General features: G+C 35.2%; 4 protein-coding genes across 8 annotated transcripts; 2 read left to right on the forward strand and 2 right to left on the reverse strand.

The window, feature by feature from the left end:
• Nucleotides 1-3142: 3142 nt before the first annotated feature.
• LOC111600520 (gamma-aminobutyric acid receptor subunit beta) lies at nt 3143-37352 on the reverse strand. 5 transcript variants are annotated; one of them, XM_023316654.2, is made up of 11 exons: nt 37224-37352; nt 32538-33903; nt 24430-24527; nt 24095-24162; nt 17641-17867; nt 16312-16394; nt 12802-12939; nt 9229-9513; nt 4555-4775; nt 4222-4467; nt 3143-4005 (listed from the first exon to the last, which is right to left on the reverse strand). In XM_023316654.2, exons 2-11 carry the CDS (start codon nt 32675-32677, stop codon nt 3844-3846), a joined length of 1668 nt encoding a protein of 555 aa, XP_023172422.1. In that variant the 5' UTR covers nt 32678-33903; nt 37224-37352; the 3' UTR covers nt 3143-3843. The 5 variants fall into 5 exon arrangements, with proteins under 5 accessions (XP_023172422.1, XP_023172421.1, XP_023172420.1 ...); XM_023316653.2 differs by having other exon boundaries at nt 4222-4470; XM_023316652.2 differs by having other exon boundaries at nt 4222-4775.
• A 19459-nt stretch (nt 37353-56811) lies between these two features.
• On the forward strand, nt 56812-57223 carry LOC111600488 (larval cuticle protein 65Ag1-like). Its single transcript, XM_023316615.1, has 2 exons — nt 56812-56958; nt 57025-57223. Exons 1-2 carry the CDS (start codon nt 56834-56836, stop codon nt 57221-57223), a joined length of 324 nt encoding a protein of 107 aa, XP_023172383.1. The 5' UTR covers nt 56812-56833.
• A 1365-nt stretch (nt 57224-58588) lies between these two features.
• LOC111600493 (larval cuticle protein 65Ag1-like) lies at nt 58589-59010 on the forward strand. Its single transcript, XM_023316621.2, has 2 exons — nt 58589-58735; nt 58802-59010. The coding sequence occupies exons 1-2, from the start codon at nt 58611-58613 to the stop codon at nt 58998-59000; spliced, it is 324 nt and encodes a 107-aa protein (XP_023172389.2). The 5' UTR covers nt 58589-58610; the 3' UTR covers nt 59001-59010.
• A 5438-nt stretch (nt 59011-64448) lies between these two features.
• On the reverse strand, nt 64449-69441 carry LOC111600463 (proton-associated sugar transporter A). Its single transcript, XM_023316568.2, has 4 exons — nt 68846-69441; nt 65350-66775; nt 65054-65228; nt 64449-64994 (listed from the first exon to the last, which is right to left on the reverse strand). The coding sequence occupies exons 2-4, from the start codon at nt 66735-66737 to the stop codon at nt 64773-64775; spliced, it is 1785 nt and encodes a 594-aa protein (XP_023172336.1). The 5' UTR covers nt 66738-66775; nt 68846-69441; the 3' UTR covers nt 64449-64772.
• Nucleotides 69442-72089: the final 2648 nt, after the last annotated feature.

A 72089-nucleotide genomic window follows, 5' to 3' on the forward strand; every position in this document is an offset into this window, starting at 1 on the left:
AATATTTCCATTTTAAAAAATTTTCACTATAGCCAACTAAATATTTTCGATTTTCGACAAATGATACCGTTAACTAGGTGTAGAGTAAAAAAGAATATGAAAAGTAAATACATTAACTTAATTAGTTTTGTTCTTTAAAAATTCTCAGCTATTTTTTTCTTTTCTTTATCTTTTATAACTAAAATGTTTTTTTTTTGGAAATACGCTCCGAAACCGTTGAGCAGCTATTTGTTGTTGTTATCGATTTATTAATCGGTTCTTTTGTTGTTGTTGTTATCGTTACAGTTAAACCATCCACATAACACGCACTTTGCAATTTATAAACATTTTGATTTAACTATTTTTTTGGTTTTTATTTTTCGTTTTTTTTTCTCGCTCGGTCATTTATATAATTGAATTCCGACACCTGTATAGCTACAAAATATATATATAGTATATGCCCAGTTATACTTATATATATTTATGTTATCACCGATTTCACTTGATGTCGAGTTGAGTCTGTGTGTGTGAGTGTTTTATCTGCTTGCTTCTAGCTAGATGTACTGAAAAAATTCTGTGTCTGTGTGTTTGCCTAAGTTTAAATTTTGTTTTTGTTGTTTTCACTGTACGGCTGCTGCTGCTGCTGCGGCTGCTTATTTTATTTAAATTTTTATTTATTGGTGTAAATCAATTGCAGTTGCTTTTATTTTTGTTGTCAAATCCATCTGAACTGGTTCAATACAAAAATCTAGGTAAAAGTTCTTCAGTTGGTTTTACTTTTACGAAAGTCTGTCTGTGTGTGTGTGTATTGGTGTGTTGGTGTGTTTGTTTGTCTGTCTAGAAAGTTAATAAAGTAATTTTCGCTTGTTCTTGTTGCTTTCAGATTATTATTAGTTAGGTTATGTTTTAGGTTAAGTGTATGTATATATAGAGTATTTCCTTCCTTCACTGTTGACTGTGTAGATTTAGCTATATATATCATGATCTATATATATATAAATACGTGTGTGTGTTTTTGTGTTATATATTCCTCATTTTATCGACAGTCTTGCGCCTAGAATTGTGTATTTTTTGCTCTTGTTTGCTTATAACTGCCAGTGTACCTTATTATGGGAGTACTTTTTGCATATATATAAAATTAATTGTTTTTCCCCTTTTTTTCTGGATTTTTTCTCTCATTTTTGGTTTACATATAAAAACTCGTGCTACATATAGGTGCTTAAATACGTTATGTTATTGTATATACTCATTGCATAAAGTACATCCATCCAGACATATATATATGTAGAGGTGTGTCTGTGTGTGTGTGTAAGTGTGAGTGTGTGTGTGTATCTATATAATAGTTATGCTCATAATACATATACATAAATGTTTAGTTGCTACTCATATGGTGTATACCTCAGCATTAGCTATATATTTATATCTATAACTCTCGACTAACTGTACAAAAAACCTGCGCTGCCTCTGCTCCCTGCTCTGCCTTGTCTTCTTATTACAATTAAGAAATTAAAACTTTACGTTGATATAGTGTTTAATTATCATTAAATTTAGTCAGTATTGTGCTAGGTTTTGGTATTCACAAACTAAAAATTCACATTTTAACTAAAATCATTTTTTATTGAGGAACTTTACCAAAACTTCAAATATATGTATGTGTGTGTTAGTGTGGTTGTGTGTGTGTATTTTACTAAGCTTAAGTGGTGCATTGTTTATATGTTTATTTATCAGCTAAACTTAGCGTTTTATTGACTGCTTGAACTTGTTTTGCCTTTAACTAGCTGTTAATTACATTAACTAATTATTAATTAATTGTTTTAATTGTTTTTTTTTTATTAATTTTAATTTACTTTTTGCGAAGTTTTGCTCCTACTTTGTGTTTGTCTGTGTATTTCCTCTGGTTGACTTTTATGTACAGTTGTTTTTCTTTTCTTGGAAAATAAATGTTTATAAATCTCCCCATTTAAACTAACCTCTAACTTCCTATACTTATTTTGTTTTTGTGTTCCTTAGTGTCTAAGTTCTTGTTTAGGCAGTTTTTTCATTCAAATTTGTGTACATAGATATATATATCTGTATATATATATATCGCTATTTGTTTGTCCTTTCTTTCGATTCGTAACGCGTCTATTGGATTTAGTTTTAGAGTGCAATTAAAATGTTTTTCTTGTTTTTTTTCGTTTGGTTTGCTTTAGTTCATGTTTATGTTTGTGTTTTATTTATATAAAATTGGTAAAACTAAAATCAATTTCATTAAAAATCGAATTATATTAACTATTTTTTGCATTTTCTTTATATATATACATATAAATATATATATATATATATATATATATATATATATATATATATATCTGCCCCATGCCTTTCGCTTACAAAAGGTGCCCTTGAAAGTAATTTATTTTTGTATAATTTTTTCATGTGCAAATTATTTAAAAATTCTTTGGTTTTCATATTTATATTTACTTTTTTGTTTTATAGATATTATGGTCGAGTAGTTTTTAAATTAAATGATTTGATTAATTTGCAAAATTTGTTCTTTTACATTTCCTACAAAATTTGGCCATTTTTCTTGGAAGCGCTAAAAAGTGTTCAGTTTTGAGAAATCAAGAAACATAGAGGATACATATATATATATATATAATGGGTATTATAGATGAGGTGCATATATATATCAAAAATTTTGAATAGGGTTTCATAAACCATAAACTAAATTAAGTTTGTTTTTCGTTCATCATTTTGCCTAAATTAAGGAAGACCATTTGACTGTCGGCTTAGGGGAAGTAATGAATGGCAAAGTAAATAAGTAAGTGTGTGCGTTAGTCGGCAGTGCTCGACTAGAATATACCCTGAGCTGTTAATGGCAGCACTGCAGCTACCGCGAATGTGAGTTATGAATAAAATGTGATAAATACGCTAGGCTGAGGCTTACGAGAGTCTAAATAAAGTTTTCGAGTTACGGCTAAAACTTATAAGAATAGTTTCAGTTTGAAGTAACTATGTTGGAAACAGACAGACGACTGACTCAATCAATTTTGAGTTGCTTTCACATCTTGAGCGAGCTCAGGGTATCAAAAAAAAACTATTTCAAATATATTCAAAATTGAAAATTAGTTCGAAAACAAATTCTCTCCAAACATTTTCTATTCTTTTTCTTCTTCTTTACGTTTTCCTTTTTGTTTTTATTTATTTTGTTTAATATGGTTTATTTTCTATATATTTAATTGCATTGGGTGTCTTTAAAATTGGAATTATGTGAGTCGGAAATAAATTTGGTTGACTGTGCTTTCATTTTTTTGTTTTACTTATTCTTTTTGCTATTTGTTCCGTTTTCTTTTACTTAATTCTTTGCTCTTTAAACATTATCATTTGTTTTTTGTTTAAATACATATATTTATTAATTTATTAATTTGCTGCTTCGTCTGCCGCTTCAGTTTATATTTTTTCTACTATTTGCTATACGCTGCTGCTTTTGATTATTCATCGTGTTCTCCTGCTTCCTGTTCGTCCTTATATTTATATAAATATATTTATATTACTTGTTTTTAGTTTGCGTAAATCTATTTAACAATATTCTTTGCTCTCGTCCGTAATATGTGTGGTTTTTTATCCTTTTTGGTTTACTTTTCCTCCTTTATTATTATTATTATTTTTAGTGTTTAACAATAATATGTTGCCTTTTGCGTTTTTCCATATCTCTAGTTAAAATTACTTTTGGTTAATGTTTTTTTTTGGTATTTTGTTTTTACTTTTATTTTTATTTTTTGTTGTTTTTCAGCGCGTTGCACAGTTTAACTCTCTCGTGCGCTGTTGTCTCACTTGTTGCCTCCGCATCCGACGCTGCACCACCTTGGGGGGCATGGCCGCTTATTCCTCGCCGAGCAAGACCAGATCGTCGGCAACGACATCGCTCACGTGCAGGTAGATAATCCAGTACATCAGATTGAAGCAAACAAAGCACACGGGAAACACAATGCGCGAATATTTGTCAATATCCGAAGGCGTAATGCCTAACAGTTTGTTGATATCCTGTGAGCGAAGTACATATAATAGATAATTATTATATAGTCCTCCATTTGTTTGAATGGGAAATATCAAAACTCTCAGTTATATAACGGAATGAGTCTAAGTATATGAAAATCTTTCTATTCTTCATGTCTGTATACATAAGAATAGTTTGCATGCAAAATTATATATCTCTAGTTTTTAAAGTTCTCGAGTTGTGCTTAAGCAATGAAATCTTACCTTTTTTACTTTGCCTGGATGTAGCAGATGTGCTGGCACTGCCGCTTCTGGGTCGCCGCCAGCATCTGGTGGTCCGCCACCGCCGCCGCCGCCTCCGCCACCGCCGCCGGGTCCGCCTGGTCCGCCTGGACCGCCGGGCACTGGTCCGGGTCCATGGGATTGGGGGCCGCCACGGCCGCCATTCACCGTATTCTCCAGTGTGCCGCCCTTGGAGTGTGCCTTGGGGTCGTGGACCTTGAATCTCACCTCCTGGAACAAGGGTCCCACTATCGAGCAACCGCGCGTACCAACGTTTTGTTGGATATTTGTAAAGCCGATTGGGCGGTTACTCACTGTTTGTTTGGGCGCATGCGGATGACCATGGCTGTGGGCATGATGACCATGCCCATGTCCATGCTCAGGACCGGGTCCGCCTCCGACATTCGGATTCGGATTGGCCTGCTGCTGCACACCATCTAATTGTTGCTTTTTCTGCTCAGCTATCTTTTGGATCGCCATAAATCTTTGTTTTCGCATTTGAATTCGTTTTGCCATATAGCCGACGGTGGCGTATTCTACGATTGCGATATGATATATATTGGATATTGGATACAGTTTCGAATTGAGTCAGTTTTTTTGTTTTTCGTTTTTTGTTTTTTGTTTGAGAGAATTGATTGCGATTAACAATTTTGATAATGGTTCAGAACGGACGGTTGCAGGCGGTACGTGGTGTGTGGGAGGAATTTTTTTTTTTTTTGATATTTGTTGGGGATTTTGATGCGGATGCACAAGAAAATTTTGAATCAAGTCCGCGTTCCAGATGAGATTTTTGATGATGTTGAATAATTTGTTGTTGTTGTTGATGGTTGTAGTAGTAGTTGTTGTTGTTGTAGTTGTTGTTGTTGTCAAATAGTTGGATTGTTGTTGCACAGTTTTGTAATTTTGAAGTACGGTTTTTGGAACGGTAAATGGAGGGAAAATGGAGCGTTGTTGTAACATATTAATTTTTGTTGGCATTCATTTATATATGTACGCATAAGCACACACATATATATATATAGATATATATATATGCATATATGTGCGCACAAATAGTTATGCAATTATATATATATATAAATATATATATATATATGTATATCATATGAAGAAAGATTAATAGAAAAAGAAGTTGGTGACTTATAAGAATTTTGATATATGTTAATATATGTACATGAATTTGTCTTCGGGTTGGCATATGAAATCAAAAGTGGTAAGGTGTTGGGGTTAAGGGCAAAGCACTACGGGTTAAAAAGGCAGACGAGAATGCTCGACTGGAGGATACCCTGTACCGGGACGCTTAAGCTTTTTGGCATAAATGATGGCAAATGATTTCACATTTTGAAATTATAGCGAGTGTAAGAGGCAAGTGATGCTATATAGCTGATATGGAACTGCTTTTTATATCGACATATATTGAAGAATTATTGAATATGAACTCAACATATTTATCCAAACGAATATTGGAGATAAATTTCATTTCATACTATATAGTATAGAAATATTGAAACGTATACTATAGAAATATTGAATAACAATCGTTGAGATTCTAGATTATAATTGGAGGAAATCTAAAGAAAAGCTTGAATTGTTTTTTTAGCTGAAGAAATGCTGAATGTAAATTTGTTGAGATTATAGATAATTGAAAGAATATTAAAGATCAATTTGATTCGATTTTATATAACTGAAGATATATTGAATAAAAATTTTTTAGAGTCTAAATAGCTCAAACTCAAGAAAAACTTGCTTAATTACTTAAATTTTGTTATATCCATAGTTGATGCTATATACAATATATTGGGAAATTTTTTGTATGTTGAAGAGATATGTATATATAGTGCGATCAACTTCAAGCTAATAATATATATTTTTTTATACTAAAATTAAATAAATTATAAGAATATATTCTTAGAATAAAATATATTTTTTTCTAATAAATATAATAAACTATATTCCCAGCTTGATATGTCACAACAATATAACGGAAAATTATTTCTATATTGTATTAATACATAATGAACGATATAATATCGGTAAATCTATGGATATTAAAATGGCTATTCAGAATGAACAACTCTATAGATATTTCATTGCACTGAAGGATATTTATCAAGAATCTAGAGTCGAGATACTAGAAATTAAGCTAAACTCTTAAGAGCTGGTATTTTTATATAGACAAATATTTTAATTTAAAATTTTAATATATCTTTCACTTGTACAAGACAAAGTGTCAAGTCTTAAAGTAGGACATGTTACTCTATTTATTTGCTGATTTTCCATCATTTTCCAGGGTACAGGGTATAAATAAGCAACGTCACTTGTGTGTGCTGTTGTTGTTGTTCTTGTTGTTGTTGTAGTTGGTTGTTAAATAAAAATTGAATAAATTTCATATTCTGTACGTTAGCCAAGCAACAAAAAAAACTGTGAGAAAAGCAAGTGTAGAATGTGTGTGTGAGTGTTAGAGAGAGGTAAATATAGACAGAGTAAGATAGATAAAGAGCAATAAAGGTGTAATGGCTAAATGTGTGTGTGTGTGAGTGTGCTAGTTTGTATGCGTGTGTGTGTGTGTGCTTTGTCAGTGTCTCTGTCTGTCTGCTGCAAATGGTATTTGTTGCTGTTGTTGTATTTGTTATTGTTGTTGTTGTTGTGGCTGTTGTTGTTGTTGTTTCGAAATGAGTGAACGAATACATATATATTATATATATATATATATAAAAAATACAGGTTAATTTGTTAGCCAAATGATTTATGTATAAAATTTTTTATATCTGCAGTCTGAGAAACCATCATTCAAGGAAAATGTTGATGTGCGTGCCTCAAATGCAAATTCATTGAACAATCGCCTCTGGTAGGGGATCTCGGTTGGTTGAGGGTTGGTGGTTGGACACCCATGTATACATACAAATATGGCATGTACACACATACACACACAATTTCCAGCTTTTCGTTTTATGTTTCGTGTATGTTTATGAAAATCCTTAAGTGGAAAGGACATGCAGGGATCACATACGCGATCCACTCACACTTCAAGCTCTATGTACTTTAATCTTGGAATGGGGTATACGTTTCTTTACTTTTTACTTTTGAGGAAGTTGAGTATATAGTTTCATAGAACAGTTAAACGAAACAAGTTTACTTACCCAGCTCCAAGGCGCCTTTGCTGTAATATATATATGCATATTGGATAGAGAACAGCTAACATATCTTACCTAACCTCAATTTGTTTATATATAGATATTTTTTGTGTGCCGTGGCATTAGCATTTGCGATTGTCATGTCTGCGACACACATTCAAATGCCACAGACTTGACAAGCCAAATGTTATAAAATATCTATGAGTATATATATCTTGTTGTTGAGGTACGATTATTGCTCTTCAGCTAGGCGTGGTCGTTATTCTTCTTCTTCTTTGAAGTCTATATACAGTGTTGTGTTTTCTTTTTTCATTCTATATATATGTATATATATTATATTATATTATATTCAATTCAATCGCGACTCAAGCCAGGTGTGACGCAAGGCATGCGGTTATCATTATTATGCGCTCGGTTTTTAGCTCGTACCCCTGGGCTGGAGATTTTTTATCTTTTTGTGAATTCGTGGCGTTTTTTTCAGATATTTTGAATTTTTTATATAGTATGTTGTATGTTGAGTAGCTTTAGTTGTAGGCTGGTTCGTAGGCTTTGCGTATTTTTTTTTTAGTGGAAGCTGGGCGTATATTAATATCTGGGTACCATTGCAGGTTGAAATGTGTTCGCTCATGTGCATTCTCTATGCGGTTATCATGATGAAAAATTACTTTCATTTAAAGCTTATTTTTGTTTTGGATAATTTTTTGTTTTGTTTTTGTGGAACACAATGTCAACCTGGAGGCGTCTACGAGAATACAAGTACGAGTAAAGCTAAAGCTAAAATAATTTGTTTTTGTTTTTTTGGCATATAAACTTTTGGTTTTTGCAGAAGCATGCTTCGATTTTAGTTGGGTTTTTGTTTAGTTACTATAAGCTCTGCAGGTGTATTAACTAACTGTACTGAGTGCATGTGTGTAGGTGTGTGTATATGTGTGTGTGTGTGTATGTGCAAAACTTTTCGCTTGGAAATTTTGTGGCCCCTACTGTTCAGGTAGCGCATATCTATGAATTTGCATACATTTTCTTTGGATGATAGTTGCATTGTTTCTTTGTATAGAAAAATTAACAATAACATACAAATACGAAAAAAGAGATTTTTTTCTTTTTCTTTTAGTTTTTTAGTTTTTTTTTTCATTGTTGACCTGAGTTGAGAGTTTTTTTTGTAGGTAAAAGTGTGAGTTGTTGCTTAAGATGTTAGGATTTTAAGAGAGAAAGTTAAAGTTAGAGCATTGGACTGGACTGTAGTATAAGTGCTTGAAATATATTTTCCAGCAACAATTTGATCAAAATTTTGTATATACATAGACATTGAAATACTCTTGCCAAATATAGTTCAAGCATATATAAATATATTGATTTTTTTTGTTTTTTTTTTTTTTTAATGAATATAGAGTTCGAAACTACGCAAAAAGTTGTTCAAAATTCAAGTAAAAAATATTTTTTCTGAATTTTACTTGAATTTTGTTTATGTGTTTGTGTTATTTTTTTTTTGCTGTAAAAATGAAAAGACTGTTGAAAGATAGTGTATTTGTAGTTGTGGTAGTTTTTTTTATATATGCTGCAAAACGCTAAGCGAAGTGTTTTTTTTGAAGAGTTAGATTGGCATTTCGGCTGGTTCGAGAGCCTTTAGCCAAGGATAAATTAAAAAACAAAATGAGAAATTGTTAAATTTGAGAAATAAAGCAACACACATAAATGTAGGGTTTATATGTGTGTGTGAGTGTGTGTCGTCTAGATGCTTATGTATGTGTGTGTGTGGTGCTCTATGTTGGCTACTTGGAATTGGATTTGTGTTGTTGTTTGGTAAATGTTAGTTTTTAGTTTAGGTTTTTATTTTTTGTCGCTAGATTTTGTTTACCCAGTAGACTGGCAAAGACCATAACGAAGCATGTTCCCAGATAGACGTCAATCGATTTGACGTACGAAATCTTTGGCAGCGCCGCATTTGTTGACGACATCAATGTGGTCATTGTCAACACGGTTGTCACACCGAGCGCCACACGCGCCGGCGTTGCATTGCGATTGAGCCAAAATGATACCCATGATATAATAACGATCAGTCCAGAGGGTATGTAGATTTGTATAAGATAATAGCCCATCGAGCGCACGAATTGTATTTCGCAGGCTAAACGCGAATAGTTGCCTGTTCATCATCAATTGTCAATGATCATTAGTTAGGAGTTATGAGTCAGTAGTCAATAGTTATGAGTCATAATTCATTGTTCATTAGTTATTAGTCATAAGTCATTAGTCATTGGTCATTATTCATTAGTCATTAGTCATTAGTCATTAGTCATTAGTCATTAGTCATTAGTCATTAGTCATTAGTCATTAGTCATTAGTCATTAGTCATTAGTCATTAGTCATTAGTCATTAGTCATTAGTCATTAGTCATTAGTCATTAGTCATTAGTCATTAGTCATTAGTCATTAGTCATTAGTCATTAGTCATTAGTCATTAGTCATTAGTCATTAGTCATTAGTCATTAGTCATTAGTCATTAGTCATTAGTCATTAGTCATTAGTCATTAGTCATTAGTCATTAGTCATTAGTCATTAGTCATTAGTCATTAGTCATTAGTCATTAGTCATTAGTCATTAGTCATTAGTCATTAGTCATTAGTCATTAGTCATTAGTCATTAGTCATTAGTCATTAGTCATTAGTCATTAGTCATTAGTCATTAGTCATTAGTCATTAGTCATTAGTCATTAGTCATTAGTCATTAGTCATTAGTCATTAGTCATTAGTCATTAGTCATTAGTCATTGGTCATAAGTTATAAGTCATTGGTCATTATTAGTTTTATACCAAAAAAAAGTTGATGTCGAGATTTCGTTAGTTTTTTTTTTTTTGGGAAGAGAGAGAGCAAAAGAGAGCAGAGAGTAAATATATATTATTAGTAAGTGGTTTACTATAATTCTATATTATATAACTTTAAAAAAAATTAAGTTTTATATATAACACTTATTAAAAAATAAAAATTAAAATTAAAGCTAAATTAAGAAAAGGTAATAATAAAAGATGAGCGCATTTTACTGTAGGAACTTTGGGGTTGCCTGCATGATAAATCGATAAGAATCGATAAAACTGCTTCGATAATTGAGATATTTATGTGTTAATTATGCAGGTAAATGATAATGGATTTGATTGGTACGTAAAGCAAAAATCGATTAACTCAACATTATAATATGGGCTATATATGTATATATTAAATAGATATTGTCAAAATTGTGTTAAGTGCTAATTAGATGAAATATTTAACGCTTACTAGACTGCAAACTGTTAAGACAAATATGTTTTAGTAATATTATTAAAGAAAAAAAACTTAGGTAAAATTTATATAAAAAAAACTAAAATGTAACATGAGCAGGAGATAGAGAGCGAGAGCGAGCGAGCGAGAGCTAGCCTAAGGCGCAAATTATTTTTTCTATTTTGACCTGCGAGAATTTGTTTTTATTATTATGTATATATTTGTTTTAATATTTTTGAAAGGAAACTTTAAAGATGAGAGCATGCTTGGGAGGGCGTTCTGTATATATTTTTCTTTTACTTTTTGTTATTTGTTTTATATATATATTAAATTATATATATAAATATATAATTTTTATTAGATTTTGTTGCTTGCTTCTGCTAATTATTATGGAAAAAAATGGATTTTTAGTTTAAAATTTTAAGTTTTAAGATTCTAGTATTTTTGCAGTATATATTTTTTTAAATGTGTATTTTTCTGTGTTTCTTTTTACAATATTAATGTGATTTTGTTTTGCTGTTTGTTTTGTTTCGGGTTATGCTAATGAAATTATCGATAGCGTATTCAATTTTGGCATTATAGTATTATTAACTAAATGTGACTAAGTTAATAATGTAATATAGTCATGTGTGTGTGTGTAAGTGTGTGTGTATGAAAAATATAATATATTATTAATGCCAGGCATAAATCGAAAGGATGATTATCTAAGTATAAAAGCCATATAAAGTTAAGCATCGCTATTATTTATTTGTATCGGTGTTCAATATATAGATATATAGAAGATATATGTATGTATCTATTTATTTATTTAGTTATTTTTTTGCATATATATATAGTTTACGTTTAATGGTTGCCATGACACAAAAGTCACTAATTCAATTTCAGTTTGATTTTGTTTGCTTTTTTGCTTTTCAATTTAATTTTTTTTTCGGTTTGTTTTCTTTATGGAGAATGAAAAACTTTTCGATTGATGTTAATTACTATTTTGATTCGCTTTGGCTTTGGCCAATCATTTAAATTTTTTTATGAACTAATGACGAAATGAAAATGTTCAAACTAAATCAACTTGAAGAAAATAATTGAAATAAATTAGTTACTAAATGAATAGAAAAAAAAGAATCCAACTAGCTTAACATGCATTATTTTTGCGCTTATATTTATATATATATTTTTTTTGTCGTCTTTTTGTTTCATTTTCAGTTTTTATAAAATGGTCTAGAAATTCATTTCTCTTATATACTTGCAGTTGTTCTATATGAGCTATACGTTGATTGTTATACTGTTGATAACTATCGATCGATAGGCTTGCTGATATCTATAAAAATATCGATAAAATTGCATTTGTCAATAGCTCTTGATTATTTATATTCAACAAACAATTATCAAAATCTATGTCGACATTCATATTATTTGGAAGAGTTTGAGTACCAGACCAGTGTCTGTACGACTTTTGCTATGCTTCCTTCTTGGAGACATGAGCGTGGTCCACACTTTGTTCTTTCTATTAAGATACAGACTCCATATAATACTATCTATATACATCTCATAAAAATCGTAATAAAGTAACTGCAAGGATATGATATATTCGGCATGCCGAACCACTTTATTTTTATCTGGTTTGCTGATATATTTGAGCGTTAGTTGTAAATGTAAATTGAAATAAAGCAAAATATTTATGCTTAAGTACATGCATTTGTCATATTTCGACGTCATTTTCAATTGTTTTCTCAGCAAATTGGTTTGCTCGAACTTTTAGCCAGGCATAAGCCCAAGCTAATTATATACGTATAAAACGCGACTTTTCGTTCTAGTTAGATGAAGAAGTATACGAGTGCTTTATAAAAGTATTTTGTTGGGTTGTTGTAAAGAATGAACAAATTTTAAAGGTTAAGCAAAAAAAATGAAACTTAAGATGAAAACGCAAAAACCAATATATATATATAAATATATATATATAAATATAGATATATATATATATATATATAGGTATAGTTAAAAATCGTCATCAGCACTATTTTGTATATACATACATACGATGTATATGTGTGTGTAGGTAAAGGTAAATATAAATTATTATATATATATATGTATATAAGTACACATATATATACATGTATATATGTATGTTTGTATAAAGATAAAAGTAAAGTTATAAAAAAATCGGTAACCGTCTACAGGTACCTGTGGTAAGACTGATCTCCATGGCCCTTTGACGATGACCCAAGACCTTAAATTGGGGCAGCGATACCTCGCTCGAGACACCAACCGAGTTCGGGCCCTCGTTCCATTTATAACGTATGTCACGCATCGTGTAGCCGACTATTTACATTATATATATGTATATATATTATATATAAACATATATGTTTTCGTTAATTGGGCAGTTTCAATTTTTCAGTTTCATGTTGATTTGATTGTTATAATTTTTGGTTTTTTGGGCGCAGTTCGTTGTTTTTGTTGTCGTTGTTGTTGTTGTTGTTGTTCATTTGACGAAAAATATGCACAAAACAAAAAATACATTTCGTGAGACTATTAATGATTGGCAAAAAAAGAATTTCGTAGTAGGTTTTATCAAATTTTCTTTTCTCATATATTTTTGCTTTGCTTTTTTTTCTGTATTCTTTTTAATTTTTTTTTCTATTTTATTTTTTGTTAATTAATAGTCTCATTCAGAACTTGTTGCTTAAAGTGTTGTCAAATATATTTTTTGATTTACATTTTTAGATATACGTATAGTTAAAATGTTGCTCATATATAATACAATATAGTACAGAGTATATATATATATAATTTTTATACAATAATTGGCTTTTGTTTTTTTTTTTTTTTGTTTTGTATTTTTTATACTAAACTTAAAGCTACTGTTTGTTCTTATTGGCAGTAGTTTCGTTTTGGTTAATTTTTTAAACTTATTTTTGTTTCACTTAAGCACACTAGAATGGCAGAAATAGGTGCTCTTGTGTATTCTGTTATGAATAATATAGATATATATGTTTCATAATTTCAAGATTTGTTGTTGTTGTTGTTGGTTAGCCTACCCAAGCAAATGCGCTAAAATAAATAAAAAAATTGTAGCTGAACTCGTAAAGAAAAGTAAAAACATATATACTTTTAGAGAAAGAGAGAGAGAGAGTTAATCAACACTCGCAAACACGCCTAGCAACACTTTCTAACACTGGACTACAACTGCTGCGTACTGTTCTTAAGTATTTTCGTTTATATATGTATACTATTATTAAATCAAATGATGAAGGTACAACATAGGTTAGTAGAGGACACTCGAAACACAATATATATATAAATATATATTATATATATTTTTAGTTAGTAGATCAAGTTACAGTTAGCACTCGATGTAGGTGAACACAAAACTAAAGAAAATGTGCATGTTGTTTGGTATATATATAGATAGAGAGAAAGAGAGAGAGAGAGAGAGATATATGCGCTATAAAACCGTTTTGAAAGGAAATTAAAATAGATTACGTAACAATGAAAGTAAATGAAAATAATGAAAAGTGTTTTATTTTAATTTTTTTGTCACAACAAATAAAATGGTTTGTGTGTGTTCATTCACAATGTTTTGGTAGTTATTGTTGTTGTTTTTTTGGATCTGTTTTTTGGATTCTTGTATGAATTTGTAATGTATGGAGGGTACCTGTGGTTAGGTTTATTTCGGTCGCCCTCTGCCTGTGTCCCAAAACGCGGAACTGCGGTAGTTCGACCTCACTGCTCATGCCCACACTACTCAGTCCATCTCTCCAGAAATATCGGATATCTCGCATCGTGTAACCAACTGGATGCAGTATTGTTGTTGTAGTGGTAGTAGTTGTTGTTGTTGTTGCAAAAAGGGGGTGGGCAGGTTGTTAATTAATTATTGTAATTGTTGTTTGTTTTGTTGTTTGATTTGTTTGTTGTTTTAGTGAAGGTGGATAGTTCGCATAAGAGTTGATTGATCTAGTTCAATCTGATGAATAAGTTCAATTGAGAGATTGTACTAGGTCATAGACTAGTGATTCAGTTAATGAAGTTTTGATTCATGAACTGATATATGGTTCAAAAGAACGTTTACTTCGTGAATGGAATAAAACCATGAACTATTCAAGAACCGAAGTTGCGCACCTTGTGTATATAGCTGAATTAGTTCACTGGTTTATTAGTTGACTAATTCATTAGTTTAATAGTTCACTAGTTCAGTAGTTCATTAGTTCACTAGTTCATTATTTCACTAGTTCACTAGTTCATTTTAATGGACAACTTAATAACCAAGTAGAGACTATTCCTTTAACTTTTAGTTCAAAAATTCACTTTTCATAGCTTGTTCAATTGAACTTATTCTGAACGTTATACCACAACTCTAGTTTGTATAGTAACAATGTTTTCACTTTGGGTGCTTACAGTTAGCTTAAGCTTAAACTTTAAATAAGTTATGTATAAAACTAAGGTGAGCGAGTATTTTGACAAAGAGTTCAATCATATTTCAGATGTATTTACATAGAGGTTGCTTTGTGTGTGTGTTTGAGAGATCTTTGTGTTAAAGCGTGCTATAAAAATTTTGTTTTATAATATACATTGAATTGTTTATAAATATATAGATATTTGCTATAGTTTTAAATCATTTATAGTTAAGCATAGATTTAGTTTTCTTTTCTGCTTCTGGCTCTGTTCAAGTCGATCGATCACAATCAGGAGCCTTCTGCGGTTGCTGTAAGTGAGAAGGCGACCGAAAACCAACCAATCTTATGAATGCATTTTCGCTTTAATGTTACGATCTAGATATATATTTTGTACATATATCATTTTTGTTGATCTGGGCGAATTGTTGTTGTTGTTTTTTTTGAGGGGGCGGGGACACATGAATGAAACATGAGAATTAAAGAGTACGTATTATGCTGCTGGATAAGTCGCTTGAATAAAATATTAGACGATTATTTTTTTTACTGATTTGGCGGCTGTGCAAAATATGGTCCCGGAAATCATAAACAAGTGGGGAAATATGTATGTATATATATATATAAATATGTACGCAGGAAATGCTATCTAGAGCTAACACAGTTTCCGATTTACTCAATATGTAGACGAAAAACTAGAGAGCAAAGCCCTAACTTGATTCGGGAAAAGGTACATAAGACGCTGCATGACTAAAGTCTATTTCTTTTGTTATTAGTAAATACGATATTCGATTTACGATATAGGATATACGTTATCTGTGGTGTGTTCTCTGTGTGTTTATAGCGCTTATTTTTAACACTTTTTGCTTTATTATTTTCTTTCTTTCAAATGTTTTTCTGCCCACACTGAACAAACAGCGCGCGGCCTTAAGCTTAGTGGCCAAAATTTGGTGCGGATGCATTTAGTTAAGGGCTATAAACATATATATATATATAAGATGGAAACAAAACTATCGATATTTATTGTTCGTTTGGGGCAGTTGAGCGTTAGCCAGCACTAAGCACATCAGCACTTTACTTTGGCCACTTCCGGGTTTTTATACTGATTAAGTGCTTCATATTCTGAATGAGTTCATTTCTTATCGATATATATATTTATGTATATATGTATATCGATATACAAGTACAATTACAATTTAATTTAATATCGATATTCAATTGATTCTTTTTTTTTTGCCGTTTTTTTCTATTTTTTGGTTATTGTTAAATTTGATTTGCTTAAATAATTATCCAAAGTACTTACAGCTTTCGATCTCAATGTGACACAGCTGCCGATCCATTGGGAAATATTGCAGATTCATTGGACACGATGCGGTAATAGTCAATCTGCAAAGTTTTCATTTATGTGTTTTTTTTTTGTTTCGTGGAATGGGAAGTTAATATAAGAAGAAGACGATTAGTAAAGTTTTTGAAAGAGTTGGCGCATGAACACAGCTAATGGTTACACAACAATTAAATAAGCAGAGGAGGAGCAAATAATTTACGATATTTAGGGGGTTTTAAGGGGGCGGGCAGGTTCTTTTTGTTTTTTTTTTTAGTATAGATACATATTATATTTTTTTTTTTTGGTATTTTTTTGTTCTAGTAGAGCGAGTTCAATTGGATATGAGTTAACATTCATTTAGTTTAATTGTCAAGAAACAACATTTGTATTTTTTGTTAGTGAGAGTTACGAGTGGCATTTGGTTATTTTTGTAGTTGAGTGAGGCGAGTGGCGCAGGGTAATTTTTTTTATTAACATGAGGTTTTGTGGCCTAAATTCTACGCATACATAATAGCATATATAGTTATATATATATAAATATAGTTTAGTTTTGAGTTGGAGTTGAGTTTGGTTTGAGTTTGGAGTTTTTAGTCGGCTGCTGGTTTGTTGATAGATTTTGGACAGATTCTTCGTTTAAAGGTAGTAGAAAATTGTATGCCTACAGTAGCTACAGTAGCTACTGTGACCAGTGCAACCTTTTTGCGGTGTAAAAGACACATGAGAAACTGCAACTGGTGACCTGCCTGAATAGAGGGGATTTTTCATTTCTTTGCAAACTTCATTTTTTGCTATGAAATATGCAAAATAGATATTTTAATTTTTCCTTTTTTTTTGGTATTGATTCAAGTACACTCGGAATATATATAATATAGTAAGTATCGCCAACTTTCGATCGCTTTCACTTTTGCCAATTGAACTCACTTAATTGAAAACTGTTTTTCATTTTGTTGAACTTTTCGTTTCATATCGATATAAATATTTTGTAAAAATATTTTTAAATATATTATTTTTGGTTTTTTTTTTTTTTTTGGTTTAGTAAATTACAACATCCATTTATACACACACATCAAAAAACAGTACAAAGTTGCAAAAAGGGTTAAGAAATAATTGAGAACAAAATAAATTTGTTTTTTTTTTGTTAGTAAATAGTTTTTTTTACTATTTGCAGTAAATAGTTCTTGTTTTTAATTAAAAATTTATATATTTGTTTTTTTTTTTTGGTTAGTTACACACATACACATATAGATTGTAAAAGAAATTGTAAAATTGCATTTTGCATTGAATTTGCTGAACATAGTTGATTTTTACCTAATACTTCTTGTTATCGATCCAGAATGATGCACTCGAATGAATTCATTACTGGTTGTTGCAATGTGAAAATATGATTGTTTTTCATTTACAAAAAAGGTGTCAGGTACCCAAATATTCTTTATGAATTCTGATCCAACCGATAGTGTTTCTACACCAGGTCGTTTTCTATACGCTAAACGAGGATCGGTCCAAAATTGACGAAAGTAAAAATCCAATGTAAAGTCCTATATCGTATACGATAATTATACGAATTTGTTTGTTTGTTTATTTTATATCGATATATATGTTGCGATACATCGATTTCGATTTCAATTACAAAATGGGAGCAAAAAGAGATGTTTGTTTCTTATTAGTAAACTTGATAGCACTTATAACTAAGTTTCATATATATATATATAAAATAAGAAATGAAAAAAATTGAATATAGAAAACTAAATAGAATATTTCTCGAAATAGTCTTATTGAAATGAAAGTTCAGATAGTTTTAGAAAATAGAGTAAAATTTCGCACAGATTTAATAATTATTATCGTATTATATATATTTAAGATAGTTAGCTAATTATGAAAATCATAAATGCATTTTACGTAATACACAACACAAAGAAAATTTCCTTTAATTTGTGACACAAAAAGAACTGAAATTGTTGGACAAGTAGTTAACAATATCGTGCAACAGTTTGTAAACAATATATTGGACTCGGACGGGTTTATATTTTTTTCAGGGCTGGTCTAATAATACATTTAAATTTCAGGGCATGCAAAAACATCAAATTTACAGTATTTTTGGGCAGCAATAATGTTCTTTTTTTTTAAATAAAAATAAAAATAATACTTAAACTAAATAGCTAAAAAGTAAATTTTTAATTGAAATAAAGTTGAAAGAATTGTAATAGTAAATAAGCTTATTTACAGTAAGCAGTTCAGAAACCTCTCACAAATTGTTTGATTTGCTGTGATGTGAAGTAGTTTAGAGATATTCTGTTTACTTTAGAGAAGATTAGTTACTTATAGTTTAGGTTTGTTATTTTTTTTAGCTAACTCTAAGGCAAATGACTATATAAGATTCATTTGTACAGTAAGAGACAGACAGCGAGAGAGCGAGAGAAATAGCTATAGAATTCGAGAGAGCGAAAGAGAGAGATCTTTACGTTTGCTAGCTTAGCTTGGCTTGTCTTGGCTTGGCTCTTTGTTGTCCTGCTGCTGCTGCTGTTGGCAGTGCCTTAAAGCTAAAGCGTTCTATACATATTTATAGTTATTTAAGGAAGCGGTTCAGGGCTAGGCGAGGTGAGGTTTGGGGACTTGGGGGCTTTTTGGTTATGGTACAGTCAAATGGTGTTTAAATATTTTGTGTTCGAGTGTTGTGTGTCTGTTGCTAAAGGATTGGATTTAATTTACACACAATTCGTATCTTGTATCCTTAAAATAATAAAGTTAACAAACTGAATAAATTCGTTAGATGCAAGTGATATTTGTAAGAAATCGCATAGCTAAGGTACTTCAAGGTACTTTAGGTACTTTTATCGTATATATAAGCTAGAGTAAATGATCACAGAATTGCCCGAGGCACTCGTGACATACTTTATGCAATTCTCAATGCCTTTGTTCTATATATTTTGATAAATTATTAAATCTAGATTTCAGGCTCAATTTCAACTCTAGCAGATTTGGTTTCCACTCGGTACAGGCACGCCAAAAACAAAACTTTAACAAAAATTCAAGAACAGCAAAACATAAAAATAGTTTCGAGCTGTTTAGATAGTTATATATATATCGTTGTTCATATATTATATATGTATATAGGGATTTCAGTCTGGGTAAATTGTACATTATATATATATAGAGTCAGGGTAAGATTTTTATACAAAGAAAGCCAATGCGAGGAATTCTTCTTTTTTATGTGTTTCTTTCTGTGGCTTACACCTCTCTTTGTATCTATAAGCGCACTTTGTGTATTTGTATCTTTATTTGTGCCTGAACCTGAGTAAATATCTGGATTGTGATTGTAAAGATATTATTGACTGGACCTAACACCTAATAAAACTATCTGTGGCATTCAGAGTATCTTTAAGTATCTTTATTTGCATCTCTATAAGTATCTGTATATGTAACTGTATCCTTATCTGTATCTGTACATATATCTGTATCTGTAACTGTATTTCAATCTGTATCTGTATCTGTATCTGTATCTGTATCTGTATCTGTATTTGTATCTGTATCTGTATCTGTATCTGTATCTGTATCTGTATCTGTATCTGTATCTGTATCTGTATCTGTATCTGTATCTGTATATGTATCTGTATCTGTATCTGTATCTGTATCTGTATCTGTATCTGTATTTGTATCTGTATCTGTATCTGTATCTGTATCTGTATCTGTATCTGTATCTGTATTGTATCTGTATCTGTATCTGTATCTGTATCTGTATCTGTATCTGTATCTGTATCTGTATCTGTATCTGTATCTGTATCTGTATCTGTATCTGTATCTGTATCTGTATCTGTATCTGTATCTGTATCTGTATCTGTATCTGTATCTGTATCTGTATCTGTATCTGTATCTGTATCTGTATCTGTATCTGTATCTGTATCTGTATCTGTATCTGTATCTGTATCTGTATCTGTATCTGTATCTGTATCTGTATCTGTATCTGTATCTGTATCTGTATCCGTATCTGTATCTGTATGTAACTATATCCATATCTTTATTACCAGCTGTAAAAGCAAGTATTTATATCTAAAATATATATATGTATCTATGTGTAGCATTTACATCTAAAGCTGCGTATCACTTGCTTAAATTTGTGCTTGTTTCTTATTTTTTCTATCTTTCAGATACATTTTCTATTGTTTTTATGGGGTTTTTATTTAACGAACTAAATAATGCGAACTTATAAATAAAACAATGCGAATATTGTTGTATAATAGTATGTTTATGCGCATGTTGTTGTTGTTGTTATTGTTGTTACGGTGTATGCATGATAGAAACTACAAAGTTGTTGTAACTATTGTTGGCACTGTTGTTGCTTTGGTTGTTGCTGTTGGCTTCAGGCGTTTGGGTATTGTTTCGTGTGCCGTGTTTTCGCTGCCCCGATCTCGTGTACATGTTTCTGTTATGTTAACCACGTCTATTTCACATAAATTGATTGCTGTTGACTGGATGCCAAAGCCCAAAAATAAAAAATTTAAAGACGGTGCAATCGTGTCAATTCGCACAGCATTGTGCGCTACGGCAACGGTGCAGTTAGTATGTGTAGCGTATTGAGGGTGCTTAAGTACGGTGTATCTGATTTCAGACATACAAATGTATGTGTTTTTGGCATTGCTCGCAAAAGTAGTTTACTTTTCAGCTTTTGTTTTGTAACTTGGGTGGGGGCCAATCGAATGCTTTACTCTAGCGACCTCATATTCAGTGAAGTGTTTGTTAGCATGTGTTTTACATATACTTAGCTAAAGTTGGAGCCAATTTCTTATATATTCAATTATCCAATCATTCGAAAAGTCGTGGAAAAAATAAACTATAATATAGTCAAATGCAGAGCTTCCATGAGAAGAGTTTTAAAGCAATTGAAATGAATTTGTGTTTATCCAATCGTCTGTATCTTTTTGTTTAAGTCTTTGACTGGTGAACGAAAATCTCTAAGAATTGAATAACTTTCGAAAGAATAACAAAAAATTAATTAATTTAATTAAGATTCTCATTCGTTTTTCGTTGTTGTTGTTGCGCTCAGTGACCTGTCGAAAATGTTACAAAAATAAACACAGAAGTATCTTGAACACTTATATACGTTTTGCTATATTGAGTAGTTGTATATATATATATGTATATCACATATGACATTGAGCTTTAATATAAATATATATATATATATTGTACGAGTATGCTATATGACGTACATGATCCATATTCATTCATATTTTTTATATATATATTTTTTGTTTTAACAAAAACGCATGCGCGCAGCCTTTCGTCTGTGGGGACTGCTGTGATTATCGTTTGCCTTTGGCCATAATAAAGTACGATTAATGGAAAAATTTTGTAATCTAAAGCATTTGGATAGAAAATTAATGAAGACGATCCAATAATGTGGGATGCAGTAACAAAATATATATATATATATGTATCAGATAGAGAGACGAGCGAATTATGTTCAAAATAAAACAAAAAAACCTTTTGAAGATTTAATTTCAAATTTTAAGCGTAGAAAAATGTGAAAATTTATTTATAAAAGCTGAGATTTAATTTTTTCTTGTTTGCCTTTTTCGAATGCCTCAGAAATGTTCAGTTGAAAACTATAAATTGTTTAACGAGTTTTAATGTTGTACTTTATTTTGGCTCAAGGACAAAATTGATTGGCATTGCAAAAAACAATTATGAACACAACATTTAATTGTTAAAAATTTTGTTTTTTTTTAGAATATATGTTTATATATATATTTAAAATAATGTTTATATATTTTTGTATAATGAATATATATGCATTTGGAAATTTGCAATTTGAATTCAATGTTTCAAAATGAAAAATGAGTTCAAAGTATAATATCAAAATCAAGCGAAATTAAATATGAATAAATTGTGGACACAAAATGTGTGTTAAGCGAGAGTAAAGGCAAAGTGGACAGAGAGAGATAGAGAGTAGGAGAGTATGACAGAGAGAGAGAGAGAGAGAGAGAGAGAGAGATAAGGGGTACAGAGTTGTTTTAGTTGAGAGTTAAATTAAGAAGTTATATGAATTTATTTTTTGATTTTGTAAAAAACAGAAAATTGATTTTCTCATTTTTTTTATATATTTGTTTTTGTTGTTGGAAATGATGTTTTTTTAATATATTTGGTTGGTATGTACCATGAGAACTTCCGAAACCGAACTGATACTGAGCACATACATTGTGACGCCGACCTCCACAGGGGGACCTGCAACATATACACACACACATTGACGATTGAGGTATTTTCTTTTTTCTATTTATGTGTTTGTCGTTGTTGTTGTCGTTTTATTGTTGTTTGTTGTTGTAGTAGTTGTTGTAGTTAGTGTAACTAAAAAGTTATTGCTTAATTCTTACACACACACCATGAATCAGCGGATAGGCTGCAGACTTTTAGCCCGTACAGTCAACGTCTTAACATAATTATCTCTATATATATTTATTTTTTTTTGTAATTTATTATAGGCAAAATTAAATATATAAAGTACAGTTGTGCGCGTTCTCCAGTTGTTTTATTTATTTGTTTTTTTTTTTTTTTAATTGTGCTTGGGGTTTTGCTTTTGTCTTGTTGCACGCGCCGAATGAAAACCAAATCAACTATTCGAGTTTTTTTCTAAGTAGTTTTTTTGCACAGCTCTATTAAAGCTCTATAATTTCTAGCGTAACAGAAAAAAATAATTTTGTTTTTTAATATTAATCTATATTTTTTTGTTTGCTGTGAAAGCGGTTAAACACACCATTTGAAAAAGCTTTGAATGGTTCAGAATTGTTGGCAGCTGCAAGTTAAGAGAATTTGTATCTTAAAGCTTTGCATGATATGCGTATGTGTGTTGTTGTGTGTGTGGGTGTGTGTGGGTGGGAGACAGAGAGCTCATTAAAAATCAAGAATTAGAAATAGACGAACAGAAAATCCACAATGAAATGGTGAACGCAAGTTGATTTTAATATTTTTCTTGGAATTGTGAGTGTTGGATGAAGCTCTAGATTGTTGTGTGATTGGATTAATTAGGGTAATTAGGGTAAGGAAAGCTCGTTTACTTGTGCTCGTAACCAATTACAGAACAAAATTGACACAGAGAGTGAGAGAGACAGAGAGTGAGAGTGAATCTCGTTTCCACAAATTTTATCACACTAAATAAAAGCGTGAGAGTCGTATTAGAAAAAAAAGCATTGCCAATCTTAAGTTTAGTTTTGTGGTTAGTTCCATAAAAAAACACAAGATCAAGATCAAGATCAATCAGTTCTTTGGTTATATTGCCTCACTTTGGGTACCTATTGTAAGAAAAGTTTGAACCTAAGAGGAGTCAGCACTAACTGGCGAGAAACCTACGAGAAGTTCAAACCAAGATAAGCTAAATCATAATTGAAGGAAACAGAAGAGCTAAAAAACTGATCATCAAAGCCAGAAGGAAACACAAACAAAATAATTACTTTTATACAAATTGTACTACAAATTCGTGTTTCAAAAACAAAAACAAGTGTTTCTTAATATATATTTATATATATATATATGTGTGTGTGTGTTGTTATATAACTGAAGCCGTGTTTTATTGAGAATCCAAATACTAAAGTAAAGTGAAATCGAACAATAAAAAAAAACAAGAGAAAAGAAAAAATTTTAACAACAGAGACAGAGATTATGCGAGCGAGTTAGAGAGAGAGAGAGACAGAGATTTATATATATAGAGAGAGAGAGCGCTTAACGATACAAAAAAATTTGTTTAAGGTACAAAGTTTCATATAGTTTGTACCATTTTCACTTCTGAGAGCGAGCTGATTGATAGCACATACATGGTGACTCCGACTTCGACAGGAGGTCCTGAAACACGGCAGGATTATATATATATATCAAGATATATATAGGTTTTATATGGAATATATATATATAACACTAGTCAGTTAAAGAAAACATAGTATATATGATTTGGCAACGGCCTTGCTACATTATAGATATGATTGTTGTTGATATTTAGAGTTGGTGCCCCCTCGCATTCACGTCGCGTTTAGCCTATATATTATAGTGTGTTTATCTAGTTGTTCTTTATATATTAAGATGTTTATCTATTGTATAGCAACTCGTACTTACCACCATAATTGGGTCTTACTCTTTTGTCGTAACTAACACTAAAGGAGTCGAGTATAGCGGATATGTTTACATCACCCAACATGCTGCCGCCGCCAGTACTATATGAAATGAGAAGAAGACGAAACATATTTAATATTATATATGTGTGGAGTAGAATCTTTGTGTTATATAGAGAATAATATATGAAGTTATCAGAAATAAATATTAAACATTATATGTAACTCAATGCCTCTTACTGTTAAAGTAAACATAGAGTCAGGGAAAAGGTAAAGGCAGAAACGGAGAAAAAGAGAGATGGAGCCAGAGAGAGTCTCTCTCTCTGGGAAGAAAATATGTCTCTGTTTAAAAAGTTAATATAAAAAAATATAGAAAAAAAGTTTCAATATGATTTATTAACTTAGACTCAATTATATCTATGTTTTGTATCTTATATATATATATATCTATTTATATATATATATATATATATACTTATTAGATCAAGCTTTCACTTTAGTTCTCTCTTTTAATTTGTTTATATTTTAATCTCGCATATATCCCGCACGTAACACACATATCCAGTTCATTACAAAAGTGCTCCACATAAACAAATTTTCTATATTTGTTTAAGCATATTGCAAAGGATATATAAATTGGGACATATAACATGTATGTATTATGTACATGTTATTTGTTCTATAGGCTGCTAGCTGCCAGCTCTTGGCTGTCATCAACATTTATACAACTTTATTAAGACCTTGCCTTGCTAGACATTTTATGGCTACAGGGTATAAAAACGGATGAAATGGAAAAGGCTGCTGCAGGTACATGTGTGTGTCTGTGTGTGCCTTCATGTGAGTGTTTACATGTACAAATGTAAGTGTGTGTGTGTGTGTGTGCTTTTGTGCTACATTTACTTTATTTGGTACCAAATGCACACACCCACGCAAAGTCAAACAGTCAAACGGGCCACATAAACTTGTACATATATAAATATATATATATTATATATATTTATTTATGTGAGTGCATAAGCATGTATGTGCTGTGTATATACATGTATGTGTGCTTGTGTGTATTATTTATGGCAAGTCCCTGGCATGACTGTGTTTATTTGCGTCTATTCTGCGCTAAACTGTGCTATTAAAGCGCGTTTGTTGGCATTTTAACTGTCTTGCTTGAGTGTACGTATGTGTGTGCGTGTGTGTGTGCGTTTCTGTATGCTGCTCTTGTGTGTGCGTGAGTGAAATCACAATTTAATAAAAGTTACGCCTGCAAATAAACACCCAATATGAGCTGCTTTGTGCGCGCGCGCAGTTCAACAGAATTTTGTTGCTTCTCCTTTTGTCACATTTTCAAAATTTTCATATAAATTTTGATTCAATTATTGTTAGAGCTGAATTGCTTTTAATTTAGCAACCAGCTGTAAGCTGTAATCAAGGCAAGCCTCTCCCATCTCACACGCTCTCTGTTGGGGACTGTCGCTCTCGCTCGCACCCTCGCTCAAACCCTCTGTCCCTCTCTCTTTCTCTATGAGTCTCTTTTATGTATACGCATTAAGGCAAAAGCCGCCGCCGCAAAAAAAAATGGCAGCCTATTTATAAATATACACACACATATATATACACACATAGACATATCTGAGTACAATAAAAGAGGCAAGCTCCTAGCTGCTACACTTGTAGTCGTTGTTGTTGTTTCCGTTGATGGGCTGCCAACAGTTGATATGAGGTTTTGCCTTTTGGATAATGAAAAAGTTTTGATTGCTATTTGATTTGAGTTTAAGATGGCAGCACTTCGTAGGCGCGTACACCGCTGCGTATGCGCAATATTTGTTATGGCGCTTATTACAATATTTGTACCCGCGCCAAGCATAAAGAAGACAGCAGCAAAAAAATGCCATCAGAAATGTTTAATCTGACAGCACTGCGCGCTGGCAATTGCTATGCAAACAGTATTGGGGCGTGGCCGGCAGTACAGCATGTCGTATACGTCATATGCAAATGAGCTGAACTAATTATAATGCCACATTTTATCAACTTATTTATGCAGCTGCGCGAGGACAGCCGCCACAATACAAACACACACACAGAGAGACATGTGTGTATATACATATGCAAATACGTGTGTGCTCGTCTGTGTGTGTGTGAGTGTGTGTATCTCTGTGGGTTACTTGCTATTGAGTGCACTCGAAAATATTCAAGCAGCGTCCAAATATTTGCCTATTGAGACATATAGCAAGCACACAAGTTGAATTGACTGTTTGTTATCTTACTGTAAGGCATTGTGAGTTTTTTAGCAAATGAACGACTAGCTGACACCCTGTAGTTAATAATTAAGGCATTTGCGGTCTTCAAATGTAGTTAATATATTTTTATATAAAATATTGTTTTAAATGAACTGTCTAAATTATTTTTTTTTAAATTACAGGGTATATAATATTCAGCATAAGCCATTAATATATGAGAAAACATGTTTTTAAATACTTAAACTTAATTTATTTTATAGTTCTTAAGCAATTTTCTAAACAGAAACTGTCAAAAATGTGCATACCCAAAGCTACAGGGTATACAAAATAATCACTTGAAGCATTAAGTTTACAGACACTTAACGTTTGCATGTACATTGAGTATTGAGTATGATTAAATATGAATTTTGCAATACCAAAATAATTAATTAAACGCAATTTGGTTATTACTGGGCATTAACAAACATAAAATAAAAATATGCTGTTTCAGCTGAAAACTCTAAACAAACGAGTTTTTTTTTAATTATTATTTAATTATTCTATGCGTCAATTTCAAGTTGCAGTACATTAATACCCTGGAAAATATGAGCTTAGATTATAATAATATGATTAAAATGCAAGTAGCAGCAGAAGGCGTGGCTGAGCTCATAAAGTGTATTTTTATTATGTTTATGAAAATTCTTCCTATAGCAATTGCTGAAAGTGCATAGACTAATAAAACTTTATATTTACTGCTGCATAAATATGTTTATGATGCTTAATATATGAGGCGAGTGCATATAATATTAATGGAAATACTAATAGAAGTAACAGAAAGTTCTAATTGCCACTTCTTATACTGAAAGTTTCTTAAAACTAATTCAAAATGGCAAATTTGATTCAGCTTGCCTCAGAAAATGTTACTTAAAAGTTTTAAAACTTCACTTCAATTTCTAGCTATATATTTTTTGGCACAAAAAGTGCTTGTTTGGCCCATTGTGCAGGCTGCATGCCATAAATGCGCGCATAAGTAGGCAATGCTTTTTGCGCTGCTGCTTTCAGTAACACACAAAATTGCAAAGTGGCTTGCACAAGTTTCAAGCAGCAGCCGCACAATAAAAGTTGTAACAGCCACAGCAGCAGCAACCACAACAACAACAACAATAGAATGTCATGCGCAGCAGCGCGCGCTAGGTCCAAGCCCAAAACGTGTCGCCAAGTGTTATGCCAACACCATCCGCCATATTATCGCTGGCCACAGTTGTTTTGTTGTCTTATCTGTAGCGTTGCTGTTCACATTGAATGCTGTCTCTGTGTCTGTGTGCGTGTGAGTGTGTGTGTGTGTGTGTGGCAACGCCCCTGCGTAACTTATGTTGCTCGGCAGCAAATGAAAATGTAAGAAATATCTTTGTTATTGTTTGTTGCGGCTGTTGTTGTGATTGTTGCCGTTGCCGTTGTCGTTTTTAGTGGCACTTTTAGCGTTGGGCCATTACGTATACGCTGCGTTGGACACGCGCCATTGCATAAATTCAAGTGTTATGTTAAAACAAAACGGAAATGCGAAAAAAAAGAAAATAAAAGCAGCTAGCAAAACATTATCTTGCTGCCACTCAGCAAGAGCTGGTAGCTTCCCTGCCAACCACTCATCTTATTCTCTTATTCTCTCTCTCCCTCTCTGGCTCACTCTGTTTTTGTCGCTCTCCAAATCCGGGACACCCATGTCAGACAAAAGTCTAGCTGGCATTGCCAGCTTCAAGATAAGCACAACTTGGCAAAGGCCTTTATTTTACGCAGTAAAATGACTTTCTCCGTGTGTCTGTGTGCGTGTGTGTGGGTGTGTGACTCGGGACTTTTACGCGGCAATTGTGAAGCCCAACATGTGACTAAGCGTTTTTTAATAAAGTGATAACTTGATGCCTGACGTTTCCTAAAAATAAACATATTTCACAAGCTTAAGCTGATGCTTGGAGAATGAGAGCACAGGAAAAATGGCCGGATAAACATGTTAGCAGCTGACCACGCCCACGCACACACATACTAACACAAGCCGACAGCAAAGCAGCTAGATTTTTATGTGGGTGTGACAACCTCATTGCGTTGAACACAAAAACATATTTGAGACAGCGGAAATATGCTCGTAATTAAAGTAACAATTGAAACAAAATAATTAAGGTTACATAAAGGAATTTAGACTAGCTTTTGGTATTTATTATTATACATAATTAATCTTTTTCTATAACAGTAATTCAATAAACTTTTGTAAATCAGTTTTTTATAAATATTATGATTTTTTATTGAAAAATTAAATTTTCTTTTATTAATATAAAATTATAAGAACATACTTATTTAAATTTAAATTTTATTTTTTAAATTTTCAATTTTTATTGTTAAAAAATAAATTGATGATTATTTAAATTTTTTAATTTAATTAAAACTTTTAATTTATTACTAAAAGAAAATATAAAATTATATAAAAAGGTTTAATTAATTGTTTAATGCTTTTAATATTTTATAAGTTTTTATTATTTTCCTATTCACGTATAGGATATATAATATAAAAGAATTTATTCAAATAGATATAGCTACTGTGTATAGAAATACCTACTTGAATATATTCGTATATATTCTATTATATTATCCACACTCTTTCGATTTCACTTATAGAGTACCTTATTGCTTAAGCAGCGCATTAAGTTGTGCTTTGATAAAATCAAATTTCAAATTCAATTGATTCGACAGCTAAAAGTGAGGGAAATGCATAAAAAATTGCATTACTCTGGCAAGTCCTTGACATTTTCAAAATGAACATCAACAGACAGCACACACACATAGGGAGAAACTAACAACCAGGCTAAGGCTAGCAAATATATGAAGAAGTAAAGCAAAAATGTTGCTGAGCGAATTGCATTACGAGATACATTTGAAGAGTGAAACGGCTGGGGCAAATGCTGCCGTGTCTGGGCTTTATTAAATATTTGAAAAGCGCATTGAAAATGGCAAAGGCTGGCCGAACTGCGACCCAGTGGCTGCCGCTCTATCCACTGTGTGTGGCTCAGACCCTTTGTGGATATTCTCAATCATCCTCAAAATGTGAAGGAACAACAATTTACGCTCAATGGCACTCGACGGCGAGCTGTTGTCGCAGCTGCTGACAGCGTCTCGGGCTGGATATTTTTTCTATCTAATACACTTGCATAGGATATTAAGCTCAAGTCAGCGAATGTGGCACTTCCATGAAAATGAATCTATATGAAATTTGCATTTTCATTGAAGTCGTCCGTATTCCTTATTGAAGCTAGTCATTGTGGAGAATCCTATTAGAAACTTGTCATCGCTTGCTCTTTTCAATGCGTTTTATTTTGCACATGCTTCATTTCTTCATCATTCAAAATTTGGCTTAACTAAACAACTCTAAGAGCCATGGACAAGAAATTTGAAATATTTACTTTAATCAGACATACAGAGATTAGATGTATAGAGAGAGCAGCAGATATCTTTTTTTCCATTAGGTCAAATCTTTTTCAGAATACTCTCGCTTAATAAGCCTTGATTACGCTAAACAGCTGCTCACATCTGTTGTTTAGCGCATCTGCTAGTCGGTCAAGCTTAATCAAAACATTCTCCTTTCATTTTGCTGAACGATGCAGCTTGCCACACACACACACAACCAATATACATTGCTGCTGCTGCTGCTGCTGCTGTCGTCAGTTGGGCGGTGTTGCTTTGTCGCTGGCACTTCGGTATTATCTGCCATCAATAAATTCCAAGTGAAGTGCGCACTTGTGTGGCAAGTGGCGCACAACAGGGCACAGCGGGCGGTGGCAGGAGCAGCAGCTAGTGCCCGCCGTGTCCAGTCTCCAGCCAGGCAGGAAGTTGTTGGGTCTAAAGTGAGCAGCAGCAGCAGCAGCAGCAGCAGCAGCAGCAGCAGGCGTCGCACTTTTTTCCTTCTTATTTTTTTGTGCGAGCACAAATTGTGTCGTTGTGTTGCTTTGGCCTTTAACCTTTCTTGGCGGCAACTTAGTCTGTGTGTGTGTGCAAGGCTGTCATTTGCTGTGCTGCATAGCTAGCTGTGTGTTGGCCGTGCAATGTTGCATGAAAAAGTGGCGTAAAGTCAACTCCAATGCCGCCTGGCCCAAATAAGCAGCCAACTGTGCTTAAAATCGTGCCACTTGCCACATTTCCACGATATTTGCGCCCCATCTCTTCTGCTACTGCTACTGCTACTGCGACTGCTCCTGCTCCTGCTCCTCCCCAGCCCAGCTATAGGCCCTACACGCGATCGGCTAAGCCCATAAACGTGCATTTGTATGTCTCAGTTCTAGTTAGTGGCAGTCGCCTCGGAGACTTTTGGCCCAACCATTTGATTTACTTGAATTGCCTGCTTTGGGCGGCTTATGCAAATGTTGTGTGTGTCAGCCCTACCTGTTCAGCTCACACTCTGTTTCCACTGCACGTAAATATGGCCTAATGAACGTTAACCCGAAGAGGAAAAGCAAAACATTGCCAAATGCCACAATTGTGGACATTTCTTTTAGCCCGCTAATCAAATATGTCGCATGCACCTTTCGAAAGCCAAACAAACTACCTTTCGCTCTACTGTGTAAGGGGTATGTGGCGCTTTGGCCTCGCCCCTCGCCAACGCCTGCTCTGTTGGTAATTACAAGCGCTGCGCCTGCCGGTTGTCATTTTTCAGCCTGCGTCGCTTTTTAATAGCCCTTGGGCCGCATGCAAATGCGAGCTTAATAAATTGCTAACATTTATTTCGAAAAAAAAACGGCTCCTCACTGTAGCAGTATTTACTGTAACATTTACTGTTGACCTGGTCGAAAACAAGCTGTCATTGCGCCTAATTAGCCACGCTGTACATTTTTCAGACCCAGCGCACTCTGCCACACTTTCCGCAGTCAACTATATTTGTATAATCATAAATTAGCATGAACTATGACTCCACTGAGGCACACACACAGACACACAAAGCACTTGCTGCAGTTGGGCATTGCAGCAAAATGTCGCAGCTATAAAATTTATTGTTATTAAAATATTGAACTTAAATGCTTTTTATAATTTATTCTGCAATCAATTACGAAAAGGTTGAGTGAATAAATAAAAAATATATATTACTGGGTACTTCAATATATCTCTCTTACTGCATATATCTATAAGTTTTCAACATCAACTAGATTAGCTCTCATATTTCTCTGAAGATTCATAATTTTGTAATATAAATTTTATCTTAAATATGGAAACCAATCAATCAAATAATCGTTTCAATCAAAATTTATGCTTGGCTGCTAAGTAAATGTATTATTATTTAAGGAGTGTTGCAGCCATGGACATCAATCAATCAATCAATTAATTTATTCTATATATTTTTTATTCATTAGTATATCAATCAATCAATCATTTCAATATATATGTAAGTTTGTTAGCACAGCTTAGTCAATCAATTAATTAATCAATCAAACTCATTAGCTAAACCCTTTTTTTTGTCGTAGTATAATTGCTAAAACAGAGGTATTTTCAGTCAATCAGTCATTCATTTAGTAAGCCTTTTTACTGGCATATTTAAGCTTCTTTAAGCATTTGGATATTTATACTTTTTAGGAAAGTTTTCTTTTACTATAGCTCAGTATTTATTGTGTCAATCAAGCAATAAATTGCACATATCTACTAAGTCAAGCAATCATTCAATCAATCAAACGTATATAAAGCTGCCTTTATTTGTGGGGCCATTTAATTCGGCTAAATCTAAAATTTTATTTAGTCAATCATCCAATCAATCATATCTACTTAAAAGAGCTTCTTTAAGCAAACATATTCTTGGCAAGGATGACTATTCCTGTACGCAAATCTTAAATCTACTGCAGTTAGTCAATCAATTAATCAATCAATAAAAACTTACGCAGATTGCACTGTGGTGCTCCGTTTGGGGCCCGTCTCCTGTACGATTAGCGCCATGTTTATGGCCAGCCATATTGTTAGCAGGGGCGTCCGGGTGCGGGGCGTTAGTTTAGTTAATTTATCCATTGCTGAAACACTCATGGTGGTGCAATTTGTTGTTGTTGTTGTAGTTGTTGTGGTGCGTGGCAAAAGTCAAAAGGGTTCTGTTTCGACTTGGAAGGTTTTGTTCGAGGGTGCGTATTATTGCTTAGTTAAAAATCTTCTCGTTTTTGTTTTTTTTTTGGTTGCTTTAGCGTGGCATTAAAAATGTATTTTTTATGTGTTTGTTTGTTGTTATTGGTATAAAGTAAGTTTTAGTTAATGTTTTACAGTTACAGTTGCAGTAATTAGTTAAGTAATGATCTCTGCTTCTTCGTTCAGTTGTGTAGCTTCTTGCTTATCCAATTCTTATTTCCTGTCTCTCAGTCAGTGATTTAGTTGTTTGCTTTTGTTTTTTTTTTTTGTTTAGGCAGCGAGGCATTCAGTCAGTACATCAGTGCATGAGTAAGTATGTGTGTGTGTGTGCTGGAGTGTGGCTGTGTGTGTATATGTTTTAGTTGTCTCAATGCATGCGCTGCCAATGCGATATCGTTTGACTGCGCGCTGGCCAGGCGTAGCTCAACCAGAACAATGCCAGAACGAATAGCATCAATAGCTGACAGAGCAGCACCGAATCGGAGATCGATTCGAGTTCAACTGCACTGGGCGTGTGCAGACGACTGGCATGAGACACTGCTGTTCCAGCGTTTGCCCGTTGATGCTGCTGCAGCTGCGCCTCGTTTGTTGTCGCTCTGTTCCGTTGCCCAGTTGTCCGCGGCCACATCAATTGCCAATTGCCTCGTGTTAGCCCTCGCTCGCTCTGCTCGCTCTCTCATCCGTTGTGCTGCTGTGGCTGCGTTTATCTCTCGGCTCTAGCTCAGTAGGCTGTTCATTTTATTTCTGTCGCTTTGTCGCTCTTTCAGTTCGTCACCCAAATTGATGCTCCATTCCATAGCCTTTTATGTTTTTTGTTAAATGTCCTGCTTATTGCTATGTTTGCACTGCACCTTTATTGTCCTCGACCTTTAAGCTGCGCCTCTTCTCTTTATTGCTGTTGCTGTTGTTGTTATTGTTGTTGTTGCTGCTGCTGCTGTCGTTGTTGCTGTTGTTGTTGCGGCAGTTGAATCGTCTCATTTTAAGTGTTTGGGCTTGGGAATTGTTCGTTTATTTAATTTGCCTTTAGCTTTAACTTTTGACATTTTTACTACGGTTTCTGTTTCCAATTATGTTGTGTGGGTCCTGTTTTTCGTTATTGTTTTTTATTTTAAGTTTTTATTTATCAATAAACACTGAAAAATTTGTAAAATATTTTTTTTTGTGATTTTAGTTTGCGTTTGAAAAAATCTTGTTTTAGAAAGTTGCCATATTTTTTTAAATTTAATTCAGGTAGGTGTATTTTATTAGGTAGTAGGAATTATTTATTATTATTTAAATATCTATTTTTATTATTTTTTATAAAATATGTTATTTCTGATTTTTTTTCAATTTTATTATTTGTTTTTCGTTATATTATTTTATTTCTTACTATGTAAAGCAAAATAAATGATACTAAAAAGCTGATAATAATTAGAGGATAAAAAATAAATATATATATATATTTCTGTATATATATATAAATTAATATATATTTTTAATTTATTATTTTATTTGATAATTATTATTAGAGCTTGAATATAATTTATTTTAAGTGTTTTCTTTGAATGTATTGATCGTATTTCTTTTTATTTTTGAATTTTATGATTTTTATATAAATTTTACTCTAAAAGTTATTTTTATTACGGACTTATATTTTCATATTAATTTTTTTTATTTTTTATTCATTTTTCTTATGTAAATAAATTGATTATATATTCCAATTTGAGTCCAAAAGTAATTCGGTTTAGAATAATTTTATTTTTGAGGCACTTTTTGTCTGCACTTCTCAAATTTAGCATTGTTTTCTTAACAAATTTTGTATAGTTTTGAATATTTGATTTTTTTGTATAGTAGTTTTCAATTCACAATATATATAAATATGTATATATATATAAATATCTGTCTAGCTGGCGCTCTTAGTTTGCTTTCCATTTCAAATTTCTAAAGCCTTGCAAATTTAGCATTCAATCTATGCATGCGTATTAGTATACTGACACACAGACACACAATAACGCACAGGAATACTGACACACATACACGCATACACACGCACACACGCACACAAGCACACACACACACTAGCTAGCTCTTTTGTATACTTGTAATTTTGTTTGGTTTTTGCCACTTCTTCTGCTTGTTCAGCTTTCGTCTTCCGTAGATATATATATATATTGTACATATATATATAATTGTATGTGTAAAACATATATATAAACATATATATATATATACTATTTATATTTTTGCTGGCTGCTTGCGTCCGTTACATTTTCTCAGCTGCGCGTTTGAATGGCGTTTGGCCGCGTTGGCAATCGGGCCAGACCCGTTGACAGTTGGTTAGTGCCAGTTGGCCGAGAGAGCGCGCAGCTAAGCCAACATGCAGAGAGAGAGACAGCGTGTGGGCCAAAAATAGCTTGAGCCTGCCACAGAGAGAGCTAAAGAGCGAAGAGAGCGTGAGCGCGCGCCTGTAAGTATGCTAAGTCTGCAAAGGCGAACGCTTCAGCTCACACTCAGCCTCTGTCTCTGCCGCTCTGCATCTCTCGCTGCTTGTCTGTCTGTCTGTCTGTCTGTCTGTTTGACTGTGCTTTGGGCCATGTTTTTGTTCCCTTTTGGACTTGGCTTTTTGCAGAAATGTCACTGGCAAACAGGCAACCCCGGCAGTTACACTCTGTTTAGCATAAATGCTTGCTACTTGGCTCCTGCCACCAGCCAGCTGCATGTGTGTGTGTGTGTGTAGGGGCTTTGTATTGCTGTGTGTGTGTTTTCTTCTTTAATTTTAGCTTTATTTTTTTTTGTAAGCGCATTTGATTTGTATGCCGCTTTGGCTTCTTCCGGCGCCTCCTCATTGTATTATGTTTTGCCTGCATTTTTTTTGCCTTTTATAATTTCGCACATATCTCGTTAATTGGTTTTGTGTGTGTGTGTGTGTGCGTGCGTGTGTATGATTGCGTGTGTGTGGTTTTTGCTTTCCAAAAATTTTTGCCTTCGCCGTTTGCTTTGATTGCATTTTGTGGCACAGCATTTGAAATTTGTGCCAGACGCTAAAATATTGTTGTTTTGTACGCGACTGCGAGTGTGTGTGTGTATGTGTGTGTGTGTAGCGTGTGTTGTATTGTTGCCATGGCTGTTTTGCCTGTTGTTTCAACTTGTTAAAAAGGCATGCGAGGAGCTAAGCCTTTTGCCTTGCCAAATAAATTACATAAGCACACACACAAGACTCACACACGTACATGAACATACGCGCTGCACTGTATTATGCCTGATAAGACTTTAGCTCATATTAATTAAGTTTCAGTTATGAATATGTGCGCGTGTGTGTGTGTGTGTGTGTAAGCTGCCATTGAAACTGCGTGCTGAGCCTATGGCCTTTGTCTGAGAGTTTATTAATGAGTTTTACATATTTGATGACCTACAAAACGAGGTGCTTTAGTATGCATGGCCCCAAACAGCCAACAACTTTCTGTGCCCCACTCGCATATTTGATGATGGCCAACTTGCAAATTACTTAATCAGATTTTATAGACAGCTTTTGCAGTTAAGTTTTCGCCAAAGACTTTCAAAAATATCCCTGTACACAGAGATGTTATATCTATATATATGTATATATATAGGTGCTGGCTAAGACTTTAAGCCATTAAGCTTAGAGGCCTGTATCATTAGCACAAGCGAGCTCCTTTATCACAGCTCACCAACTGGCTGTGGGTGTGTGTTGTTTGATATGTGGGTCTGCACGGCTTTGGCAATTAAAAGCATATGCGGGCCGGCTGCCGCATCAGGCTAATCAACGAGCGGCCAAGCCAACAACAATTTAGCTTGCGTATAAAACAAAGCCAAGTTAGGGAGGCTGACAGAACTTAAGCGTCAAGGCGGCACGAAGACGTCGCGGTGCGATGCTCCTAACTTATGCGGAGTGTAACCAACACATGCAAATAAACGTATACATACACACACACACGTACGCACACCGTCAGATACACGCGCGCTGCAGCAGACTCCTTTTTTGCCTACATTTTTTATTATTTATTTAGGGTTGTGCGTGTGTGTGCGCGTATGTGTGTGTACGTCAAGCATACACGCTCAAAAGTTGGTTGGCTATTTTTTTTACATTTTTAATTAGTTCCTCAAAAAAAGGCTACGCTAAATTTAAACCAAAAATATATATTATACTATACATTTATATATATATATTCAATTTCTTAACACACATTTGCTGTGCTTAGCTCTTACACACGAACACACACACACACACAAACGCACGACGCGCTCTCTACACCAAGAAATATGCATAAAGTTGGCTTCGATTTTTGCAGCTACGCCTCTTTTTCGCCCAGCGCCAGATTGAAGCACAGTTTATATTATATACATATATATATATTTGTTGTAATCCAAAATTATCGAATTTATGTGCGTCGAATTGTGCGGAATTTGGCATTAATTTTGCTTTTGTTTAAACAGTGTTTGCCGTTGGCCATACCAGAGAAGTAGTGGAAAATGTATCTATGGCTCGCTTTGAACTATTTTCTTTTCTTTTCTTGTTTCTTTTTTCTTTTGCTTTTTTTGCACACAGCGTTCACGAGGACACAACGTCTGCACTCAACTCGACACGGACACGGACTCGGACTTGTGACTCGGGCAGCAGCAGAGGCAGCAGCAGCAGCAGCAGCAGCGCTAGCGTCGGCGTCGGCGTCAGCGTCGACGCGCTCAGCACACAACAGAAGTTAGAAGAAGAAGCAGCAGCAGGCTGGCAGCACTCTTCGTGTAGGACCGACTGGCACAGTGTTTTGTGTGGAGCACGAAGCTGGGCGCGACTGCCGAGCCGACGAAGCGTAACAGAAAACAAAAAGCCGAAACACAGAACACGAAGCCGAAGCACCAGACACGAAGTCTAAACCGGGCCGACAGCTGCACGCTTCAGCTCTCAGTGGACTGAGCGAAAGGAGAGAGTGAGTGTGGGAGAAAGAGAGCGAGAGCGAGGGAAAAGGGTGTGAGTGAGTAGTTGCTGCTGCTGCTGTATGTAACTGTAGCTGTTGGTAAGTCCTTGTTATTGTTGGCATTAAGCTCACGCTACTGTTTCGCAAACGTTTTGGGCCTCTGCTGGCTGCCTAAGCCCCTCTAACCATATTTGCTGCTGCTGGGTATGGCAGCACGCAAGCAGCTCTGGCACTTCTCGCTCACAAATCAACATAAATCAGCTAAATCGTCGGAATACAAGCAGAGCAGTAACTGCACCAGCAGCAGCAGCAGCGACCGCCGGCTAAAGCTCTGTATTAGTAGATGTTGCTGTCATATTTGCTGCTGTTGGTGCAACATGCACTGCTGTCTCTATGTAGTTCATTTAGAGCTGGTGCTGGCACACTTGTCGTATGCGTCATATATTGACCAAGACTTGCAATCATTTATGTGTGCCAAGCTGTTGACAGTTGCTCTTTAAATATCAAATTCATTTTGCTTTACAAATGCAGCTATCACGTACGCACACTTAAATTGAAAGAATCTCTAAATTCTTATCATTTTTTATATGCAGTTTCGCCTTCAACTTGATTTTAATATTTAAATATCTTTGTATATATTACATAATAAAATGGACTAAATTTTGTAGAAATTTCTTTATAATCGAAAATAAATATTTATGATTTCAGTTTAGGGCCAGCAGCAAGGACTGATTTAAGGATGCTGAAGTTGACTTTTCACTGCGCACTGTTGATTTTTTAATAAGCATAAATTTTTGGGAACGAGCCTCAGTACGTTCGCTACGCCCAACCGAATCACGTATACGCACTCATTCACACACACACACACACGCACGCAAATTGATTGAGTTTGGCGTTGTCATTTGTTGCTGTGGCTGGCCAAATTTATGAAAATGAAATGCCAAAGCTTTTGCGCCTCGCACGTGTGTGCGTATACGTATATAAGTGGCTCGCTGTGTGCGTGTGTGTACGTGTGTGTGCGACAGCGTTAAATTAATGAAACACATGCAGGCAGCAAACGTTGGGTAATTTGTCATTTCGACAAATTTTGAATTATTTAAGCGGAAATCTTAGCGCCCCAAGCCGGCAAAACAAAACAAAGAAAGCGAAGAAAATGCGCAACTGATTTGCGATTGTGACTCGTGACTCGTGACTTGTCACTGTGATTGTGAATGTGACTGTAACGGATATGGCTGACAGTTGAACAATGTGAATGATTTGAATACATTTTATGTTTTCTCTTATTTCTTTCTTCTTGCTTTAAGCTTTCCCAGATGAACCTCGCTTAAATGTTTTGATCAGGCTAAATAAATCTAAGGACTAAAATGAATAACATTTCAAATATATTATTAAAACGTGTTTAGCTCGCCCTTTGGCAGCGTCTTTCACCTGGAAGTTCTGGTTATATGGAGAGCCCATGCGATTGAGTCGCTAATGCGTGTGAGTACCTGCGTAAGCTCCCAGATTTGCACCTGCATCTGTGTAAATCTCATGGCTTGACTCAACAAAGCTGTGTATAAGTTAAATGATAAGCAATTATTATCATAGTTCTATCATATCAGGACGAATGAATAATTATAAATTACTGAACAATTTAATATATTATTATTATTAACAAAATATATATAAACATTGCATGATATACAAATTAATTTATAGGTCATAGTAAGACATATTTTTAATCAAGATTTTTGAAACATATTTAATTGAATTAATAACAGATGAAATACATTTTCAGCAAAAGAGATCTTGTGTATTTAATTAATACTAATCAACACTCTTAACACTTGAAGTGGGTACCGGTTACTTCAAGAGACTCGCAGTTCTATGATCAACAGACTTTGCTATCGACTGCGCGTTTGTCTTTGCTTTACGTTGCTTACTCTTGCTGCTACGTTATATATGATATGGAACTACTTAAGCAAATGTTACAAGTCAGCTTGCCATAATTATAACTTATATAAAATTAGCTACAAGCAGATATTCACTTGAAACAAGGCTGATTTTCTTGTAGTGCATGCCTGATCCTATGACTTTTATACTTAGGAGATTGAAAAAGATGCAGTAAATCTGGAACGGGCTTATCTGTATCATAATAATAAGTAGACAACTCTGCAATATTATATCATCAATTACTTATAGATGAACAGTTGAAGAGTTTGCTTTTATAATTAGCCGTGCTCTGCTCTAAGACTCTGTAGTCGATGAAACTTTCCTCTTCATATTACGCTCCCTATACATTCTTTATTCAATGTACGAGTCTATGAAGCAAATGGACACAGTTGATAGGAGAATAGAGATAAATAGATTTCAGCTGTAGGCGCGTAGGTGACGTGAGCGACTTTAGCTACATATAAACTGCATCAGTTTGAGTTATAGATTCAAACAAAACTCATATTAAATTGCATGCTATAGCTATAGTTAAATGATATTGTTATATATAGATTTTTGTTTAGTTTGCTGATCAATAAATGCTTCGTGTTGATTGTATACCTTTGGGGTTAGCAATATATTTAGTAACTCTTTATGTCGAGCCCGCTTAGATATACATATAATTGTCTGCAATTGTTGAGCAGATAAATGGCACACACGCACAACCACAAAGTACGCAATTTGTTGCTGGCAGCAGAACACAGAAAATGACAAATACAACGACATAGACATTTGGGCTGACTCAGGGCGCACACGTTGCGTATGCTTCATATTGCGTATACGACATGCTTGACACCATGTTCGAAGCTCGGTGGCTAAATTGCGCAATGTCGCATATTTTCACACACACTCGCACACAACTGTAGATTGAGCTAAAAATAAATCGTAAATAAATAATTTGCACTGCGTCATGTCAGAAATTTTAAACACATAATTAACAGCTTATTTAACCCCGTTGTGCCAGCGCGTGTGTGTGTGTGTGTGTGTGTGAGTGTTTGTGTGTGCATGGGTGGGGCTGCTGCAAATACATATATAAAATAAAAAAAAACTTTTCTATGCTTGGGGCGCTAGCAGCTACAATCGTGGCCTGCACCAACACAATGCCAAAGCCCAACGCTGGGGCCAGCCGGGGCAATGATGACAACGACAACGACAACAACAATGTTCGAAACAAAAGCGAAACAACAACGACAACATAACTACAGTGGCAATGGTTATGGAGCAACAGAGGAATTGCCTTGTCACACATAGACACACACACATACATTTATAAATATATATACATTTTGTGAACAGCAGGCGCGAGATGCTGCGCTAGAGCATTTCTGCCACTCGCAGCAAACAGTGGCTGCTAAAAGCGCAAACAGCAGAAATTATAGTCAAATATTATTTATAATAATTCCATTAAAAGAGGCAGACATGTATTGCAGAATTATCCTTTACTTATCAATATATTATAAGTTTTTGCTTGAAAGAAGATATGAATTCCATGCAATTCAAATAGACTTCAAGTTATAAATCTTAAGTAATATGTTAAATGGTTCTCAGCTTTAGCTAGATTAAGGAATGGTCAAGATCTTAAAACAAAAGTGTTTCCTGACTTAAACATTTCTTTGATGATTTATAAAGATTTACATAGTGAATAGGGCTTCCTATCTTTTTCTTTTTCTCTATCTTTGCTTACCTCTTTCTCTCTTCTTTTCCTTCTTTCCATATCTATAACTCCCTCTGTTGCTTTCCTTGTTTTACTCCCTGTCTCTCTGTAGCTCTCTCTCTCTCTCACACGTTTTCCCTGTATATACCTCTATTTCTTCTAACTGTCTCTCTCTTTCGCTCTCTGTCTCTCTCTCACTCTGTCCATATATGACTCTGTCTCTTTCTCTTTGTCTGCCGTTGTCTCTTTCTCTGTCTCTTCTTAGCTCTCTTTGTTGCTTTCTTCTCTAATCTGTTTTTTCTGATTATCTCACTCTCTTTCTGTCTGTCTATCTCTCTGTCTGTCGCTGTCTCTTTCTGTGTATCTCTTTCTTTATTTCTGTATCTCTCTCATTTGCTGTATCGATCTTTGTCTCCTTCTATGTCTCTTTTTTAACTGTCTCTATCTCTCTATCTATCTTTCTCCCTGTTTTTCTCTCTCCCTATTTTTTGCCTTTTTCTGCGCATTTTTATCTGTCTGTTTTTTTTCTTTCTCTCTATCTTTCTCTCTCTCTTTCTTTACCCCTTTCTGTGCCACTCTCTGTCTCTTTTCCTCTTCTTCTTAATTCTAATTGTAACTCTAAATAAAATATGATAAGACTCTGAAATTTATTGGGCATATTCAGTCTAAACACTTTCATCATCTGACATGATAAAAAGATGTAGAATCTAGCTTAGCGTTGCTCCACTGTACATGGCGCTTAGCCAGCATGTAATTCTGTGGGGCTGTCTTCTAGCATGATATGTAGGCGTTAGGTGGGCGTGTCTGTGCCCACCTACATAACCAGCATGTGTTGTGCCATCTTTTAATGTGCCATACACTCAACGCCAATACCAAGAGCTGCACCACACCGCGCCGCACCACTCACAACTCACCACTCATCAGCAGCAGGAGCAGCAGCAGCAGCAGCAGTTGTCTGATGGCTGTAGGCGTGGCACGGACATGGGCCCAAACGCCAAACACTGGACAAATGTGCAATGTGCAATGCGAGGGCGACACCAGAACGAGAGAAAAAAGCGACTAAAATATAGGCGAACATTTGCAATGAAGCGCAAATGAAAAAAGGGAGAAAAAAAGGAAAGCGAAACGTAAAAAAAAAACACATGGAAGGAAAATGAAGCAGCAAAAAGAAAATCATTTATTTCAGTTGACACATTTTCCTTTTGGCGCTGCCAGCCGCTGACCCGCTCAGCGAGCAATTTCAATGCGAGACATAAACACAGCAACAATATATGAACAGGAGAAGGGGTAAGCGAAAGGGGAAGGGCAGCGGGCAGGGGCTGAGCATGGAGTAAGGTAGTCAGTGTATTGGGGATTTGGAGTAGCGTTGGGGAGCTATAGAAAAGAGCAGGAAGTGCAAATGTTTCTTTCACTTTTCGCATGCGACTCGTTTCAATACACTGTAAATGATGATTTAAAGCGGGTATATTAGGTGGAAAACATACTTAGTGAATGCGAGTCAGCAGAGACGCTCATGAACTAGAAACTCCATGAGCCAGCTGTTCAGTTGGCTGTGAGCTGTTCATGAAAAAGTGCTTCAAGTGAGGCAAAGAATAAAGCTTTATTGAGCTAGAATTCTATGGATCCCTAGTCACTGCATGGCTGAATAATTGAGAATTACGAATTGTTTATGAACCACTTGAATGAAACATATATAAAGTGGTTCATGAACTACTCATTTGGCTAACTTGTGAACCATAAGAGCTGCGCTAGCCACACTTACAACTAGTCAACTTTAAGCTGATTCGCCTTCGTTTCTATTTTATTACAGTGTATTGAGCAGTTGGTTCAACGCGTTCGCAAACGTTTTAACTTGTTGTTGCTGTTGTTGTTTGCTTTGCGCTGGCTACATTCCTTTTTGCCTTTTGCCTGTTACTAAATTATTAGTGGCTCCACACACAAACACACAGCGATTGAGCGACAGAGAGAGAGACAGTTGGAGAGAGGGACGGGTGTCAGGAGTGAGTGGGCACTCGCTCTGTAAACGGCGCCTGTTTATTGTTGAACTTTTCGCTAGTTTTTGCTTTGCTGCCATTTTGAATTTTTAAAGCGAGGCGACAAACGCTGCTGCACCAAGAACTCCCCACCCACCGGCTACCTCTATGCCCCAGCGTATTTTGGTCGTTTTGTAGGCGCGGTCGCTGGCTCCGTGTTTCGGCTTGAGCCAGGCGGCGTAAGCGCGCAAATTGGCCAGCGCCTGTCACCGAAAATAAGTTTTCACTCAGCTGGGCAAGGCCTGACACACACACAGTGTGTGTGTGTGTGTGCATGGGGCGTATACATAATTTGGCTGGGGCTGCATGAAATTGTTGTTGGACAGATGAAGGCAGCAGCAGCCAGAGCCAGGTAAAGCGCTAGCCCAAGCAATGGCAACACTTATTATTGTTTGAGCAGCAGCAGCAGCAGCAACAACAACAACTAGCACTACAACAACAACAACAAACACATGAGCAATGGCAGCAGAGCGCAAGCGTTTGCCCGGGCATTTTCCGTCAAGCTGAGAGTCAGAGCCAGCTGCTTGGATGCTGCTCAGCTTTAACCGCGCTCTCGCTCGCTCGCTCTCTCTCTGCCTCTCTTGCTCCTTACAACTCTCACTCTGCCGCTCAGCTGCGCGCTGTGTTTGCATTGTAGATTTGCGTGCGTGTGCCTGTGTGTCTTTGTGTGTGTGTGTATGTGTTTCTGTTCATTTTTCTTACACCTTATGCGAGCAAACAATTTTCCAACGCCACGCACTCAACTTAATTTTTGTTGCAACCAAATATTTTGTTGTGAGCAACCTCAGCCCCCAGCCATTGTCCTTTTCACCAGCGCCCGCCCGCCCACAATCCTGTATGTTGTGCGATTAATCTAAGGTTAAAGCAATGCGTGAGTTGTGCGCTTTATTCAGGCTGTCGGTGCCTGTGCTGGAGCAGGCACGGCGTCCACTTGTTGTTGCTGCGCACTTCTTTAGTTGTATTTACCAATTTTATCACTCTGATACCCTGTGCACAGAAAATATATATGTACATATATAGAGCAAGTGCTATAGGTGTGTTACTATACTACTAGGCCATTTTTTTAAAGTAGCAATAAAATATGTTTATATAAAGGAAAGGACGGATCTAGACGTATGGATTATTATTGCCATAGAAACTTTCCACATTAGAAAAAATTGTACTCATTATTTTTGGCATATATATTTATATATTTTTATGTCAATTTTTATATATTTTTATATACATATACGGCGTAGGCTTTCTGCACCTATGCAGCTTTTCATAACTCTGAAAAACTTGCTTTATTCCCACTTCTTTTTTGATTGCTTTTCCTTTAAAGCAACTAATTCATATTTTTCTATAGTTACGTTTTGCTGAAAGAAGATATAATTTGATATAGATATTGATATAGAAAAATATTGTTAGCTGTATTAGCCAAATCTTACGAGATATTTATATATGAATTTGAGTGACAAAGTTTTAGCAAACTTGTTTTGTAAACTTTTTTTAAATTTTTTTATAAAATAATTTTAATAACGAATCAAACCCCAATTTAATATTGTTTTAAAATGAATGAAGCAGAGTTCAATAAAAAAAAATAAAGGACCATAGATTAAATGATATAGAAAATAATGATGTATATATATCTTAGTCAATAGAATAATCGCATACCTTTCACATTCTACGTTTATGTTGAGTGTTTTGTATATCATTCGAGTTAGAGTCATGTTTTTTTTTTATATACATATGCAATATTGAACATTTATCATAAATTACTCTCTATACATCCGTTGCTAATATTCATTATTTTTTATACATCAGAAGTAACATGAAAATCAATCAAGATACAAATTAAAATTTGTAACTAATATGAAAACTTAAGAGACCTAAGACAAGTTAACACATTTTATTAAGTTGAGTGGTTTAAATAAAGCTCTTAGTGTCTATTTGTAATGCATCTATATTTAATATATATTTATATAATATAATATGTATATAATGTAAACTGTATCGTTGTCTAGATGTAAAGTTTTTAAAATCTAACTCTAAACTCGAATGTGTTAAGTGGTAACTGCTAGTCACTCTTGCCATTTGCTCTGTCTCTCCTTCTCTCCGTCTCTCTCTTTTTTTGTCTGTTCATATGTGTGTGTGTGTGTGTGTGTGTTTGTGTGTGTACATGTGTGTATTATATTTTATATGGTGCTTAGCTCTCAGTGCGTGACCTTTTCTTTCATTTTGCCGTTGTTGTGCGCTGTCTTACCGTTACGTTTATACACCTAAAACATACAGACGCCTGTACATGTGTAGATATGTGTGTTCATATGTGTGCGTGCATATCTGTGTAAGCATTATATGGCAGACATGCCACAAGACTTTGCTTTGCTTTTGTGCGTTGAGCGCCTTTGAAGCTGCTGCTCGCTGCGCCACAAGAAAACCGACAATAATAACAATAACAACAACAACAACAACAACAACAACAGCAGCAACAGCCGCAGCAGCAGCAGCAACAACAGCAACAACCTTGTGCAAATTAGCATAATGGATTTTTTTTTGTCAAAGCGTATCGCGGCGTCGTCTTCTCGTCTTCGCGGCTTTTGCTCAACATACGCAGCGCAATTTTGCGGTCGAAGCTAATCACGAAATGCATTCACATTTGCCCAATCATTTGGCCTAATTAATTGACCATATTAGCGGTCTTTTGGCCAAGCAAAGCGAATACCTTTTGAGCTCTAGCTTTGGCTTGTAATGTAATCTAATTCACTTTTGATTATCCATTTGGAGTGCCCTACGGCGTAGCTTTTGGTAATTTTAAATTGAAATTTATTCAAGATTTCTTTTTATTTTCTCATTTGGGCGAAGCTTGAAGCTGATAAAGCTGAAACCTGAATGACAAAATTTTTTTATTTGATTTATTTTTATTTATATATTCACTAACTTCATTAAGGCACAGCCTTGAGGCTGAAAATTGAACATTCAAACTGTATTTGCTTTGGCTGATTATCGACTAAAAAACCTTTTCGCTCACGGGTTTCACGATGGAGCTATTTCATGTGCTCTAATTGCGCACAGTTGTTCAGTGTTGCTGTGCCCAATAACTCTTCAATAAAGTCACACATTCTTCTGCAAGCTACATTATCTTTACACAGCTAGTTCTTGTTTGTCTCTATTCGAGTTTTAATTCTATTCATCTTTTAGAGCAGAAGAGAGAGTGTTCGGCCTCGTCCATTGTATAAATGCAGTTTTCCTTATCTTAGTTACTTTCAAAAGTAATCATGGGCAGAGAGCATTTGTGTCAAGGTGAAAGACGTTCTACCTTGACTTTCTTTCAGTCACTGCCTTACATCGGGAATAGCTTTTGCTGTCCATCACTGAACCTTTCGTTTGACTTTCTTGTCTTCCTGGAGGCTATCATCAGTTGTTGCAGATCCTTTGCTAACATCCCCTATAACTTTTCGCGATCTTATGCAAGCAAACAGCTCTGTCTGTCTGTCTTTAGGGCCTATACGGTAGGCTCAAACTTCACTATAATATAGCATCATAGCATTTGTTGCTTCTCCTGTAGAAGCCTTCGCTTTTCTCAACCTTTGCCATCAGTCTACCAAGAAACCCTGTATCTCTCACTGTTTTCCGTGAAGCTGAGGCCAAGCTGTGCCCACAAGTTGAGTTTACTATTTGGTCTAATGTCTAGATAGCTTACTGCGAGTTAAATTCTTATGAAAAATATAAAATCTGAGCACCCCTTTAAACGTTTTTATAAATTATATGATAGATATGATAGATATGTATATGGCTATATAAATACATTTGCAGCTGAACTGCCAGCTATAAATTCTCATTAATACTTAAATCAAGTAAAAAATCAAAAGTGTTCCACAATACAAAAGCAAACATACATACACACAGGCACACACAGCTTGTTGTGCAGGTCCCAGCATAAATGCAAAGGGAGATATATGGAGATGGACAGAAAAGGGGGTATATTGACACCCTCTCTCTCTCTCGTTATCTCTCTCTCTCTCTCTCTCTTTCTCTCTCTGTGTGTCTTTGTCTCTGCACAGCTTGGCTGCTGCGAGAGAGTTGAAGAGCGAACAGCAGCTACACTCACTCGCTCTCATTCTCTCTTAGCCTCTCTGTTTGCGTTCAGGTTTTTGCGGGTATTGCACGGCATTTTCTGTTGGCCGTATGACGTCATTAAAGCCACAGCCACAGCCTCACCTTGCCCACAGCTCAGCAGGTGGAGAAGCAGGTGGAAGCCATGGCCAACACAGCGCTGTCTGTGGCTGGGCCTCCATCTGAGCTACAGGACGCAGAGCCTTTAACGGCATCATATAGCATCCGCACCCACCACCCCCCACTCCGCCTTTCTGGCGACATCCAACTATACTTAACAAACGCACGCATCTGTTAGATATCCGCACAGTGTGTGTGCGAGTGTATGTGTGTGTGCGTGTGTAAAATATTTGCGCGTTTTTATACAGTTTAGAGTTTTGGGTCTTTGCATGTTCGCCCGTGTTTGGGGCCGTTTGTCATGCATTTTTCATATTGTGCAGTGCAGAATGTGAACAACAACACACAACGCACACACACACACGCACTCACACTCATTTCTCACTAGTCAGCACTCATATTCGCATTGAAATATGTCTCTATGTGTGCCTGTCATTTTGACATTTGTTTACATATTTATGTCAGCCAGTCGGTCGCTGGGTTTTTCTAACCGAGCTCAGCTTTGCTTTTACCTTACTCTCACTCGCCTCCAACCCTGTCTCTGTCTTTATCTTAGTCGTCCCGTGGCTTCGCTTTACCTTGCCTTTTCGCTTTTGTTTGCTGCTGCCATTCACTCTCGCCGGCTGCTGTCACTGACTTCCACATTGGCCTGGCCAGTCCCTACTCCTGTGCTGTCTCCTTCTGGCTTGCAGTCTGTTCAGTTCACTTGGTCAAGTAGCTCACACCGTGCTTGCGCTACACTTGCTCCTGTCTATCATGAGTAGGTGCGAGCGCAGTCTGATCTTTCTTTGGCTAGCTATGCAACGCATACCCTGTACTTTTAGGCTAGACAGGGTATTATCATGCATATCAGTTTTCCATAAATATTTACAGTTTCCAACTTTTGACTGACTTTTTGTGCATTAAGTGGCTAACCCTAACCCCAACCACGAATATATACTTTATAATAACCTTTCACTGCACTGAACGTTACCAGCTGCCATCGCCCTGCCATGGCCGACCCTGGCTGTCATTGAGCGCTGCACAATGAACTACTGTAACTTCCGGCTTCATAACGCTCTGCTCTGAACGAATTGTGTCAGAGTTAACAAAAGTTTATTTGGCCCAGCTACAAAGCTGGCAACCTGCAGAGCCCCTCCAAAAACATGGCTAAAATCCAAAATAGTTTGGCATGCAAAACGCATAAACTACATAACTCAACGTCCAGCTGCTATTAATAAACTCCAGTCAAAGTTTTCTGAAATTCAACTAAACGTTAACATAAATAATATCGCCGCACAGTGGGACCAAAATCTGCATCGCTTAATTGTTATTTACTCTTAAATAGTTGAAGCGGGTTGTAAGAAAGCTTTTATAGAGAAATATATTTTTAAAGTCATAATTACTGAGCTTTTTATATAATATTTTGTTCTGATTCAAGACGGGAGCAAAAGCCAAAAATGAGAATTTTTTCTCACTTATTATAAAAGTATAAATTCATATAACAATTATATATAATAACATAATAACTGTACTTGAAATTATAAAAAAAAAAAAATAAGAAAATAAGTAGAAAATAAAACTCATTTAGTTCTTAGTTCTTGTTTTCATAGTTTATGCGACTTTCAAGCCACTGTGCAAATGCTTTCTCGACTTTGATTAAACTTTTCAACCCAAAGCGGATTAAAAACTGCAACAAAAACACACGCAAAAAAGCAACTGAACAAAAAGCTAATGCAAAGCCACAAAAACAAAAACATAGCCAATGCTTCAAAATGATGTGCTTCAAATAAATGAAATTCATAAGCGCGAGAGTTGCTGAGCGAGAGAAAGAGAAAGAGTAAGAGAGAGAGGCGATATCGTGCTACAGACTGGGTCGCATGCGTTAACCTTTGGCATTTTTAATTAAGCGAACGAACAACACATAAAATATCGACACTTCAATTGCGAAAAAAAAGCGAGCAAAAAATATTGCTGGCTGGCAGAAAATTAAGCAGGCAGCAGCAGTCAGCCAAAATAGGGGGCGAATCGGGCAGATTGGGGACTGAAATTTAACGAAGCGCACCGAGCGCAGCCGAATGAGTTGTATTGCATTAAAGGTAGAAACAGGGAGACGACGACAACGACGCGGCGATGGCAAATGAACGAGCCTATTAACAGCAACAAGGACGACAGCAACACCAGCAACACCAGCAGCAGCAGCAGCAGCTCTTAATTAAGAACTCATGTTAATTGTAATTATTTGGCACATGAAATTTTTATTAATTTATACCGCGCACACAACAGCAACAACAACAACGAAGGTGTTAAGCTCATAGTTGTTGCCGCTGCTGCTGTTGTTGCTGGTGTTGGAGTGTTAATGATGATGCTGCTGCTGCTGCTGCTGCTGCTGCTGCTGCTGCTGCTGTTTAGTATGCCAAAAGAGAAGGAAAAATGGTTCTGTTTCCCTCTGTATAATGTAACCAGTTAGCAGCCAGGTAGCATGGAGAGTACAGTTATCAAACTGGCCTGGGATACACAGCACGGTACACCTGAGCGACGTTTCAAATATATATGTATATAAAACGAGCAAATGATGAGGCTTCATCTACAGGCACCAGTCTCGCAGCTAATGGCTGTTCTCACTGTTGCTGTTGTTGTTGCTCTCATAAGTATGCTACATGTTGTGCATACACTACACATTATAGTGTTGTGCGCATTAGATTGCCTGCGTGTACGTGTGTGTGCGTGTGTATTTTGTATACCCTGTGCACATGCAAATAATCTAAGCTCTATTGGCATATACATTTCCTGGCTTTGCTTTTGAATTGTTTTTTTAAAATAAAAGAAATCCTAAATTTATGTTATTATAAATTAAAGCTTTTTAGAAAAATGTTGAGCACAAGTTTTAATCATAAAACAAAGTTAGAACAATGAGTAAGAGTGCAGCAGTTGTCAGTGCTCGACTAGCAAATACCCTGTATGTGGCTTCGATCCTTCCTTCCTTACCTTCGACTTTTCAGCTTCTGGCTCAGTTGCAATCGATGATCCTTTTTGTACTGACTGAAAATTCTCATTTTAGAATTATCTTTGCATGTGTGTAACAGATATTTCATAGATGGTATTGCATGCAGAGAGCTGAGTGGCCATAGATATGAGGTCAGTTAGCTGCAATAATTGGTTTTTATGAGATATATATAGTTGTTTGCTAATATGTAGTTGCCCATTTCCACAAGTTGTTTCTTAATTATTTTTCCAGCTTGAATAGTAGAGAAAACTAAAAGTATTCCTATATAACTTTGGTGATTCTCTTATAAAGCATATACTTGTATGACTAGAGCTTTATATCTTGACTTCAATAAATGTGAAGATGATCAGCTCTGTCTTTGAGTTATTCATATAAACTTGTTAATGTTGCAAACTCTTATCTGGCTTTTATCAACTGCTCAAGCATGATCATGGAGAAATTTGCTACCATTTCGAACGTCAACACGATCGAGTAGGGACATCATTGAAATATATATAAGTTATTTAAATTATAAAAATTTTAAATAAACGATATCGTTCTTCGCCATGACAAACAGTTCAACATAAATTGAGTTAGCTCATTGAGCTGATTCCTCGAGACACTCGGAGTATCGCGCAAAATACACTTTGAACTAATTCAACATTAGCTCTTGTATCTCACAAATAACTTTTGCTGATAAAGGACTTAAACAATTTACCATTAAGACAACTTTGAGTCGATTCAAAAGCAAAGTAAGAATTCATACTATTAACACAGAGCTGTAGGAATACGAACATGATAAAACAGTAAACAAAATATTTATAATAATACCAAAGGAAGCTCAAAACATTTGACTCTGATAGTCACAGAAATACTTTAATCCATCTATCATATATTCTCGCTTGTCCAGGGTAATTGCTGGTCGTGCACTCTCTTCCACTTTACTATTCCGCGTTATTTTAATTCCTTTGGACTTTGTCATTGATTAGACTAGACAGTTGCTATATATATATATATAGCATATATATATATATATATATATATATATATATATATATATATATATATATATATATATATATATATATAGCATATATATATATATAGCATATATATATATATATATATATATATATATATATATATATATATATATATATATATATATATGTGTATATTCGCAAATGAAGTGAGCATATTTCTGTTCATGGCTTTCGCTTGTTTTCGGCTTGCCAATGCCAGCTTGAAGGGGACCATTTCTGCTTCTTCTTGAATTTGAGGGCGTCTGCAGCCTGCCCGGAAGTACTTAGATTGACGACAGTGATACGGACGCTAATGGTTTCCTGCAGTAATTGGCTATTTCAACCGCGAACACGGCTCTAACGGCCAATGATAATGATGCGGTGCGATGTCGTCGTCGTCGTCGGCATACGCCCAAACAAATGGCACTTGTTGTTATTGTCATTGCCAAGATGTTGAAGTAACTGAATGCAGATACAGCTGAAATGTAGATCTTTTCGAGTAAGACTATTAATGACAAATGAAAAGTCTTCGACTGAAATCCGCTTCTAATGCTTTTGGTTGTGTAAGAAAACTAAACAAATCTATTTGCAATGCGTTGATAAGATTAATTTTATATTCAATAAATTATTATATATTTAGCCTGCATCACCTATTGTGTTGTTATAGCCATGTTTCACTGTTTGCTTGTGTCTCTTTTCTCTGTCTTCTTAAGCGTTTAAATCTCAGTTTAAGCTAGCAGCTTATTGACACTCAAGTTAAGTGTCTAAGCCTCAGAGCTATAGATTTATGGAAAAATACTTTTTAAGTATTTTCTTGCACAGTACAGAATCATCATTTGGCCTTGCTCAAGATTTTCTTTAACTAAATTTATCAACGAAAATTTCTCTAGTTCTCTGGGAAACTAAAAAATATAGAGTTATTATTTTTGATTAATGTCTAAAGGCAAATCTATATTAAATGATAACATCAATTCATATCAGCTAGCTATCATATCATATATAAAAAATATTATTTGAAGCACACTCGGCCTAAACTTATTTGCTGCTTATCATGTAGAGACTGACACTTCAATTTGTTGACTAGGCCACAGACTTAAAACCGCATTCGGATTGTAAAGAAACCGGATTCTTGTTGTTGAGATTATTATTATAATAATCATGTTGTATTATGTGTGCTGAATTGTTCTTGCGTGTATGAGTGTGTGTATGTAACGGAAATGGAATTTTGCAGTCCTAACACACACACACACACACACACACAGAGCAATAGAAGTTTCCGGTGTAGTCTCGCATTTTGTGATTTTCACTGATTAAACGACGCGTACGAGACAGACGCTCTTATAGGATTAGCATTTCACAAGCAAATGGACTGACAAAGGTTGACAGTTGACACACACACATACACACACGCACCCACACACGCTGCATACATCTGGCAATAATAATTGAAGCGTTCAGCATTTTTGTTGCTGTATTTTTTGAAGCAAAATCTAAAAATTCATTCTTTTGACATTTACATCGAAATATTTGATGTCTATAATGAGGGAACACACACGCGCACATGTGCAATACTCTCGTCATATTTATAGCGGAAAATACTAGATAGGAGAACATCTCGATTATGCCACATTTGCATATCAAAAATAAAGAAAAAAAGACTTTACATTTGGCTAAAATCAAGGTTAAATTTGAAGTTGTTTTGCCTTTTAGATGATATTTTGCCCATGTCAACCCCTTACACAGCTATCTCTGCGCTGTTGCTGCTGTTGCAGTTTGCAAATTTCATTACGATTTTTCTTTTGTTTTGCATGCGCGTCATGTGGCGAGAGGAAATGGATGGAAGCCAACCCGCACCGCCCGCTACGCCCCTCAAAAGGCAAAACAAATAAATGGAAAACGTTGTGGCATGACAGTGGGAGTTGTGCGCCATAAAGCGACAATCGGACAGACAGACAGGCAGACACACAGTGAATGCAGCCTCAACAACTGGCATTGACGGCAACCTGATAAATAAAGAATTTCAATTAGTGGCCAAAATTCGACTCGGCCTCAAATGCATTTTAGCCCAGCAACAATTTTTTTCTCCCACAATTGCAGCGTTTTCTTTTCCATGCCTAAAAGCTTTTGGTGTGTGCGTCCAATAAAATATTTCCCGAAAAGGTCCCGAGAAAAGCTACAAGAAAGTTTTTTAAGATAAAAGCGTAAATATAAAGCTTTTAAAGCTCAAACAATTTTTTTGCTCGGGATTTTAAAAATTTTGGAGGTATTTGATTGGATTTCTATGGCATACACCAGCAATAGCTAAATAAAGTTATGTCCATTATTGATAACAAATTACAAAAAAAGAAAAACAACAACAATTCAACAATTTTAGCTTGAATATTAAGACTGTTCTGCTAGAAATAACGTTTGATTAGTGTATTACAGTATTACAAACGCTTTTCTGAGCACATTTAAAAGCTGCCGTGGGAAAGCTATGAAATAGGAGGCAAAGCTCTGACGTCAGTTATATGGCGAAACTCTTATATTCCGGGCTTTCAGAGCTTATACGAACTATATAACAGTTGTATATCAAATAAAGTTTATTTTCAAAAAATCGTACAAAGCTTTCGTCAAGGCTTAGTAGAGTTAACTTTGACTTTTTCGTAGTGTTTCGTAGTTGCTTTAACCATATATTTCATATAACAGAACGTATGCGAAACCAGTCTATCTATGCTGAGCATCCATGTTGTATAACAGCTTATCAGCAATTGTTATAATAGGTTTTTAATAGTGTCATATTTAATTCAAGCTTTCAACTCTTGGAATTGTATACCGTTATATAGGCTTAGGTTGTTGTAGAGAGCATGAAGTGGCAATAGCTGATTCTATGAAGTCAACAATTTAGAGGTATATTTCCATAAAAGGGCCTACATTTCTAAATCATCTCTGCAATATAATTTCATTGTGTCTAGAGCTGAAGGAAGCTTAAAGCTGCATAGATTTGTATGCAGGATCAGTTTATTCTTCAGTTTAAAGGTAGTCTTGATGCTGTATCTGTACAATAGCTGAATGCATTAATATGTCATATTGATTCTGTATATAAATATATAAATATATATAATTTACATAAATATATATATTTTTTTCTCTCAGCTTGGCATCTTCTTCTTGTCTTGCTGTGGTTTCCCTTGCAGCTCAAATGCTGCCCCTTTGTTTTTATAAAATTAAAAAGTTTTTCTCGTCCTGCTGCGCTGTAATCTTTGTCGACTCTAACTGAGGTTGGCGCAGCAAGCTGAATAGGGGCTGAAGGTTAAAGGGAATGGGGTTATTCAGCGGACATCGACGTGTTTTACCAGCAACAATTGCTTGTTGATTTGGCTGTCGCGCCCAGAGCGCGTCTTGGGCTAAAGTTTCTTCCTTTATTTCTGTTTTTTTTTTTTTGGCTCAGACTCGCCAACCGTCCAGACAGCCTGTTGGCCTGCCAAAGACAATTTACGACAGAACGAAGAACATCTACAAATTATCGAGTGACAAAAAAAAACCGAAAGAAACCAGCAAAAGTAGAAACGATTGAAATTGCAGATAGAAAACGCTGCAATTTTGGTCTAGAGCAGAATAAAAAAAGTTTTCTGTGGTCAGTTTGTTCGCTTTGATAAGAAATAATTTATGTGCGAACAGGTGAGCTCCGACGACAAATTGAATGAGGTTCAGTAGCTTAAAGCTGAGTTAGTTATTCAAAACCTGATTGAAACAATCAATATTAATGTTAGAGAACCAAAAGGAGGAAAATCTTTAGCTAAATATATGAAAAAGATAAACTGAAGCAGCTATAGCAATACGTATATATATCATGTTCAATTCAAATCAACCTTTAATCTCTATATATGATTTCAGATTTGTTCTTATACTACTTGACATTTTCTATCGCTCTACAAAAAAAAAAAAAACATATCTATCCAAGTTCTATGCATGATATATGACTTAAGGGCAGTTGCAGCACAAAGTTGACTGTGACTGACAGCTCTCTCACTCGCACTCACAGCCAGTGTAGCCATCTAGCTTTGTATGATATGTGAGCGTGTTTACGTGTCTGTGTGCTGCACATGAAAGCCACAAGGTTGTGCCTCAGTCGACAGTTGAAAGTCGCAATGACATTTCAAATTTACTGACTATGACAAAGTGAGTTAAATGCATTTTGAAAAATGTACAAAGAAGTGAAAAGAAAATCTACGAAAAATCTTCAATCAAGAGAGTCAGCCGAAACCGAAGTGTGTCAAAAGTGTTGGCTACTTTAAAAGCTGGACAATAATCAATAATAATTTTATTTAAGTTACTTTTTACTTTTAGAGAGTAGTCCAATATGTATAATAAAAAATAAACGAATATCAAGCAAAACCTTGAACCACTTGAACCACATAGCTAAGTACATTTGTCATAGCAAAAGTTAATTAATATAAAAATATATATCAATTGTATATCAATAGACTTTATTGAATAGAAGACTTTATGACATTGATGTTTAAATATATAGCCATATAGCTATCATGCACAAGAAGCTATCTGGAAATTAATTTTTATTATCATTATTTCGATCAAGAATTTCAACAACTTGCACATATTCTATTCACAAGGAAATGTCAAGTCGAACTTAACAAAAAACTTTTATTGGCTGTTAACTGGATTGTTCTGGTTTACTGGTGTTGTGTTGTGAGCACTATAAAGAACAACTACTATTACTCTCCACTGGGTGCACTCGCCAGTCTTACACACATCCTAAATACCTCTGTTCTGTAAGAACTTGGCATGCAACATTAATTGGTTACACCGGAACACACTTTGAAATTATTATTGCCATTGACGATAACATTGACTACAACAAAAGCTCATATATACGAGTTTGTATCGTCTGCCTAAATATATACAAACGTGAATTAAATTAAAGTGCTAACCATATTTGCATTCGAGCTCGTAGACTAATTTTAATACTAGTTTTTTTTATTAAATATGCATGATTCGAATTCGTTTCGGCGATTTTATATTATCGTCTCATCTTTTGTCATCTCGCTCAGTAAACTAGTTTTATTTCTCTTTGTCATTTCTTCGTCTTTACCAAACTAAACGTTCAAAGTTTAAGCTAAACAAAAAAAATCAAACTCGTTATTTCTCCGAGCTGTTCTTCATCAATAATGGTTGACCTTGAAGTTGCCTCTGCCAAATGAAAATATATTTGCAAATTTATATATAAATACAGCTGCGATTAGCTGATTTTAGTATAGTTACCTTTGATATCTCAAACGCGCAACAACCTCAACTAAAAATGAAATTCCTGATCGTCTTCGTCGCTCTCTTCGCCGTCGCCTTGGCTGCACCTGTCGATGACTCTGCATCTGCCCAGACTTTGAGACAGGATTCCGATGTTGGACCTGAATCCTTTCAATTTGCGTAAGTGTATATATCTCCATAATAATGCCAACTATTTGCTAATCAATTCTTCTTTGCATTCTTCAGTTATGAGACATCCAATGGCATAGCAGCTGAAGAGCAAGGTAAACTTAAGAACGCTGGCTCAGAAAATGAGGCTATTTCCGTTCAAGGTTCATTCAGATATGTTGCCGATGATGGTCAGACGTACGAAGTTAAATACGTTGCCGATGAGAACGGTTTCCAGCCACAGGGCGCTCATTTGCCCGTCGCACCTGTAGCTTAAGATTTGTTTTTAAAAAGCGAAATATATTAAATGTTTTTCAAAAATTTCCTTTGTTTTATAATGTTGATTTAACTACAGATTGGTTGACATATACTTATCGAAGAGTTGGGTTGCAATTTGAGTTTGCTGACAGCACAGAAAAGCAACAAACCTCATTATAAATACATCTCTGAACACTTTCACATATGTAGCGCATCCTTTAGCTGTTATTTTTATAAATATAGGTAGAAGTCAACTGATTGTCTTTATAACGTTGTTACTTTACCTTTGGCTGCGTGAAAATATGTGCTAATTCTACTTCTAATGTCAGCTTTGAGACGTCAAATGGCATCCGAGCTGATGAACATAGTCAGCGTCAGGGTCCTGAGCCATCAATGATGATGCGGTCTACAGTGTAAACAACGTTGCCGACGAGGCAACAGATAGATAATCAAAACTAATATTCAAATGAAAAAATTAAATTTAAAATATTCGTAATATCAATAAAAAATAGAAATCTATAAAAAAAAATTCAATAGAAACGCTAAAAAAAATTGTAAAAATGATACATCATCAAAATAAAACAGAAAACAATATTAAAAAACTTAAAATAATATAATAATTATTTTATATATTTATAATGTTTAATAATGTTTTAAAAAAATAAAACTTTTATAGTAAGCAAAATATTTGTATTAAATTTAAAATAATCTTCGCTTGATTTCGTTTCGAAGATAACGAAATTTAAAACACTAATTAAAATAAAAAAAATTTGAAGTCGAAAAGTATAGACGATGAAGATGACAGAGTAGTCAAACCGCTATTGGCAAAGCCGTAACCTTGGCCAATCTAGATTTGGGCCCGGGCTTGAGTCTGGTCAAGATCACGCAGCGTGAGCCGGTTGTCACCCGGCAGCAGCCAAACGCAACTGCTTATCTCTAAGCTGAAAGTGATAGTGGATACAAACACACACACACATACATACACAGATATACGTATGTATGATAAGCATGAGTCTCGGTTATTGCGAATAATAATAGGTTCCCGTGCGAGCAAGAGGGATAGGAGCCGATGAGAAAATGCAAAATAAATAAATTTAGAGTAATCAAAACTCGCCTCAAATAATTCACATAATTTATAAAGTTATATGTAATACATGCACACATTATGGAAATATGTATTTCAGTTTATTTGTCTGCGCGTCTTCGCCTTGTGACGTCTATAAGCTCTTATAACGAGTTTTGAACACTTCATTAATATTAAAACATTTTTGCTGTCAATATTAAACTATAAACTAGTTTGATACAGGGCAAAAATATTGAGCTCTTTGATATAAATACAGCTGCGATTAGCTGATTTTAGTATAGTTACCTTTGATATCTCAAACGCGCAACAACCTCAACTAAAAATGAAATTCCTGATCGTCTTCGTCGCTCTCTTCGCCGTCGCCTTGGCTGCACCTGTCGATGACTCTGCATCTGCCCAGACTTTGAGACAGGATTCCGATGTTGGACCTGAATCCTTTCAATTTGCGTAAGTGTATATATCTCCATAATAATGCCAACTATTTGCTAATCAATTCTTCTTTGCATTCTTCAGTTATGAGACATCCAATGGCATAGCAGCTGAAGAGCAAGGTAAACTTAAGAACGCTGGCTCAGAAAATGAGGCTATTTCCGTTCAAGGTTCATTCAGATATGTTGCCGATGATGGTCAGACGTACGAAGTTAAATACGTTGCCGATGAGAACGGTTTCCAGCCACAGGGCGCTCATTTGCCCGTCGCACCTGAAGCTTAAGATGCGTTATTAAAGCTTAAATAAAATAAATGTTTTTTCAAGAATTCCATGTGCTTACACTGTGTTTTTGGTCACCTGTACTTGGTAAACGGGCAATGGGTTTTTCACAAATGGATATCTATCGGAAAGATTAGTTCTGCATACACTAACTGAGTCTGGTTATATTTAACCAATTTGTCTCATACTCGTGAGATAAGCCGCAAGTGCTCTCAATCCATTAGCTAAGTTCGTCTGGCTGCAAAACTTAGAGACTTTTCAATTTGAATTATTTATTTTTGCTGGCGATACCTCTCGCAGCAGTTGACTTTTTAATTTTGAGTGTCAAGAAGTTAAAGTTTCAAGCTTCAGCAAATTAATTAATATACGAATATGCGTAAAGGAAAACTGAATGCTTGACACAGCAGCTCAGCACAGTTGTTCGTTGAAATTTAAAATGGAAAAAGCGTGGGCACAGGTTGCGACAAATTCAGCAAACCTTCGCCTCAAAGAGCTGTACAAGCTATCGTTTAAATAGGATGTATAGTAAAGATATACTTATATTTATATATGTACATATATATGTATATGCTTATAGTACATGTATAATGCACACATCTGAAAAACGAAATGCTGTAAGTGTTATTTATGCGTCTTCACACAAACGCTCGCACACACACACACACACACACTATGTATGCTGTGTAAAAGTAACAGGAAAATTGGTGAAAATGTGTAATGTTGACCCGACGCCATTTTTGGTTGAGCGCTGAAGCTTAATGGAGGAGCAAGACATAGAGAGAGAGGGAGGCTGGTCGGCTGGCCGGCTGGCTGGTTTCTGTTTGGATGGCTGCCAGGCCGCTTGACGCTTTTCATTTTTCTGTTTTTGGGCTAAAATACCAAATTACGGCATAAATAATGCATAGATAACGAAATTTATTACATTTCATGCATCACCCAGACTACACACACACACAGAGCGAGAGAGAGGGAGTAAGAGAGAACTTTAGTCATGTCCAACTAGCCCAAGCTACACCCACCCAGCCACGAACGGACACACGGACTGCTGCATAGGCGGCAAAATGTTTAACGGATGTCGTTCTGTCGCCTTCTAATTTATGGCACATATAAGTTGCTCTGATTAGCCACTGCCGGCCAATTTTTATCTACGGCCAACAAGTATACGCCCTGTTGTACATCATAGGTGCGAGCATTTTATATAATCTTTTTAAATATTCCAAATATTGTTCTACCAGTTATTTTCCATACAATGTTACTAACAAGATGCCAATAGCTCGACGCGAGCCAGAAATAAAGTTGACTTAAACAGAAGAATTGACGATTCAATTAGTTAGTGTATCATTGAAAATTTAAAAACTTCTTTAAGATATTTTGAAAATATAATTTTGACTAGGCTTAAGTCAATTTAAAAGTAACCGACTTTCGCTGTCGTGCTATCTGCTACTGTACAAGGTGTATACACAGTTATTGATCAATTTTGACATTAGCTTTACAACTAGTTCAGCTGAGCTGATTATTTTATTCAAGAAATGTTACGAACATCTTAAAAAAGTGCATATACCCTCTCTAACTCTCCGATAGACAGCCAGAAGTGTTGTGGTCTGGGCTGTCGCTTCAGTTGTTGTCGATGCGATTCATAATTGCATTTGCATATTATTTTCCGTTATTGCAAATGTCGCCCTGTTTGACATGACTTCAGGCGAATCTGCAGAGGAAAGGGAAGTAAAAACTTGCTAACGCTATTTTGGTTACTTTCAGCATCCGCTGGCGTTGTCGCTGCCGCTGCTACTACTTCAGCTCCTGCTTCTTCTGCTGCTGCTGCTTCTGCTTTATGTGATGTTTATTAAATGTCGCATGCTTGCGGCAATAACCACAAAAAAAAAAGAATAATAAAAAATAAACAAAAAAAGCACAAGCTAAAGAGTTAAGCGTAGCTGGTAAAAAATTATACGAAACAATTTGCATATAAATTAGGATGAACCGAGGTGTCAAGTTATGTGCGAAACAGCACGTGGTAATGGGTATGGATCTGCCTCAACATATTTATATGTATTATATCAAGTTTTATATATATATATATATCTTTGTAGTATATAAATATAGTATATAAATATATCTGCTAGTCGTATCTATTTAATTTTGCTCTATTGATCATATTCATGGGACATTTCTTTAGATATTCTTCAACATTTGTTCATTTACAAGCAACAAATGGGTGATAAGCAATATCCTTTATAAACACGTTTCACATATTTCCTTTACACGTATTTCTGTATACACTCACGCACGTTCGACTCAAAATTGTCAAGGTTTAGAGTGCTAAAGTTCAACTATCAATTGCAAAGGGGGTTTCAGTGAAACGTAAATTCCAAGCTCAAAACAAATAGTATGTCAAGTATCCAAAATCATTTTGGCAAGCATTTTATGGGCTGGCTCGTATCGAATGGTTGACTGCAGTGCCAGGGCAGGGCTCGTAAAAAGTCAAATAGGGCTCGAAGGCGGAATCGGAAGGGCGGGCGATGGCAGCAACAGTTAAGCATAAAAGCCCGTCTCGTAATATCCTGGCACAATTGTCAGTTTCATTCACTACTTTATTGTTACAGCCATATCCTTCGAGCCAAGCCCAGGTAAACAATGCTAATGCATACTTTGACTTTGAATTTGACTCTGACAAGAAGCCAAGCAGCGAACAGAGCTACTGGAGTCAATGGAGCCAACGGAGCCAACATAGCTAAAGTTGCACTCAAATCTGGCTGAGTGTATTCGGCTTGGACTTATGGGGCTTTCGGTGTTGTCGATTGGGGCCGGGCTTGGATTATTTCTAGGATAAATGTTGCACATGTTCGCCATTTGGCTGAGAGTGTTCGCAGCAATCGAATCTAAAATGAATTTACCTTTTCTGTCGATGTTGTGTGGGAGTTTTGTTTATTGGCTTTTGGCTCTTACTACTTTCATCTCTCATACACGCTCGCATCTGTTTGCTGTCACGGATTTGCGAATGAGCTTAAGACAAATGCAAATACTTCCAGGGTGGGGCTTTGCTAAAGGATGCGACAGGATATGCCTGTCTCTTATGATGGATGAGTGTGTGTGTGTGTGTGTGCTTCCTCTTTCAGATTTGTTGCCGCTGATAAACTCAATTTGTAGCGGCGACGCAATAGTCGAGCACTCAAACCTCATAATACGCATACGCCTTTCATAGTCAAAGTTTCTTTTAGCGAGTGTTTGGCAGCCCAAGTTGTAACCGGATTTTATAGCACTTTACAACACTGCATTCGAAATGCACTTTTCAATTTATTGTCTTTGTGCAGACTTGATATTCGTCAGACCCGAGCCAAGACGTCATGTACTTTACTTAACACAAAGCTATAGTTGCTTGTGATAAGGCTTCACTGTATCACATGTTATATATATTTATATATATATGTGGACAGCTTCCACTTCAATTACTTCTTGCATTTTGCATGCTGCACAAAAATTATGAACTTCAATTTATCACTCAACTGTGTCGCTAGATCCTTAGAGCCAAGTGCTAGCGGAATTGGGCGTGGCATGTGCTGCTGCTTAGGAAATTGGCAACAGCCGGGCGGCCAGTGCGCATACTGTCAGCTATTGCTCGACTGAATATTGCGCTGTGGCCCAAAAGAACAAAATATGTTAACAATGGCAAGTATTTAATGATTATGCACAGACCCTCAAATCAGATTTTCCTAACTTCAATATATAGTCAAAATTTGTATTTATTTTGCAGCATGCCTGCTTGCTGCAGCATTTTTTAAAACAGGGTATATGCACTGCACTCGAGGAAATTAAAAATTGCATTCAAATGCCATGCACGAGCGTGAAAAATTAATATCCGCTCTTTTTCCATTGTCGGACAGCTTTACGGGTTAGCAGGAGAATCAAAGCTCTTAAGGTGACAAGCTAAGAAAATGTTTTTGCTGCTCCTAACTGGCAGTAGAAGTGTTGTTCGCCTTCATAAAGCATAAGCAGCGTTGATGGGACTCAACTAGCAAGTAGATTAAGGTACACGTCTCTCGTCTCTCTCTCTAGGTCTGAACTTTACCTATTCAAATTATAAATTATATTCAAATTACACAAAAATCGACCAAATTAAGAAGCGAAACTAATTCTAATTCAAATCGATCAGTAATCGCTGAAGAATGAACTTCTGCTCAAAACTTTCTTAAATCAATTTAGTAGATTTTAAGGATCTATACTCTATCACAAATCAACATTTAATTATTATTGAAATTGAAAATAAATAAAAAATTAATATCAATAATCATTGACTGACTATGAAGACCTAGGATAGAGAGAAAGACATTAAGTTAACTCATCGGAATATTTGATTTCGACATTAAAAATAAGCAATAGTTCAGCTAAATTGATAAGATCGGCTATCAAGTCAAAGCCAAAACAAGTCTACGAATCAATATACAGTAAAACAAATATAATTTGCCTTTGAAACTATTAATTGTTGGAAATGTGAAGCTTCTTGATTGAAATTTTATTTGGCTTTTAACAGATTTACGATCAGTGTTTCAATAATAAAATTGTTTCTGAATTAATTTCAATGCACTTAAAGTATTTCTCTAACATAACATATCTCACTCCCAAGTTGCAGAGGCTATAATAAGTTAGCACAAAACATGCAAAACATCAATTTATATATATATATTTATATATAATATATATATATATATAAATAAACTTTATAACAATCAATAGCAGATTCACTATGACCATGCTACGCAGAACTACAAAACAGAGGAAGCTAGTTTTTGAAAAACTTTATTTGTCTACTCTCATACGTTTGTATAAATTTAGCTCGGTTTGTATACATTATGTAAATGAAATTGAAATGCCTTTTGAGGTACGCAACTAAAAGGCTCAGCGAAACGAGTTCCATTAATTAATTCACTTTCAATTAATGTCAATTTTAGTTCACAAATTCGCTGGATGTTCTAAGAGGGCCTAAAGAAAGCGAGTGTTAAACTAATTTCATATTGGTTTTTTCCTCTATTAATTAATTCAATCAATTTGACTATGTTTTATATAATAAAACTAGTTTGGCCCACTACGAATTTGCTTATTAATTTGATAAAAAAAAATGCGGCTACGGTTGCTGCCATTGGCTTAGTTACCCTTGATAGCTCGAACGAGCGCCCACAAAGACTTAAAAGTTGAGCAGTTTGAACTAACTATTAACTGAAATATTGAATTTTTTGTTCTTTTTTTTTGACTGAGAAACGAGAAACAAATCTATATATATATATATGATATAGAGCCATGACTGATTAAATAGATGATAAATTGATTGAAGAGATAGAGAGCGAGGGATTAAATATTGCATAATATAATTTATATATAATTTATAATTGTAACTGAGTAAATTGGGTATATAAAATAGAAAGGTTTGTGTGTGATATAAATCGTTTTTTTTTTGGTGTTAAGAATACGTTTATTAACTTAAAACAAATGTAATAATATAATAATTCTGATAAAGTTATGGAACGAAACTGTTAAACAAATGTTAAAACAATGTTTGCCTTTAGGCAATCGCAGTTAAAAGTATGCTGTACGAATCTAAATAACTATATAAACAAATGCCTCAAAGTAGGCAACAGATTTGTTTGCATATCAAACAATATGTGCGCACGGCTCTATATGCATGCGTGATGTACATAAGTACATATTTCATCATTTCGACGATGCTGATAATCATAAATACTCAATTAATAGTAGGAGAATACTATACGATCGCTCCGAGCCTTAGACATATAGCACAAACATGGCCGCAATGGCCGCTGCAAAGGATAAAAATGTCGAGGCATACAAAATGGCACACGTCGTCTCCATCCAAGCGACGAGTGGGCCAACGCACAGCGAAACAATTAGCTGGGCAATGAACACCATGCTGCTAATGATGGCCACATCGGTGCCTAGGCCACGTGCCTGCTTCAGAGGCACCGTCTCGCCGTTGTGAACACGGAACTGAAAAGCAAAAATTGATAGAGGGTTAGAGAAACGTGGAGAGAGAGCCTGATACATACACAATTCTTGGCATGATAGTTGGCCACCAGTATGAAGGGCATTGTGAAGAGCGTGCCATAGAGTATGCCCGCAGAGGTGCTAAAGACCAGAACACCCCACTTAGTTGGCCACAAACCGAGGATCAGCATGCCAATGCCATAGTAAACCATGCCGCTGATGTAAACCGCCTTGGTGCTGCATGAATATAAAAATTATGTTAAGTAAACCTTGATTTTGCCGACAGCCAATTCTCCTCTTTAATTCGAGTGTATGGATTCTTTCAAGCGCACCCATTAACAGCTTTTTAAACACATACCCAAACCACTTCATCAACTTGGTCACAGACAGCGAGTAAATGGAACAGGAGAAGGCATAGATGGACATGCCCCAGCAGCCAAAGCGCACACCTTCCTCGTAAAGCAGCAGCGGCGCAGAATTAGGCGGCGCTGTGGGATCACCGTGGAAGACCGCCTCGCCCACAAAGTCTGTAAAGTACAGGCAGTAGGTGACATGACCCATCCAGCAGAACAGATTAGTGAGCGCCAGCATGCGCATCGAGTAGGGCATTATGAAGATGCTCTTCAGATAGCCACGCAATGAAATCGGTGCGGCATCGTCTGCTTGCAACTCCAAATCATGGGGCTTCTTCAGCTTATTGCCGAGCGCCGGTAAGTAACTATTCTGATAGCTAGCGATAGGCTCTTCGGTTGACTTCATTTGTTGGTCCAATGTGGAGTTCTCTTGTATGTAGTAAATGGCATTATTGTTCTTCTTGAGCTCCTTCTTGATGGCTGACTCGGAGAGCGGACGCAGCAGCTCGTCGCGCTCGATCAGCCCGAGTGGAATTTCACGAAAAGTTGTCACAGTTATCAGATAGCAAATCACAAAGATAATGGTTACCAGGGTAAACACTGTGGGTATATTTCCACCTAGTACGCTGCCAATGTGAGTTGTTTCCCAGTCGATGCCGCCAATGGCATAGCCAATGGTGCCGCCAAAGCCCGCGAAGAGTGTAAACGTAGTCAAGGCCTTCGGCTGCTCCTCGGGCACACACATGTCCAGCAAATAGGTACGCGCCGGCGTCTGGCAGGTATCCGCATCAAAGTCCAATAGAACCATGCCCAAAATGGTTAAAATGACAGCAAATTTGAAATTGGCAGGTGATGCGCCTGATTCCGGCACCGATTCCGCTGAAAGCAAAGCCGCCGCCACGGTGCTGTCGTTGGCATAGCTTGAGGTTGTGTAATTGTACCCCGCATCACCCAGCCAGACGCCCAGATTCTTGCCATACGGCACCAAAATCAATCCTAAGAATATGCCCAACGACAAAAGCGTGATGATGGGTCGACGTCGACCCCAACGCAGCTTACAGCGATCACTGACGCTGCCCAGCAGCGGCGAGACAAAGAAACCAATCAGCGGCGACAGGCCCCAGGCCATGGTCATGTGCTTGTGATCGATGCCAATTTGAAGAAGAATCGGCGATACGAAGCTCGTCTCGGCCGCATACGCGAATTCGATGGCCATCGCTATGGCGGACAGGCGAAAGAGCTCGAAGCGTGTCTTGCGGCGAAACACATGCGAATAGTCCGCATCTTGGACACGTGCATGATTCTCGCGTTGCTTCAGCAAATACTTAATCATTGGGTTCTTGGCCGACGATAATTCCGAGGCCTGCGAAGAGTCGGCGGCGACACCAACCATGTTGAACGCTTGGTACAAACTGCAGCTAAAAGTAAACTCTACATATGTGAAAGTATATAAATGATATGTTTGTATGTATGTATATGTATAATATGTATGTAAATTTAAAAGTGGTTATGTTCTAGACATTGAGACAAACGAAACGCTTGAGCGTAAGACATTGAATCCAATTGAACGGAATGTATGTCTCGGCACGTCTAAAGAAACAGCTAGCGAATATCTGTTATTAATTGAGTTGTGTGCGTATGCTGTAAATGCTTACACTGAGAGAAATGCTAGTGAGTGTTCGCAGAGCAGCGCTTAGCAGCTGTAACAGAAATTAGATCTTTCAGCTCTCGACTTTGCAGCCTCAGCATATTCTATAGATATTAAATAACTAAATGAAAATAACAAAATAATTTTTTTAATATTTTTACAATATTTTATTTTATATTTTAATTCATATCTCGCAATAATTTCTCTGAGTGTATTTTCATTTAATTCACGCAAGGCTAGACAAGCTTGCACTGCATTTGATCAAACGGTCACAAATCTGAGTGTCCACATTAAATTAAATACGTATCATATATTTCACAATGGCAATTGAAATATAACGCTTATCGCCTAAGTCTTTGTTATACAGATATCAGAGCTGAACTTCAATCCGAACTCAGAATCACGTAAACAAAAAACTAATACATCTTACTTGTGTGTAATACGAGCGCCAAACACTGCGAACACATACATATAAATATAACTATATTTATGTATATATATTAGGTTTTCTTTTGTTATATTTAATTTAAACATTCGTTTTGCACAAAAAGATATTCCAATGAAGTGCTTTATTGGCGGACAATATGTAGTTTAAACATATCTAAGCTGCCTTATAATGACAGCAACAACAGCAGCAGAAGCACCAGCTATAAAATTTTATTAATACACAATTAAATTATAACGATTATTAGAGTAAAGCGGCTGATAAGTCGCTAAAGAGATACCCTCTAAATGGACACTAAATGATAAACTCCAGTGGGCTATAAGAAGAAATATTAAAAGTATTTTTAGGGATATTCAACGAAAAAATATATAAAAAAGTAAATAAATTTTTTTAAGCCCTTGAAATAGAATTAAAAAATACTTTAATTATTTTTTTAGGATTTATGTCTGAAATTATTTGATGATGAGAAAGTGAAACTTGATATAGAAAATGAGCAAAAACTTATTTAAAATTAATTTTTTTAGAACTTTTCTCTCAATCACTCCGTGTCTAAGCTAGGCAATAAATATTATAGAAAATGTGCTAAAACTTATTTAAAATTTATTTTTTTATAACTTTTTTTTAATCACTCTGTGTCTAAGCTAGGCAATAAATATTATAGAAAATGAGCTAAAACTTATTTAAAATTAATTTTTTGTATAACTTTTCTTTCAATCACTCTGTGTGTAAGCTAGGCAATAAATATTTTTTTACAACTTTGTACAGGGTATCGCACTACAAAAAGCCAATTTATGAAGTGACGAATGTTGTGTTGAGCCGCCAGCTCACGACACTTAATATCAATTCAACTAAGCCGCAGGTCAGCAGCTGCCTCTTATCACGCAGATCTGCAACTATATTATATATAAATATATGTATATATATATATATACATTTGCGATACGTCAAAGAAATGAGAGGTCTGTCTAGGTCAGAGTTATGTGCTTAATATATGCAGACACCACATTGGTGGACACTATGCTAATCGTTAGATATTAATTAACGTCTGGTTAGAGGAAGTACGTTTTTTCCAGTTCAGTTGTAAAAAACTTGTTGGGTTAAGGTTTCCATCTTAAGCTGATTTACATATTGGCACAATGTTCACACGTATTTCATTTAATGATGCGTTTCAATTTGCTGCCGCTGTTGTTGTCTTCGGTAATTAAGATGATCACTTAAGAGCTGCGCATTGTTATAATTAGTTTCCCGCTGAGAATTCGATTGTCAGCGCGACAGGATGTTATAAACACATACGAATATAGATATATATATACATATATATGCATATGAAGTATAGGGAAAAATACCCATTTCTTTTGTAATCTAATAGTGGCTAGGCACGAATTGTGTTTAACATGCATTCACTTACCTTTAATTAGTTACCTTAATTAGGTTCTGTTTGCGTTTTATTTTCTGATATTTCGTCTTAATTAGCTTCTCCGATTTGTTCTCCGAACTTTATTCACTTTGAGTGTTGATTAGTGTCAATAAATTTGTTGGCGATAAAGTTTTTCTTTTGCACAGATTGTTGAACATAAAATAGATTTCGATTTTCTTCAGTTTCAATTGCTGTTGCTTTTGGGCTTGCTTGTGGGCGTGGCACTTTAGTAAATTTGTTATCATAACGTTACCCATGCAATCCGATGCTAAACAAATTCGATATAGCACTTGTTCACAATTATATGACGAATAATTTTTCTTATTTATGTTCTTAAATTTAACTCTCGAGGTCTTTCGTTTGTTTCTTTCCCTGTTCTTAACTTGAAATTTGTTTAAATATATATTTGGTTTTATTATTATTTTTGTTGGTTGTTGTTAAAGTGCTGACATTGCGGCAAGTCGATCGATGCGACAAGAACGATTTACTCCATTGGCCCGAACGCTGGGAAATTTTTGGCAAGACATGAAAATTGCTTTCGTGTTGAAAATTTGCGTAAATCGAAATTAAAAATATATATAAATATATATATTTAATATACGCAGTCAAACAATAACAAAACACACACAATTATAAACACATGTATATATATATATATATATATATATATATATAGTTCGATGTCTAAATGTATCTAGAGGGACGCTATTTTCGGCCTTCGTTTTGCTTTTTGCTTTGTATTTGCGATCGATGCGAATCTCTAGCTGATCTCCTGTGCCCTGCGACTGCTTGACTGACGCTTCAGCTGCCTAGACGCACGTATTTATACACAGCATTCAACATACGCACTCTCTCGCATATTCGGAGTCTACACTGAGCTATTTTTCCAGATATTTCACGCTCCGGCTCTCTCTCTCTCTCTTTCTCTCTCGTTGTCCCTCTCTCTCTCTCGTTGTCCCTCTCTCTCTCTCTCTCTCTCTCTCTTTATGAACATCGCTTGGCCTATCGACAGGGTGGCTTTCCTTTCTCTGCTTCATACTTTTGTCGCTCATTGGGTTTCTTTAACTAAATATCTTACTAATAATGGTTACATTAACTATTTCATTTATTTTGTAACATATTTTGAAATGAAAGAGTTTATCTAATATAATATTTTTACATTAAACTTATTTTTGTTTTTATTGTTTATTTATAGATTAATTGATGCTTATACATTGAGGCCAGCTGCAATTGAGCTATCATTTTATATGTTCTATATCGCACGAATAATATCATATATTATATATAAGTGATATTGCAGCAATTAGATTAATTAATGTCTGCAAGGGCATTTCGACATCGGCTTGCCGTAATAAGCTGTTCTTAGTTGAGTGAGTTTTTTGTTTCCTGTTTGGTATGCATTTTAGTTTAATTGCTTGTCCGTTTGCCAATCACAGTGGTCACCCGTCCAGTGCCACCTCTTGCATACACCATTTTTTAGTCGAACGAAGAAACAGTGCAGATAAGTTAGCGAGTGAGCACTGCAGCAGGTAACGCTTTTGCAATATAGTTCAGACTCTTCGATCAGCTCTTCGGCTCCCATTTTATATACACATACATGATTATGTATATGTATATGTATATTTATATATATATATTTTTTATGAATGTATCCATGCTCCATTATTCTAGGAACATAAACTCAAACAAGTTTGCGCGCTGGACCAGGCTGAAGACTAGTGGAAATATACAAAGAACATGATTTTTCTGTACCGACCATGCCAGCACTTTATCACAGTTACACTGCTCTACAGGGCTTGGGAATGGAAAATTATGCTGTGCCATATTACCTAGATTTGAAGGAAATTTCCACTCAAATCTCATTTCTCACTTTTGTTTCACGTTTTGTTTACCTACAAATATTTTTGCGCTCTTATCTCTTGCACACGAAAGACAAGGCTGCTTAGAAGAGTTTATAAATTCCGAATGTTCCTCGCATTAAATTAACTTTCATTGTGTTGTCTAGTGATGAAGTGTTCAATATATACTAAGTATTTGATTGGAATTTTCTTGATTTTTATATAGAGAATTGAACGATGCGCTTAATGTTGAATTAGTTTTAAGTAGAGCAGAATAATATTGGAATGAGCACAAAATGTATATATATTATTAACTTTATAAATTGGTATATATATTTAAACATATGTTCGTAAGAAAAACAGAATCTTATCATTGTTTAACAAAAGTCAAGCTATTAGACTCTATATACAAATTTGTTTACAAAATGTATCAAATTTATAAATATTTAATATTTTTGTACGATATTTATTACAGGCTTAGTTTTAATTGTATTGTCTTAAAAATTAATTATAGATTTGCAGTGAAATACAAATTATTAATAAATAATTTCATTTTCTCAGCTCTTATCACAATTGATAACAAAGCATTTCATTTAGAGGGAGAAAAACCTCCCACAAGCAAAATCTCAGACGGAAACAAACAGCTAAACAGCTGATCAAATAAGTTTCTATATTATCTTCTGTGGCTGTTCGATGATTCTCATAGATGTATATATGTATATATTCCGAATCAATAAGAATCAACATTCACGTACGGGGCACCTGTTATCACAATCAATTAGCACAATTTTGCGACTTTTGGCATAAAATGTGAGCTTGTGAGGAAATCAAAGAAACATAATTATATATGAATAAATATATATATATATACATATATGTGTGTGGGTAGCAAAATTATGTAAAAAATTGCGGTTGGAAGAGCAGTGCCAATAACTGCCAAGTCATTGACTTGCTTAGGCACTCTCGCTATCGTTGGGCTCACAGAGGTTAGCTATACCGACATATCTAGATATATATATATATATATATATATATATATATATACATATTTGTTTGTTCATGGGACCTCCGAACGAGACTCAAATAAACCGGTAAGCGAGCCAAACAAAATGTCACTTTCAACATATAATATTTGGCGACAAGATTGCAAAAAAATCAAAACTCTGACATCCTTATCGCACAGTGCATACATATTGTTATATTACATATATATAAATGTATATATAGTCTATATATCATCTATGATATGGCCGAGACAATGTGTGCAGCTTATCTGTGAACGTCAGCGCCTCTAAGCTGGCATCTTATCTCCATAAAGATCTCCGCGATTTGTTGTGCTTGCACTGGTTTCTTTCTAATTAGCAACAGTTCACAGTCTCTAAATTTAACGAACTTGT

Source organism: Drosophila hydei, unplaced genomic scaffold (genome assembly GCF_003285905.1).
Source record: "Drosophila hydei strain 15085-1641.00,03,60 unplaced genomic scaffold, DhydRS2 tig00000283-arrow-arrow-pilon, whole genome shotgun sequence".
NCBI classification, from domain to species: domain Eukaryota; kingdom Metazoa; phylum Arthropoda; class Insecta; order Diptera; family Drosophilidae; genus Drosophila; species Drosophila hydei.

Coding starts and splice junctions, on each gene's coding strand:
- LOC111600520 (XM_023316652.2), bottom strand. CDS start 32,677: ATGAGTGTTTCAGCAATGGATAAATTAACTAAACTAACGCCCCGCACC. Junction 17,868..24,094: donor CGCTCTCAGAAGTGAAAATG/GTACAAACTATA, acceptor TATACGATATAG/GACTTTACATTGGATTTTTA. Junction 9,514..12,801: donor GGAGATCAGTCTTACCACAG/GTACCTGTAGAC, acceptor GATGATGAACAG/GCAACTATTCGCGTTTAGCC.
- LOC111600493 (XM_023316621.2), top strand. CDS start 58,611: ATGAAATTCCTGATCGTCTTCGTCGCTCTCTTCGCCGTCGCCTTGGCT. Junction 58,736..58,801: donor CCTGAATCCTTTCAATTTGC/GTAAGTGTATAT, acceptor TGCATTCTTCAG/TTATGAGACATCCAATGGCA.
- LOC111600463 (XM_023316568.2), bottom strand. CDS start 66,737: ATGGTTGGTGTCGCCGCCGACTCTTCGCAGGCCTCGGAATTATCGTCG. Junction 65,229..65,349: donor AAGTTGATGAAGTGGTTTGG/GTATGTGTTTAA, acceptor ATATTCATGCAG/CACCAAGGCGGTTTACATCA. Junction 64,995..65,053: donor ACTATCATGCCAAGAATTGT/GTATGTATCAGG, acceptor TTTGCTTTTCAG/TTCCGTGTTCACAACGGCGA.
- LOC111600488 (XM_023316615.1), top strand. CDS start 56,834: ATGAAATTCCTGATCGTCTTCGTCGCTCTCTTCGCCGTCGCCTTGGCT. Junction 56,959..57,024: donor CCTGAATCCTTTCAATTTGC/GTAAGTGTATAT, acceptor TGCATTCTTCAG/TTATGAGACATCCAATGGCA.